Source organism: Periplaneta americana, chromosome 9 (genome assembly GCF_040183065.1).
Source record: "Periplaneta americana isolate PAMFEO1 chromosome 9, P.americana_PAMFEO1_priV1, whole genome shotgun sequence".
In the NCBI taxonomy this organism is placed as follows: Eukaryota; Metazoa; Arthropoda; class Insecta; order Blattodea; family Blattidae; genus Periplaneta; species Periplaneta americana.
Window position 1 is genome coordinate 127,431,407 of NC_091125.1, and position 62,714 is coordinate 127,494,120.

Here is a 62,714-nt window from a genome sequence, read left to right on the forward strand (position 1 = left end):
TCAATAAAAAAAAAGTTTTACCTGGGATCGAACACGAGACTTTTCGGTTATACAATGGAACCGGCACGCTACTATATGAGCTACCGAGACAAGACAGTGATAGCAGCAGTCCAGAATGTAGATCCCTTAGCAGGCATTTGCCATTCGGTACAGTGAAGCAATGATATTTTGGGACTCGAGCTATGTTGTGAAATTTGGCAGTCTTCTTCGTGATCCTTATTCTGGTCCTTGTCCTTGTTGTGGTCCTTGTAACAATTCTTGTACTATCTGTCATGTTATGTATCCCTACGTCGATATCGAGTGCACCGCGCTGTAGAACTTTAACTTCCGACGACCAAGAATCGTCTCATTCTTTTTCAGGGTAACTGTACGTATGTATGTATGTATGTATGTATGTATGTATGTATGTATGTATGTATGTATGTATGTATGTATGTATGTATGTATGTATGTATGTATGTATGTATATACTGTAGTTAGTTTAATAGGCTAATATTATAAGCAATTAAATAAATTTCACAATTTGACTGATAATTCACCAAATTTGTAACTTAATTTTTCAAAAGTAATTTTATGTTAGAGCCTACTTATAGATTTTAAAGCCTATTACCTGAACTTTAAAGCCTATTTTATGCACCTAAAATCACATTTTAACGACCTAAAAATCCGAAGTTTAGTTATGAGTTAAGATCATTAATACAGACGTCAATATCCTGTTGTCTACGTTCGTTCGTGACGTCTACAAATAACGCAAACAACATCATCGTTTATTTTTCCTTGAGGTTCAAAGTTTGAGAGTTTATTCTTGCGTATTGCATTTCTTGAATACTACATCTTTCTCAATGGAATGCAATTCCGTAGGCGTTGAATTTCGAGATAGTTAAGTATAAATAATGAATGACATGTTTATCGACATATTTTTATTATGAATTACACAAAGAAACACAGAAACCATCAGAGGCGGAACTGCAGAATTTTATTCCTCAAAATGGTTCGCGTTTCAAGTTCTATATTTCTACCGAACAAGAACAAACCTGTGGCACTTCCTTCCTCACACACATAGGTAAGAGAAAACTGAGTTCATATAAATTCAGTACTAACAATCAAAGATAACATTTCAGTCACCTAGAATACGAGTAAATTGTTTGAGCACAACACACAAATTTTTGGTTTGGAACGAAAAATTCATTATATCAGTGAAGGCTTCCAAATTTAGTAACTATTCTGGCAAGAAACCTAGCCTTCACCTGTTATAAAATATTACTAAATTCATTTAGAATTCCTTGAATAATAGTTGGAGCTCTCCTTTCAACCCGGTAAAGGAAGTAATTATACAGACCACTACTATATAAACGTTTTCGATATTTTGAATACATTATAATAGACTTCTTTTGCAAATATTTAATTACAAATTTGATACTGACATATTTTTGACATCTCTGATTGAGGTTCTGGCTGATATGTAGGTTACATCTATTATCAGATAGTACATCTCACTTGACGATATGTATCGGAGGAAGAACAATTTAAGATCTAATATTCTACTATAAATGTGCTAAGTGTCAATTTTTCAAATTTCATTTTATTCAATATAAGGGAGGAACATCCATATGAGAATATTATACTGAATTGTCTCTATCGTGACTCAACTTTACTGTAAGTGGCTCATTCGTGTGCCACAAGACGTTATTATAGATATCTCAACATGCATTTCGCAGTGTGTTTTTCATCAATATCTCAGAAAGTTGTTTTGGGACTTAGCACATTTTGAATGTCAGGTCTTCAATTGTTTGTATATAGCTAAAGTCTGATTAGTGTAATGTGCTGCTAGGCAGCGATGTATGCAATGTAGGGGGAAAGGAACTGCCCACCTTACCCCATTATCCCCTGACTTTGTTGCCGCATGAGTGATACCTTATTGGTGTCACTTATGAGGTTCAAACGTGTCTTTGAACATTTGACTGAATAACAACACAACAACAACAACATATTTTTGAATGGGACAAGACAATTTGATGGTCCAAACGCTAGCGCAATGATCTTAAATCCAGGTTCGATCCCCGGCCAGGTCGTGATGAAATTTGAGTCGGACAAAGCAGATGTTGCAGAGGGTATTCGGGTTTGTTCTGTTTCCGTCTATCATTCCATATAACTTTAATTAATAACTTACGTAGAAACAAGTGATAGATTACATATAAATAAAAGATTATTACTTTGATTTGAATAAAAATCACAATGTAACTCCTCGCACTGTAATACGTAGAGTTCCCTCCTAGTATTTATATTCCACTTAACATCAATTAATCTTTTACAACTATATATAAAAACAAATTAAACAAATACCACAACATAATTAAAATTACAGAAACAAAGTATATGATTATGTCTCGTGACCAGAACATGGTACGAAATGAAAATACAAAAAGTGGAAATTTATCCTTTGAAAAGATGAAAAAATTCAAATATTTTGGAGCAACAGTAAAATATATAAATGACGCTTGATAGAAAACTAGACGCAGAAAAAGTATGGGAAATGCGTGCTATTATTCGGTCGAGAAGCTTTCATCATCTAGTCTGCTTTCAAAAATAATAAAAGTCAGAATTTAAAAAAGAGTTATATTACCGGTTGTTCTGTATGGTTGTGAAATTTGGACTTTCACTTTGAGAGAGGAACAGAGGTTAAGGGTGTTCGAGAATAAGGTGCTTAGGAAACAATTTGGGGCTAAGAGGAATGAAGTTACAGGAGAATTTAGAAAGTTACAAAACGCAGAACTACACGCAATGTAGTCGTAATCTAATATAATTAGTAGCATTAAATCTAGACGTTTGAGATGAGCGGGGTCCCTGGCACGTATGGGTGAATACAGAAATGCATATTGTGTTAGTTGGAGACCTGAGGGGGAAAAAGACCTTTGAGGAGTCCGAAACATAGATATGAGAATAATAATAATAATAATAATAATAATAATAATAATAATAATAATAATTATTATTATTATTATTATTATTATTATTATTATTATTATTATTATTATTATTATTATTATAAAATGGATTTGAGGGAGGTGGGATATGATGGTAGACACTGGATTAATCTTGTTCAGGGTAAGTACCGGTGGCGGGCTTATGGGAGGGCGGCAATGAACCTCAGGGTTCCCAAAAACAGCCATTTGTAAGTACGTAAGGACAGAAAGAATTAAAAGTCTTGTTTCACCGGAAAAGGAATGTAGTAGACAAGAGTGAAATGATGCCTCTAAAGCAGCTGTCATCAAAACACTGCACTCTCGGGCTAGCCTCTCTTACCCGCGGACAAGACAGTACCCTAGCGTGCATTCGTGGCTGCTGGCGGGTATGCTGTCTCTCTATCCCTTGTGACCGACGGAGCAGAGTTCCTTACCCTCCATGCACTCTACCCATTTCAGCGAGTGCTGACGACCACTGCTCTAAAGAAATGAAACGTTTTACTGTAGTACCGGAAGGTACACGTTCATTAACAAAGCTTCTAGTTTTTTTTATACTTTTTCCCTACTTGGTTATTTAATGACGCTGTATCAACTACTAGGTTAACGTCGATATAATTGATTATAGTCAGATGGTATTTGGCGAGTTGTGGCCGAGGATTCGCCATAGCTTACCTGACATTCGTCTTACGGTTGAAGAAAATATCGAAAAAAAACTACGTAACAGCCCAAGCAGGGACGAATCCTCGTCCAAGTGCAACTCTGGGTCGGAAGATAAACGCGCTACCGCCTAAGCTACGCCTGTGGCTAGTTTCTGATACTATCATGTCCCAAAACTTGTAACACTCAGCCGAACAATCTGTAGTAAAATGTAATGTTCCATCTTAAAATTATGAAAACCAGTATCAAAATTACGCTCCAGGCATTTCAAAGATACACATATACCAGGGGCGGTTCTACAATAAGAACTTCAGAGCTGCAGAACCGCCATTTAAATGGACCTGAAAAAAATTAAAAATGTTAAACTTGCTTTTATGTAATCTAGTTCATTGTTTCATTTACTTTTCAAATTCATTCTCCTTCGATTCGAGATTTTACTGTCTGTAGGAGCCTTGAACTGCTCGAGAATTTTAGCTGTAGTGTACTTTTCGGATCTGTGATCGGCAGTTCTTGAAGCTCAACATAGGGCAGTCGGCAGCAGAAAACTGGTTTTCTTCACCGAAACGATAAGACTGCACTGGAGCTGCAGCCGAAGCAGCTCTCTCCGAATATACAAAAGAACCGTCAACACCCTCGTCTCTTTATGACCTGCGTTAGTCTTCTGGACTACTGAATATCATTAGAGTTCCAGTGGGTTATATTACTGTGGGTGGTGTGATGTGATTAGTCAGTGTGTCTAAGGAAATATTTAAATTAGAAATGAATGAAATAAAAACCTAATCGACCAACCCTTTTCGAAATTAAAAGAGAAATTGCATGTTAACTCAAGAAATTAGGACGTCCTACACAAAATTTAAATATTGAAATTTCTGGAAATCATGTAGCCTACTAGTCATTTTAATACCGAAATGTGTAATGGAAACGATTGGTTTTTTGCTGCGCTTCATGAAAACGCTTTCTGCCCCAACCGCGTATTCTGTTTAGAGAAGAAAATACATGGACAAACACCGGAGTGAAGGATTTAGTTAACTTGACTTAAAAAACTAGAAAATCATATGGGGGCACATCTCCACTACGTGACTAGTTGTACCAGATGGGAGAGGTGTAGCGCACGGATGGTTGGAGTACAATTTCGGGTGCACAGTCAACTTCGAGAAGGGGCTGTAATTACACGCGTTATCCGATTTAGATGCAATAAACAGCATGCGTTTGCTAAATACACTATTTTTCATGCAGAACTGCCAACCTTTGTAACCGCGGGCCGCTACTGACATATACTGTAATAATTTCAGAAGATATTTTAAATGTCTTCTGTAAAGATGAGGGCGAGGTGGTGGCAACTTTGGGCACGTCTTGACATTCTGCGAAGTAACCGACTGCCTGTAGATAATATGAATGTGACTCTTGTCGACCTTGGGAGTTTGGATACTGTTCTGTACGGTATAGTGAACAAGACCAGTTTATCAGCAGCCACGCTCCGCTACGTTACCCCAAGAGCAGCACTCTGGATTAAAAAAACTGTGAGTACGAACACATGTCACACTTTAAAAACCAAATTAGAGGGGAGTGTTAGTTCGCTGAAGACTGTTATATTATGAATTGTATGTGTAAATGATTGAATGGAACACATGGTTTACGCGTCAGTTTTCCGAATGTTGGCTTGTTGCCTTGTTTGCTATTAAGTTAAAATTGGATCCATCGCTTCACGCTGTTTTAAAATAGTTTAAATATACTTAACCTTGGCATCTCACGCTTATTTTTTATTTGCCTTCACTTGTCAGGCTAGAACTTAATTCACGCGCGCTTTCATAGAAGCTGTACTGTAAAGGAAATTACATAATTTGTGTTTATCCACGTGGAATAACTATTCTTTACTGCAGTCTTTTTATAAAAATCACTCTTTCTACTAAAATTTATGAGTAAAATAGTGCTGAGTTAGTTCCCTTCGTACACCTTGCATATAAGGATCTGTAACAGGTTAGGTTTGGTTAGTTTAGACTTTTGTTATGCCTTGCATGTATGATCAATTCATCTCCACAAAAAAATGCTTTATAAATTCAACTATTTTCACTTCCGAAATCACCGGAACTACCTCAACGCTAGTATTGTCAAATTTATAAATGACAAGTTTAATTAAAAATTAACATTTATTTGAGGTGACAAAATGTTTACTCAATCTTCGATCTCTCTACGCTCCACATAAGGTACTGACACCTGATTTTGTGTTGCGTTATTTCATGTTGAAACTGACAGATAGTACAATTTTACAAATATACATGCAGTACATGTGGAAAAATAAATAAGCAAGTTTTCGTAAGATCGAGAATCAGTGACATTGGTTTGTTCAGGCTTTTAGCACTGTCTAATATATACAGTCACGAAGCTCAATACGTAGTAAATATGCATCCATAGGATCGCTACTATCGCCTTATTACAGACAATGCGAAATAGTACCGGCACAGTCTATTGTTCCTAGCACCCTCACAACTCAAGCTTCGTGACTGTATATACTAGACTGTGCTTTTAGTATGCTTTGGATAGCCTATACGTTTTTTGGTAGATACACAAACAGATTTACCTTGGACCGAAGAAAGAAGTATTTTCGCGCGCAGTGTAACATAATGATGGTATCACTGGGTTACGTGATGATTTCGTGTGAAAATGTTTCAATCATCGGTCGGATATATAAGGAACGAAGGTAGACTATTTGGAGCGGGTTGGGTGGATTCATATGTAGTTTTAGAAGTGATCACATCGTTTCTTTAGAGTGGTCTGCTAAAATTTTGAGGTTATGTTCAATTATCTCAGTAGGTTTCTTTTTCTCTGTGTTGTGCGCAGAAGATTTGAAGATTTACCAGATTTATAGATGATAATTTTAATTAGAATTTAACATTTGTTCGAGGTGATCAAATGTTTATAAAGTAAGTCCAACTTAAAGGGAAAACTCTTAACGAAAATTGATGCAGAGTTCGTGTAAGTCGCAGTCACTACGCCTTTATAAATGGAAGTTGTATCCAATTTGTACTTAAATAATAATCATAGTCCTATGCACGCACAGGAGTTTGAGACAGTAGAGCTGTCACATTTTCTTGATATCGGCAGCAAAATTAAATTACTTGACCACTACACATTGCGCCTTTTACATCCAAGAACACTAGCCGCCAAGGTTGTCAAATGGTAAAGCACTGGACTTACAATCCTGTGCCACGGGTTACATCTCCAGTTTATCCCAGATTTACAACTTACGAGTATGTTGGCCAAGTCCGTGGTTCAGATAACAGGGGTCTTCTTCGGGGGCTCCGGTTCCCTGTAGTATCCAACAAATCATCGTCTCATCTCGTCTCGTCCCGTCCCGTTTTATCACGATTGTAGTGTAGACCAATCTCCTATGGCGAACTCTGTGCAACGACTCTGTCGTCCCTAAAATTTTCTGGATTGTATGGCAAGATGAGAATGAAACCTGCCTTCACATGTACTTAACTTCGCATTATCCAGTCCGTAATCTGTGATTATACAGATAATCCGCATTTTGTTTCAGAAATTACGAGCCAGTAGGCCTGTAGGAAACCTAACGTAAAATGGTGACAATTTTGATTAATATTAAGGAAAACCATGGTCAATTAGTGTTGTTGTGATGTACCGAAGTACGTATGATATTTCCGTGCAGGAATTCTGCATTACCATTCGATAAAGGATGGGTGAAACGGAGAAAAATTCTCTCCGGCACCAGGACTCGAACCTGGGTTTTTCAGCTCTACTTGCTGACGCTTTATCCACTAAGCCACACCGGATTTCAGTTTTGATGCCGTATTGAATCAATCAGTTTAAATTCCACCTCTTAGTTTTCGTTTAGTGGCCAACCCTCATGGACTGTGTCACAGATGTGTGACAGTGGCACAATGTCCAACACACTATGTGCAGAGGTGCAGTCATTATGAGTACGATAGATTCGGTATTGCCAGTTGTACGACCCGGGCATTTAAATCACCTGCAATGACTAAATAGTCCCTCTTTCCAATTTTGCTAGTGTATTCCTGAAGCTCTTTATAAAATAATTCTGTTTCTTGTCGCTTCCCTTCATTTGGGGCATAGCCTATACTTTAATTATTATGTTACAGTGTATTCTTCCTGTTTTTATATTTAATGTTACAAATCTATCGTTGATCTACGAATATCCTATAATTCTTGGTTTTGATTTCTTCTTAATTAAGATATCTATACCAGATGCTGCATGTGGTTCTTCTCTGCCCCTGAATATATAAAAAAAATAATTATTTATTTCTTCTGTAACTTTCCCTTTCTTTTTGGTCTCCGATAATACTAATATATCTTTCTCTTCGTCGCTTCATTTATTATTTCTGGCATTTTTCTAGCTAATCCCCTGACGTACCACGTGGCAATTGTCATATATTCCAATAGCGTTATCCTAGTATGATTGCTTCGATCGGCATCCGTCCTATTCATCCGTTTAATTTCTTTATGCTCGACCATGCCGAAATGTAGTAATTATACACCTGGTAGCAGTCCTTTAATGCATGTCATTAAAGTACACCTACTCATTAAAGTACAGGTGTTCAGCCAATGACAAGTCAGCTTTGTACCGTTATAAAACCTCAGCCAATGACAAGTCAGCTTTGTACCGTTATAAAACCGCAAGTATAGATTATTCTCGGATATGCAATCGAAAGAGAATTAGCGAAAAGTCACGGAGGCTGGAAATCCAATACTGTCGCAGAAGGTTATGTTTTGTTACTATAATAATTAGCGTTAATTGTAAATAATATTCAAATAAATTCAATTTGTCATCTCATTTTTCAATGTCTAATTTAATTTCAATGTTATATCAAAGTTAATATTTAATTTACTCTGTAGGTTCTTATAGGCCATCAAGGTCAATGTGGACATCTGTTCCTCTGAAAAAATCAATACTGCGCACATCTCACAATTTACGAGGTATTGCTCAAGGTCAGTTAGATACAAATAAAATGAATAATTTCAAGTTAGAAATATGGTAAAGCATAAAATGTCTTATGAAACTCGCCTATAATGGTAATTAAGAAGCTCGTATGAAAATTATGAAACTCGCCTGCGCTCGTTTCATAAACATCCATACTCGCTTCTTAAATACTATCATTATAGGCTCGTTGCATAATGTACTATTAGTTTTTCGAGTAACTTGATGCCCCCTGGTTGCGCTACCAGCGCCACGCAGAGTAAGAATAATGGTGGGGTTGCCACATTAAGGCCTTTCTTCTTGCTTGCCTATGTACTACCCCCTACAGGCAGGGTTGCCTCTTCCGATTGGTTTACCGAAGAATTTGCCTTGAGGTCTTCACCCGTTTCCTTCGTCAGGGGTCCTCGTTTTACCCCGAGAGACTGGGTCCTTGACAGTACTTAGTCACTAACATTAGTGTTCACCCTCGCGACGAGAACGCGACTGCCGAGTTACCCAACTGTGCGTAGTTACGGCCATATTCCCCTTGTACGTTGGGCCGGGTTAATGACCTTGTATAATACCAATTTAATTTATGTTTATGGATGGCTGAATGAATGGCTAGTGGGAAAGAGAATGGTTGAATGGATGAAAAAACCATTCAGTGTCTTAATAAATTACGCAATGAGAGAATAAACGAATTGGAAAACAAAAACCTAACACTTCTATTGAATTCATGAATGCAATATTAAATTAATTAATGCTTCTAAAATGAATTAAAGGTTGGTTGAATTAATTACAATTAATTCAACCAACCTTTTATTAATAAAATAGTTATTTAATAAATGAATTAGAGAATTGTTTATAAATTAATGGCATATTTAATTAAACGTAAAATTGATTAATCGATATAGGAAACAATGGATGTTGTTTAGTCAACTGTCCGAAGACAGGTCTGAACCTCACAAGTGATACCAATAATGCACCACTTATGAGGCGAACTAAGCCAGGAGATAGAATGAATTAATGAGTGAATAGCCCTCTGTTTGAGGTTCTGGCTGATATGTACATTTATTATCAGGCAGTACATCTCACTCGACGATATATGTCAGAGAAAAAACAATTCAGTAGTGCTCGGGAAAAGTGGCACCAGTCAAAAATGTTAATTTTACAAAAGAAGGAAAAAAAACTGTCTTCACACTGGCTTATGTCGATTTGATTTCCTTCTGTATGAATTATTGTAATGGGAGAAATACTTATGTCTCTTTTCCCAAGCGAGCAGATGTTCCGTAAGTTGTCAATAAATTATCAAAAAAGGTTTGTGGAAACTGACTTATGCCACTTTTCCCAGCACTGCAGAACTGTTTGTACGGTATGCATCTTAATTCTGACTAGTATAATTTATGTAGCTTGTCGGCGATGTATGCAATGGAAGGGGACAGGAACTGGCCAACCTACCCCATTATCTCCTGGTCTAGTTGCCTCGTAAGTGGTGCCTTGTTGGTGTCACTTGTGAGATTCAGATCTGTCGTCGAAGAGTTGACTAAACAACAACAAAAATGAGTGAATTAGTAAATTAATAAGGGAATTAATTATTCAAATGAGCGAATGGCTAAATAAAATAATTTTTGAATGGACGAAAGGACGAATAGATGGCCCAGTGAACTAATGGAAAAACGAATTAATTGCTAGATGAATAACTTAATGAATGGTTGAATGACCGATCTGATGGAATATAGCCTATATCTCGCGTAGGAATGAAGTAAGGTACGAATTAATTTGAAAATGAATGATTATGCATTTTAGATGGATCAGGAAGAACCGATGAATGAGTAAATAAATAAGCAAAGGATATCCATCAGCAACAAATTCTTTAGATTCAGGAATCATAATATGTAAATTCATTATTATTATTGTTATTATTATTATTATTATTATTATTATTATTATTATTATTATTATTATTAATGAATACAAGTGTTCTTTCCAAACGATTGAAAGCAAGTCACGTACCATACACGTCTTATGTTAGATATCAGGAAAAAATTACTATATGCACTCAATTGTACCATATTTCTTTCGAAATGTAAACTGAGTTATGAAATCTTCCGCGAATACCTGTATCCTCTTCCTTCATCTGTTTATTTAAGATTATAATGTTCTAAATATGACTTAGCGTGCTCTGCCGTCAGCTAGTCTAGTTGCTACAGATAACGATTCAAGTCGTGGAGTAGAATGTGAAGATCTCTCAGTGGGACAAGATAGACTTTTACGTGGACAAAAATCGTAAAATAAACGTCGCTGTTTCAATTAAAAGCAATGTAAAATTATTCTATAATAATCAAGCTGTTAGACTGTACTCCAATAACATCGCAAAGTTGTGGAATCTACATTGCCAGTCTACTTCCATCCTATCAGGTGAATTTCTCACTCGACTTGAGTGGTTGTGGTTTGTCTTACAGAAGTGTGTTCTGAATATCTTATAATGGGAAGTAATACTCAAGGTAGGTGTATTTTCACAATCTCCTTTATTGTTCGTACATTTCTACTTTTAACTCCAGGATTAAAAAAAAATACACGTTACATAATCTACCAAAATTCAGAATTTGCGTTCTATTTCTCTTGAGTTGTAGAAATTTATACGCATTTATGATAGATGGAAGGTCTTGGGTTCGTGTTTATACAATTTTCATATGTTTCTAGGTACCTTAGCTCATTTAAATAAGAAAAATTGTTTCAGCAGACCAAATCTTGCTGGACAAAATACTGTAAATAGACTATTTTATCTCATATCTAACAGACTTTCGAAACTTTGTATAGAAGTTATAGGTGGCATATATTTTTCGTGTAGCAACAATAGTTGTGCATAGGAGGAACTACCCCTTCATAGGTGCATTTAGACAAAATAGTAACTTCTTTACATATTTTTGTGAAAATGTAAACCTACAGATAGCTTATATGTTTTGTGTATAAACTTTTATTATGTATGTGTAAAAGTAACTACCCCTTTATAGGGGATGTATTTAGAAAAAAGTTAATAACTTCTCTCATATGTTATAATTTTTATGAAACTTTTTACAGATGTTACAGGTAGCACACAAGCGTAGTCAGAGTTTGTAGACAAAAAATTATTTTAACTCTAAATTCTGTACAATGTTCCATAAAAATTTGTCAGCGATGTAGGTAATTTTATGCCATCGAATCGTTAAAAAAATCCATGTCGTTATTACACCGCAGAAATTACTTCTAGACAATAGCATCTGTTCAGTAGAAAAGTGGATTCCAAACTGGTCTAAGTCCAAATGACAAGTTATAAGAATGACAAAAACTGATAAAATAAATTTGACACCCTTAGACCGTTTGAAAAAAACTTATGCTGACACTAATTCAAGACCTAGAAGAGTCTGTTAAATAAACTTACACAGTTTATATAGGCTTGAGAAGGATAAATTAAAACTTGAATAAAGCAAGTTAAAATCTTAAAAAGGGACTTAGGACACTTTGGAATTCACCTCTTCGATTGCGTAGTAAAGTTTGAGGTTGCAGTTTATGACAATCGCAGGAATCGTGCGAGGTAGCCTTGACAAGCGCATTCAATGTCTGTAAACATATAGGCGACAGTCTGACGAAAGAGAAATCTTTCCTTCAACACCTACGCTTGTTGTCAATAATGTTCAAGCATAATTTCAATGTCAACACTGAAATGTGTTCTTCTTATCATCATGTCTTCCATCAGTATCATTCTTCTCAGTAGAAGTAGAAATATAAATTGAAAGTAAATCAAACTGCGAACAAAAGTACAAAATAAAGAACTGAGTGTTTCAACATTTATTTTCCTTGATACAGAAAATAAGCCCGACTAAAGTCTTCAGTTGGATTACTGTGCTTCCGCTTCTACAATAATATCACATAGTTTGAGACTAGCTCTGTGTCGGTGTGTTGTATAAGTTGAAACTGTGTCTATATTTTAAAAATTGATCGAATGTTTTCACCTTGATTAGTTAATGACGTTACTCTGGCTGTTGCCTGCGTGTAGGATTGGCATTACGCCACATTCCTACCAGGGCTGATCTCGTGAGCTCCCCATAGTAGTAAGAATGATTTTTGAAGTCCGAATGATCGCGCTCTAGCACATATCGTGATTCAGCTTCATGGTGCAATCTCTCAACAAAACACTTCGCAGTTTTCTTTGGACATCCATCTTTTATAATTAATAAAATTATAAGCCAAATTTACGGATTGTTTATGTTTTTATGTTTTGTTTACCTTGCGTAAGCTAATCATTTTTTCTTTTCCATTTCTCTTTATGCTTATGCTTATCTTTTTTGTGTAAAACTATAGCCCTAGCATACATATGTAAAATAGGGCTAACCCCCATTGGAGATACAGTAACAATAATAATAATAATAATAATAATAATAATAATAATAATAATAATAATAATAATAATAATAATAATAAAATTGTAACAATGAAAATTATTCCATTTGTTTGATTTTTACCGTCTCTTGTTTCCTTCAGTGTCTCAAACTTACAAACGAAAACCTTTGAGAGTTTTATTTTCATCTGGCACCTATATTACATTCCATTCATCCTCTGAAACCTCACCATGACTTTTGGGACACAGTATATATAATGAAAGAAAATGTATATTTATTTTCTCATTATATAGACTATATATACAGAGTGATGAACCAAAAGTAATGTCATTAATTTTAGAGGGTTATTCTTTGAGATTTTTTAAACAAAAATGTTTAATACAATTTCGCTCGTTTTTCTTCCTTTCCGAGATAAAAATTGTTTTATATTAAACATTTCATAGCGAGTTTTTAGCAAGCCATGGATTTAATTCCCAATATACTTAGTCAATTCAAGAGAGCAGTGTATTATGATAATAAATCATTTTAAGAATTCTAGTTTTGTCCTTCAAATATGTAGAAATTTGATCCGAACAAATGTAACTTTTTAAAATTCCTTTTCAGAACGAAAAGTTAGATTTGTTCTTATAAATTTCTACAGATTTCAGTATTACATTTTTTTTTAATTACAAAGTTGCTCTTTACACGGCGGATAACGGTAAAAAGAATCCATTTTTATTAGTGTATTATTTCTTCAGCTTCACGTAGAAAAAACATTGTATGATACACAACAGCTATGCAGTCTCTTTTGGCTCTCGTGTGATTTGAGGGTCGAAACGTAGACGAACCCAAAAAAAAATGTCCCTTCACTGTCTAGTACTATAACTATTACTTCCATAAAAATATTCCTCTTTAAATGCAGGATTTGGCTTGTCTCAAATTTTTCTCCGAAACCCCTTCATTAATTTTAATAAATTTAAATTATGCGTTACTTTTATAAGCTCTGTGCACATGTTTCCTTTTAAACTATAAACGATATTCAGAGATGAAACAGAAACGTAAGCAATATAGAATCAGAATAGCAGAAAAAGTAATGGTGGGGGAGGAACTTCCCCGGGAACTACTTCGTCCACCACACATTTTTTTGGACGTGCACGAGACAGAACTACAGTTTTTTTGTGCAAATTCGTTAGTTGGTGAATGATGAGCAATGATTATGCAATTAAGCAAAGAATTTTGTTATGCACAAGTTGCCTTCTTCCTCTTCTTCCATGTGTCTGCAGCCAGCTGTGACAAAAAAGGAAAGAAAATCTAACATCGTTGTATGTGGACGAGAAACGCAACAGTGCTGTTGGAAATTTCTCTGTAGTTCTGAGTCAAGTTAACATTAATTTCAACCGCTGGGTAAACATATCACGTGTGAAACCAGGTTCCTACCCTTTCTCATGATTCACTGTCGCTACTCTAGTGTATTTCCGTCCGCGACAAAAAAAAAATCTGTACAGTCTCATTGCAACAAAAATTCAAATAAGGTAAACGTGCTTTCATAAACTCTAAGAATATTTTCATTCATCAATAGTGTTCTGCCCAAGGGGAGGTCCTTCACTACAAACCCAACTTTCTCCAATCTTTCCTATTTTCTGCCTTCCCCTTTGTCTCCTCATATGATTCAAATATCTTAATGTCGTCTATCATCTGATATTTTCTTCTGCCCAGAACTCTTTTCTCGTTCACCATTCCTTTCAGTGCATTCTTCAGTAGGCAGTTTCTTCTCAACCAATTCCTTTTTCTCTTTCTGATCAGTTTCAGCATCATTCTTTCTTCACCCACTCTTTCCAACACAGCTTCCAGTGACCCAACCAATTCCTTTTTCTCTTCCTAATCAGTTTCAGCATCATTCTTTCTTCACGCACTCTCTCCACAGCTTCATTTCTTATTCTGTCAATCCACTTCACACATTCCATTCTTCTCTATCCATATTTCAAATGCTTCTATTCGCTATAATTTCTTAATGTAAATAGGAATATATATTTACTAAAGTGTTTGGTTTTCAATCTAGAAACCACATTCTTTTGTTATTGTTATTATTGATGGCGAGGGACAGAGAAGTAAGATACGAAGATTTAGACCATATTTTCAGTCTACCTAGTCATATGTTATAGTATGTTTGTTTCTCCAGCGAGTTTGTGATGGTTTGACAACTTTTTGAAAACTGTTCCAATCTCAACTATTGCGCATGATCAGCAATGATCGGTGTAAAGTTAATTTCAAGCCATACCTGTACGAATGTTCATATACAGATACGTAAATAAAATTTGGAGCTCCTTTATATATATATAAAACTTATGGACAATCGTGAGAAATTGTTGCCTACATACAGGTGGACTCCCATCAAAACTAGCTCCAAATTTTAATTCCGTATCTGTACTGTAAAATAATTTATTAAAATATTGAAGATAACCTATAATTAAATTTCAAGGTGTATTTTAATAACCAAATAGGCTATAGATAAGCATGGAGACATACAATTAATGTTAATGTAAAAAATATGTGTGTACCAGTCCAGCGGGTAAAAATAAAATACAACTATCTTAATCCGCATGCGTCAATGTGATTTGAGATTTCATTGCGCTTGATCCGCGAATTTTTCTGATCGTCAGGAATTGGGTTGGTGACTGTTTGATATGCTGCAAGAACGCCTAACTTTAATCAGCAAGTAGTCAAAGTTTGAACTTATCGTTACACGAAAAGTAAAGTCAATGTTAGGTAACATGTGCTGAAATATACTTAGTGCGTTTCTGTAGATCTCCATACACCTATTATAAGAAAACGAAAGCTTATATACAACAGATCGGTAGTTATTAATCTTGTCCGCTGCCAGCACTTCTTATATTTCAAAATATGCTGCTGTAGGCCTATCTCCCAAAACAGCCGTTGTTTTTTTATATCGTAGGCTAACTAAAATGCATTTGAGTCATATGGAAAGAAAATTCACCTGCATTCATTCATTAGGAAACAAAGTAGAACTTGATACCATACTAATCTAATGATTTACAAGATAATATTCAGTCTGTAATATACAGTCACGAAGCTCAATACGTAGTAAATATGCATCCATAGATAGTTGCTAACCACTAGGATCGTTAATATCGCTTCATTACAGACAATAGAAAGCTATGGTTTATTTAACGATGCTCGTAACTGCAGAAGTTATATCAGCGTCGCCGGATGTACCGGAATTTTGTCCCGCAGGAGTTCTTTTACATGCCAGTAAACTACTGACATGAGCCTATCGCATTTGAGCACACTTAAATCCCATCGACCTGGCCCGGGATCGAACCCGCAACCTTGGGCATAGAAGGCCAGCGCTATACCAACTCGCCAACCAGGTCGACATTACAGACAATGCGAAATGGTACCGGCACAGTCTATTGTTCCTAGCACCCTCACAACTCAAGCTTCGTGACTGTATATACTAGACAGTGATAATATAACCAATTAAATTTGCTTTCCACACAAATGTATTTGTGGTGCAGATGTCGATTCTTCTGGCCCCCATGTATTAAGTTGCCTCAAAAATTCTGGACGATTTTCCAGACACGTCATGATTAACATCATTGAAAGAGCCGTAATTTCCGCTGGTTTTCCTACCATCCTAGAACCCAATGGCATAAATCGTTCCGATGGCAAACGTCCAGATGGTTTAACTGTAACACGATGGTCCAAAGGCAAATCACTTTTATGGGACGCCACTTGTTATAACACCTTCGCTTCTTCTTATTTGCCCAAAACTTCCAAACTCGCTGGATCAGCTGCTGCATCTGCCTTGACAATTAAACGCAATAAGTATCTCGATCTTCTGGATCGATATAATTTTGTCGTTTTCACCGTAGAATCTATGGACCCATGGTGTTCAGAGGCGAAGTTGTTAACTTCTGATACCGGCAAGTATTTATCAGCACTTACCGGTGACTCTCGCCCTACGGCTTTCCTCCGCCAAAGAATTAGTATTGCCATTCAACGAAGGAACGCTATAAGTGTTATGGGGACTTTTCCAGAATCTAAATCATTGGAAGAAATATTTTATTTCGTGTAGAGCTGTAGACAGTTTTTCGCATCCTTTAGTTCTATTGCTAATTTCTAGTTTGTCCTTTACTCAATTGTTTAATTTAAATTTCAAATTTGAATTAAATTTTATTTTGTACAACACAGTTTGATATGTTTTTTTAGATAATATTGTTCTAAATTAAAGCATTAGGTAAAATTGTTAAGTGGGATAAAACAAAAAAAAAATCAATTAGATTTTACAAACTGTAAGAATATTTACGGATGAATAATGATAGAGCAGTGGTGACCAATTTTATTTATCTACTCGTCTTCTGTTAATCTAGAATTCTACAGTAGATTTTAACCACATGATCAAAGTTCTACTATTTCTGAATACCCAGTTTTCGTTAAAGTCGTCACAAATAAGAACGTAAAATTCAACATTTTTGATGTTCGATGTATTTTACTACTCCAATAACGTGGGTCCTGTGTTAGTAAACTGAAGGCTAAGAACGTGAGACATCTCCGAGCTTTCAACATTTCGTTCTTTTTTATGTTGATGTATATGAATCAGAATATAAAACTTGCTCACTGTATTACTCACATATTACAGATAAAGATTTTCAAGATATTCAAGAAAAAAATTGCAACAAATACCGTGAATGAATATTATTACGTGACTTATAACCGACATAAATTTGTGTCTAATAGTTCCATTTGTCAATTTGACATTTTATGTTACAGATAGCCCTACCCTGTGAAGAATTTCTGATTAAGTGCAATTTAAGGAAACTCTCAGGATCAAATGGCTGGCGGTAAGAAATATTTCAAGGTTTTAAACCAAATTTCTCTTTATAAAAGAAATATTCAACTTCTCGAAAGAGTGTTATTTAGTTCTATTTGACAATAAATTTGTTTTATAAAAAATTGTTCAAGTTCCACGTCTGACATACAGCGATGGCTACTATTTTAGAAAATTTCTCATAACTATACGAATAAAGTAGTGGTGGTGGTGATTTTACATCATGATAGTGATGATAACCTGATGATAGTGTTGTGCTGTTGGTGGTGACAATGTTATTACTGTTAGTAGTGATGGTGATAATAATGATGATTATAGTAATGGTGATTGTGGAGTTGGTGGTATTGTTGTTAAAGTTAGTTATGATGATGATGATGATGATGATGATGATGATGATGATGATGATGATGATGATAGTCATAGTACTGGAAATGTTGGTAGAGTGATAGTAGTTGTGGTCGTAATGGTTGTGATGCTGGCAGTGGTCATTGGTTTTCTTTTGCAGAAAAAGATGGTGGAACTCTGTGTAGAATATAAAGCGGACTGTGAGATGATTACAGTACACGTAAATGTTGTAGACATAGAGAAGAAATTTAAAATTTCCAAATTCTTTTTAATTTCCATAAGTATAGTGATTGTTGTGACAAATAAATTAATTATTATTTTCAGATAATGGTTACCATGGGAATGGGACAATATGCCCTCGAAGGTATGTATCAGTAATACATTTTTATTTATTTTTCTGAATACAGTGAAATAAAGCTACTTTTTTTGGATTCTACTTCCCTTAAGAGGAGTGAAAAATACTCCCCCTTTCATAGCAATTAGGAATGTGCATATTGTCTTCTCTGTAGTATGAATATTGTGAGTCACGCTAACCACATCAGCAAAAGTTCTTTATTATTTTAATTTCTACCACTGTAATAAACAAATGGCTCATTACGCCCAATCGACACAAGTTCCAAACATAACTAAAACGTCTTCTTAAAAAAATTGTTCAGATAAAATTATAAATTTTGGCCACTCGACCGAAATTACGAGGGCCGTAAGAAAATAAGTTCGCCAAGGGCCGTAAACAGACACAAAACACAATTTCATTTTAAAAAATTTATTGGGACAGACACAGCAATTGTTGACATACTTTTCAACATATTCCATACCGGAATTGGGACATTTTTTGTAATATTATGGGGTCCACAGAGAGGTGCAGACGGCTGTCAAACGCTGGTTCCGATCCCAGACGACTGACTTCTACGACATAAGGATACAAAAACTAATCCCATGGTATGACAAATGTCTCAATTCCAGTAGGGGATATGTTGACAAATAGCGCAACAATTGTTTATGTGTTTTATTAAATTTTTCCACGCAATTGTGCTTTTTTTCTGTAAACGACCTGAGGGAAAATCACTTTCTGGACGACTTCGTAATTGCGGTGCAGTAAACAAAATTTGTATAAACAGTTCTTTTGACAAATGGTGGAAGAAAAAGAATTAACTCTTTTATCTGCCCCCATCAGAATGTTTGCTTGTTAGCTTTGTTTTGTTTTCTCATGTTCACTGAACAGCAGTGTAGGCCTAAGTAGGGTTAGGATGCAGCCATATAAATCTACGCTGTTGCGGTTTGTTTGGAGAATCTAGGTGTAAGTAGGCCTAGTTTAGTATAAAAAGTGTAAACTATATAAACTTCCAAAATTATATAGGCAGTACATATCTATCTGCTGAACAAAATTTAAAATTTCATTCATTTATTTATTTAATTAATTAATTAATTTATTTATTTATTCTGGTGTAATTAAGGCCATCAGGCCTTCTCTTCCACAACACCAGGAATACAAATACAATAATATAGAAAAACAGAGAAAAAATACAGTATATACAAAATAAAGCTACACAAAAAATAAAGAGAGAGAGAGAGAGAGAGAGAGGAAAAACACTATAAACAAAGTAAAGCCACACAAAAATATACACAGGTTGCAGTCACACAAACTTTAAATGAGTGATTAAGTATCATAATTAATTGTATCCTAACTAATTAACTAACATAAACAAGAAACTTGCAATTTTAATCTAGATTTAAAAAAAAAAGAAAAAGAAAAAAAACACAAATTAATACCTCTAGCAATACCTAAAAACATTAACTAAGACAAAATTTTCCAATTTAATTTTGAATTGTGATAAAGTCCGGCAGTCCCTGACGTCATTAGGTAACGAATTCCAGAGGCGTGGTATTTCTACAGTATAGGAAGATGAGGGATAGAAAGAAGTGCTTGATGTCAGTTTCGAAGAGTTGTAAGAAATTGAAAGCGCGATAACAGATAATTCGGAGTAGAAGTATGCATGATTCTAAACAGAAGAGACAGTGAATGTATTGTTCTTCGTTTCTTCAGACGCACCCATGAAAGTAACTGGAGGGAAGGTGTTATATGGTCAAATTTACGAGTATTGCAGATGAATCGTATGCACACATTATGAACACGTTGTAATCTCTCAGCTAAGAGTGAACTTACATTAGTTAGCAGGGAATCGCAATAATCAAAATGGGGCATTACAAGTGTCTGAATAAGATTCTTTTTTAGACTAAGTGGTAGAAATTCTTTCATATGGAACAAGGAGTGAAGTTGAGTGTTTAGTGAAATTTAATTATATCTTAAAATTTTATTTTTAATTTGTAAGATACCATGTTTTAAAGATTGATAGTAGTTTCATTATTTGTTTAAATTTCGACTGAACGTAAATGACCTTGCACCCAACACATACCAATAGACAACAGAGTAACAAACGACTGCTTCAGCGTACATACCGGGCAAAGTAGCCTAAATAACGACTGTCATTTCTCTTTTCCAAAAACGTTAGACTCACAAAACACTAATCTTTCTGGGAAACCACGACAGTTATAGAAAAACAACATTTGCCTTTTTTCTTCAGTTATTTCGATGCCTTATCACCATATTTTTTGGCAGTTTATATCGTTTACACTCAGTATATAGTGCATATATTTTAACTTTCCACGCTCGCGGATGCAGAGCGGAAGCTGCTGTGCACAGAGCAGCTGCACACATGCCAGCGTGGCAAGATAAAATATACACACTGCATTTTTCTATAATTTTAGCATTTTCTGGTTAAAATACCTGTTATTTTTACTACTCCTGGAATATGCGATGACAAGGGTAGAAAATTCGGGAAATACTGATATGTGGCTTTGCAAATGAAAGGAGTATCTATTATATTTAGAATGTAATCGTGTAAAATTTTATTAAAAAAAATTATTGAAATAAATACTACTTTAACTTAGAAAGCATATTGTGATAATTCAGACTGTCAATGTTATAATACCATATGATACAATATAATATTGTGTTATTTATTCAGTCATATGACAAATCAATTTTACAAAAACTAATGACACTTATCCATATATGTAGTCATTATGTTCTATACGATGAAAATTACGAACGTTTTCGCCCTTCGGGCATCATCAGGGTCTTTGTATAATATCTTATATCTGGTCTCTGTGGTAAAATACAATGATAATTTAATGAAAATGAACTGTTTAAAATTAACTTATGATGTGTCTAAAATAGTGTACAGACTTAATATGCGTAAAATTACAAACTGTAACTGCATCGCGATGATACATAAAATTGTGAAACTGTTAGTAATGTTCCTCATTTAAACTTCATAATACTGATGTATATATGTCGATCTTGTTTCAATGGTTTGACTTGGACGGTGAATTGCATCTGAAATATATATTATAGATATAGTAAAAGAAGAGAAACTACAAACGTGAAAATAATAGTCAAATTAATTGTCAAATGTACTCACGTTTTAAACGTGTGTATTGCACAAGCTGTTTTGTAATTTTTCATTGCGAATATTCTGTGAAGTGGTATTTATCTGTAATGAAAACTTTAGTATCAAAATATGTAGGCTAAATTTGGAGTATGGAAATATATTAATTATGTGAGTCTGTACACTATTTTAGACATATCATAAGTTAATTTTAAACAGTTCATTTTTATTAATTCATCTTTGTATTTTACCACAGAGACCAGATATAAGATATTATACAAAGAGCCTAATGATGCCCGAAGGGCGAAAACGTTCGTAATTTTCATTGTATAGAACATAATGACTACATATATGGATAAGTGTCATTAGTTTTTGTAAAATTGATTTGCCATATGACTGAATAAATAACACAATATTATATTGTATCATATGGTAATACTATTTTAATTGTCGCGTGGTATGTGCAATGCTAAAAACTGTAAGAATCTAATTACAATTTTTTTCAGCTTCACCCATGATCCAATTGATGACGAGCCTTCAATTTCCAGAACATGTACGTTCGGAGGTTTAGTTACCAGTGCGGATAAAGTAGACTCACCAGCAAAAGAAACAACTTCATTTACACCTGACGGATCTGAAAAATCTAACTCCATTGATAAGTTGAATAAAGAGGAAGAAGAGAATGTGGATGAACACACAAACGAAGTCGAACGCAGTGAAGAAAACACAGAGTAAAGCTGTAGCTTCGTCTGAAATTTAAGCAACTTTTGAAGTGAATAACTTAAGTGAGAGTAATACTAAAATGTGGTTGTTAGGAGATAGTGATGAATTCTTCGGAAAATTGTAAGAAGTATTGTGAAGAGTATTTCAGTGTTTTCATGTTCATTTCATGTTGATGTAATTTCTCCATAAGAATTTTAGTTTGTAAGTTTGGGAGTGAAAAGTGAAGTTAGATTCCACGTTTGTGAATTCAAAAGATATTACTACCCTAGAGTAACAGACATGGTTGTGAGTAAATATCTTATCTTTAATATACTACTTACGACTGAGCGTCACCACTGCGCGGAAATAGCTATTTATAATCTATCCTAATAATAAACGACATGTCATGCAAAATAATAATAGTTTCGGTTTCTCACTTAAGAACCGTTTTATCATGGGAAAAATAAGTAGATTAGTTTCCTAATAAATTATGTGGGTACACCGATCAAAGAAACAAAAAAGTGTTGCAAACCGATTAAGCATCATCACAAACCTTATGTGAATCGAATAGTGCTGCTTATGATTAGGTTTTCTCCGGAGCTGTTGTTTGCGCGCTTTCAATCGGAGACCTCCGGTTACCTCCGATTGATGTAGCGCAGGTTGTATATGTGCTGTGGCGCAGACATACACTTTCCGCTGAGCATTCCTTTAATCGGACCAGGTAGTGATTCGAGTCCGCTGGACGTCCGCGTATCTTTTAAAATAAGTTCTAATTTGTTGTTGTTTAATCTCTCTTTTATGTTAATCTCTCTCTCTTTCTTCGGCTTTTTTTTTAGTGTTGCTTAAAGTTCTACGTTAGCTGACAGATTTTTTTTTTCTAGTTTTGAAATTCATAGTATATGTGGAAAGCCGTATTAGTTTTATGTCATTGATAAAATTAATAACATTCAATCTAACTGCAAAACTAACGCAGAAGTAAAGCTTTTCAGTAGTAAATGTAATGTAAACATTTATACTTTAATTCTCCTAGAAACTCTCGTTTAATCGCAAACAGGGTTTGTCAATTATTATTCTAATCTGTTTAGTTAACGTAAAATATATTAAGGGAGCTTCAGAATGAAACAAAAGAAACGTAGGCTATCAATGGGATAAAGTTTACTGTCCAACATAATTTATTCAGATTCTTCACCGGACAGGATTGTAATTATTGTGTTAAAGGGTGTCAGTATTTGAACTGCCTCTTCTAAAACGCATCACTCCTGCTCTGTAATAAAAATGTAAGTGGAGATCAACTTAAGGATAATTGTAATTATATTATTACCAGATATTTCTTTAGTTTCATTCAGAAATATTTTAATCCAAACAGTAAAATATAACTCAAGTTGTCTAAACAGTAAAATATAACTCAAGTCGTCTTGTAAATATTTCATTTGTTTTTTATTGTCTCGAAAGTTACGTTTTAGAGAAATTTCAAGACTTTTTCATAGACTGTGAGCCTTTGGGAAAAATAGCACTAAAACAATTAAAAAAGAAATCGTATCAAATGTTTTGCGTAATTGTTTTCATTGTGCGATCGCTTCAAATGGTCTAACAAATTCGAAGTTCCACCACCCTTAGAGTAAATTCGCCCACAAAGTTTACAGTGTGCGACTTTATTATTACCTTCAACTAAATTAAAGAATTTCCATGCGACGGATATCCGATTTGGTGCCATTTTATTCCCCTCACAACTACAGTCAGTCCGTACGCGCCGGTCGTCCTTGCGCTAACTGTCGCTTCGCTCCGAACCCCCGCAACCCTCAGTATGTCCCCTGTTACACCTACGGTACTATCGGAGATCACCGGTGGAGAGCTTTATTCGCAATCTCAGATTCCTCCGCGGTAGTAGTCACTCCGATGAACAGCACTGGAATCGAACATTTCGAAGTCGTGGTTTGCGTTTAGCAATGGTACCAACATTCCAAGTGATGCTTCAAGTTATAGTCCTATTAGAATTTACATCAAAGCAGAACTGGCAAAATTTGGTGGTGTCATAATGTTACATTTACTGTAAATATAGAAGTAATTTTCTTAAGTTGTATAAAAGTAGGCCGGGTCAGTTTTAGTTGTAGCCCTAGTTAGTGGTTAATGACTTTCATTATACTCGTATGTATTTATTTTTGTCCTATGTAAACGCGATGATCTCTTAACTGCATTTTAGCCCTCTGCGTCACTCATTCTACGCATCATTAATTATTGTAGAGGAGAAGGTGGAAATATGGGCTACCATTTTGTTTTCCTCATAATAATGACATATTGATTGGAAATCTTTATTGACATACAAAGTAATTCTTCATATACAATTTTTCCAGTCTTAAAGGTCAATAGTTGCAATAGATATTTGTATATAATTGTCTTTTGAAAGAAAGACGAACTAGTCCTCTATAGGCAGTGGGGTCTAAATATGGGCTACAACAAAAATTTGAAAATAAAATTGGAAAAAACAAAGAATCATAAGTAGGAAACTTGTGTCACATCAATGGCAATATTCTGTAACAACGCAAATCACGATAATGAAAATACAAGACGTGTTAATGTGCTGGTAATATGAGCTACCTATCCCATATTTGACATATAGCGATAGCCCATATTAGCAGCATCGACTCATGAAGGTTTCTAAGATTATGTATGGCAATTGTCCTAAATAAATATTACTCTTATGCAATGTGATAGAGCTATTCTTAATCATTGCAACACAACAAGCGTGATTTATAAACACGAAATATATTTCTTTCAATAAAATTGAGGCTACATACCTGCAAAAACTTTGAAATTGATAAAAAAAACACAAAGAACACACCATATCCACACCACAAAGGCAACTGGTTTGTCTCTTTGCGCACGCAGACTGATACGAGATGTATCTACTTTTAGAGCTTTTTCGCTAGTTAACATCACCAAATATAGTAAAAAACGAGGTAGCCCATATTACTACGCCTAGCCCATATTTTTACCTTCTCCTCTATAAATAGTAAATAAAACTAAAAAGAAGGGAGACTGTCCCTAATTTTTAAGATTATTTTGACAAACATGTTATTTATTTATTTACCCAATTATTTTATTCTGTCCGGGGATGTATTTCTCTCAAGAGTTGGCAGCTAATTGCAGCTCATAGTCTATGGTGCTATAAGGTCAAGTTAACTGCGGTAAGGATTTTAATCGGTTCGTAGGTTAGTAGTTGTTTATGGAGTTGGCTTTGTAATACATTAAATTAAATGCAGTTTAAACAAATGTTTTGAAAGAGATAAATGCATATTTCACCAATGAACACGGATTACTTGTTTTCATCTTCCCCTGGTCTGCACCGCGGTCATAGTGAGGAAAGGGGAAATTTTCTTTCATCAGTGTTGAATTTATATGCAGGAAAATTTCTGTTACATTACTCTTACATGACACTGAAATAAGAGTTTGAGGAATTCCCCTGAAAAGCTACTCTAAAGGAGACATTTTTTTTTATTTCATTGGCTTCTGTAATATGAATATACAGTAATAATTAACATGTTGTTTTATTTACTACCCACAAATACTTTCAACAAAAAATTGATGTTTACCTGTACATTCTAACGCACTGCTCTAGCCCCTCCCCCAATTTGTTACCAATTGGAGGAGAGTCCAAGGACGCAATATTAGAGAAACGAATTACTTCCTTAGTAATTCGTTCTGGACCACTCGCACGTTATTTCATTTATTGTATTCCTCGGATCTTACATTAACATTGAAGTTTTAAGATGTAGAACAAGTCATGTTGGTAATTAGTAAAGGGAGAAGGGAGATATGCTTTCTGTAGTAAAGTTGTTTGGAAAATTGCCAGAAATTATTATTGATTAAAGTAATGCATTCTACTGAAACCTAAGACATCACGAATTTTATATGTATGTTTGTGAATTTTCTTAGTGCCATTGTAGTCTACGAAGACTCAAGTTAAATTATATAAAATATAGGTAGCCTAAGCCCAATGCTTTGTAGTGTGAAATATTCCATTTATCTGAAAATATTTTAACATTTTATAAATATAAAAAATATATATAAATATCATATGATATAAATTTTATTTATAAATAAATAAGAGTAAAATACGTTTATGGAAAATATAATTGAATCCTATAGATTCAAAATCTCCTATATCCACTTTCACAAATTAAAGAAATTTGACAGTAACTGGTGGCAAATAGAGGAAATTTTCAATCTAACAGTGACCAATAACAACCCTTTTGCGTTAATTTCAGTGGATTTATTTTTTAATTCAAACTATATAAATCATTAGAATTCATTCTTAGCAAGCAATATGTGGGAATAACTCAATTATGAACAAAATTCTCTTTAGGGGGTTTTGAATCTAAAGGATTCAATTAACTGTTAGCCTATACAGTGTGGAAGTGAAATGAACATGCAGATCTTCAGAGAGAATAACTTATGTTGTATGTAACAAAAAAGGTTGTAATACCATATTGGTGAAAAGTTCATAGTTTTCTCAGAAAAAAAAGTTTTTCCCAAATATTTAACACCCTCTTATTCTGTAACTATTGCGAATATGATTGTGATTTTTGTCCATATCGATAGAATATCTAATAAAGAATCATTTATCCCATATAAAGAATTATTTATTTCAATGATGTGAACGGTTTTCGTGTAAATTTAATTTAAAGACCACTAATTTCAAACCACTGAACGATGCGTGCAGTTTGCAATGACGTATCTAGGAAGGGAGGTTCGCGTAGAAGGAAGACTTAAGTTCGTTGACCTCTTACATCTGTATTACGTGAATAGAGAGGACTGTGTTAGCGGCGATGTTGCCAGACTGTTGAAACTTTCAACTTAATTTTCTAATTAACCGTGCATTTAATCACGAAATTTAATTCCTAATGTAGATTTTCTATTCTTTTAAGTGTACCCACTAGTCCCTTTCAATCTGCAGGATTATTTCACTTCCATCCTGTATATTAACATTTTGTTTAACATAGTAGGCCTATATTATTTAATCCGGCATAAATGAATTTCGTAGCGTGGAACTTAAAGTTACTTAATTTAGCAAACGGTATGTAATCAAGTTAATATTTATTCTGTTAATCGTAAACTTAAAATATAAATCGGTGAAACTAGCGCATAGTTAGTTGTGCTGAATTCGGAAGTGAAAATCCGCCATTATTCTATCTTATTACAGATCATTACTGACAACATTACATAACAAAAAATCACCAGCCTTTGTCCAGCGCTTGAAAATTCTGCATAGATTCGTATATGCAAGACATAGCGTGAAACTTTCGTAATGTCATCAAAGTTATGTTGGTGTGACTGAGTAGAGAGCTCTAAACACTTTAAGGTGTATAAGCGTAGTACGAGCAACTAACACAGCGCTAGTTTAGCCTATAAATCGAAGAAACTACATATACAATTGAACTAAGTAGGTAGTCTAATGCTTGGGGCCACATTGGCTCGTAACATTGTATAGCTATGCTGATTATATTACACTATTCATTATAATCATAAAATGTTAATCACAAATTTTATATTGTAGTTTTTTTAATTTTAGTAGACCTACTTTTATTCTGAAACTGTTCCATTCCACAGTACCCATATATGTATATCCTGCAACTGCACGATCAAACTGATGTAATACATCAAATCTTAGAAAACAGAATCTAACGAGAAAATCATTTTTTATAAAATCTAACACTTTGACATTTTAGCGCTATAGTTTACTGAGAATTTATCATTGATTAATATATTAAAATAATGCATCGAACTAAAGTATAAGTAATAATGAATTTTAAATGCGTATTTGTAAAGTTTCTAATGACATTGAAGCCCAAACGGATGGAAGTTAAGTGATACAAAACGTAAAGAAAAACTTTGTGGTTAGTACCACTCCATTAATTAACTGAGAAGTCATATTTATAAAACACTTTAAAGATGTCAGGGGTGTATTTCTGAACAAAAATGTCCTGGCTCTGGGATTTCGGTATATCAACAGTAGTTTTCATCACCGTGTTCCTCTTCACGACCACCACCACCACCACCATTTCCAAAGGAATATTTATGGAATGTCAGACGAAAATGCATGAGTTCGAATCTAGATAAACAGCTGTTAGATCTATGGAATAGACCGCACTATGAAATTTTAGGAAATTGTTTAAATATGAATAAAATTTAACTTTTTTTATAAATGAAAAGTTCGAAGCCAATATGAAAATAAGAAAACTGCCCTGGCGCCGCCAGACTTCGAAAAATAATACCTTGGCGCCACCAGGCCCCGACAGGCCTAAAATACACCCCTATAAGTATTGATGTTACTGTGCCTAAGATTGTATGATATTTTAATGCTTCAAAAAATAAATATTAAAGCTTGGAACTTTGATATGTGTAAATCGAACTTAAATATAACACAAATCGAAGAAACTGCAGAAAACAAATGGAGTAGCCTAGAGACACGCCGGGTGCCATATTGGCTGGAAAGTATGTGCTGTATAAGCTGGAGTTATTACACTAGTTATTATAATCAGAAAATATTAAACACAAATGTTATATTATCCATTTTCTGAATTGTATTACCTTTTCCTTGAAACTGGCCCATTTCACAGCATCTACACGTATTCCTCCAACTGCACGACCAAACCATACTAATACACACAATGTCTTAGAAAAAACATGTAGCCAGAGAATTTGTTGTAACACATCCAACCCCTATGAGTTCGTTCACTGATTCACACTCGAATATGAACGTTTTTAATTCTATTTGCATTTAACACGTTTTATACAGGTCCCTCGGTAATTAATTAGATTGATATCAAATTCACTAGAACTGTGCTTAAAGAACAAAGCTTTCCCACGCGAACTCTACACGAAATAAACTCCCTACTTTCACATTACCACTCGAATTCTTATGTCTCCCTTTCATTATTCTTCCCTACAGATGGTGCTGCGATCGGCTATTGACATAACCAATTTTTTTTATTGTAAACCAAAATGATTGTAAAGTCACATCAAATAAGAACATTCAGCGTAGTACTCAAAAGCTACGCTGTTTGATTTCTGTGTAAGTATAAACCCCAATGAAACAAATGCTGAGCTGAGAACCATTCTAGTAATAAAGGATTGTCCTTTTATTATACGTCAGAAGTCAAATATTATTTATGACAGCAATGCATCCACCTCAGTAGCTCAGTTGGCTCAGATACTTGCCTGCCGATCCGGAATTGTGATCGGGCGTGAGTTCGATTCCCGCTTCAATTATGTGGTTTGGGTTTTTACGAAATTTTTCCTTACCGTAAGGCGAATGTCAGACCATTTGTGGCGAATCCTCGGCCATATCTCACTATCGCCAATTCCATCGACGCTAAATAACTAAAAAAACTATATCAATGTTTTCATTTTTATATATTGTATATTTGTAGAACTGATTTATTAAATATTTTGTACCACATCTTCATAATAGCAGGCCTTTTTATTATGTATTATAGTGTCTTTCTGGCAGTGAAGTAAATTACTAGAGGTACCCATTTTCGCGAATGGTTTTTTTCACGAATTTCTGCTAATTGAGTCAGAAAGTTAAAATTATTATAAGTATGAACAAGACTCGTTCTGTAGACATGTTTCTCCATCACTATTCGTCGCGAATTTTGCCGTTTTCCTGGTTTTCTTTGCGAATTTGACAATTTTTTGCTTTAAACGTGATTTTTTATAACGACTTTGTCTTTCATGTCAAGTTATGTGGAAAGCTGCTCAGCTGCGAAAAATGAAAATCTGTGCTTCGCGCATGCGCAATGCTTAGGTTCAGTATACACTAACATAATATGAATAAATGTGTAAATAGCATATTTTGAAACTAATTTATAATATTATACTTTATTGCATGAATAAAAGTTTACCGAAAAATGAAGTGAGTTCGAAAATTTTTACGAATGCAATAAATAGTATAGTATTATAAACGTCTTTCCGGTCGGCAGTGGCGCAGTCGGAAAAGTGCTGGCCTTCTGTGTCCGAGGTTGAGGGTTCGATCCCGGCCCAGATCGATGGAATTTAAGTGTGCTTAAACATATCATATCAAATTTATAATGATGTGTAGTTTGAAATCATGGTCTATAAAGAATGAGTTGCTATGGCAGCAAATATTATTGCACTGTTTATAATATTAAATTATATGATACAAGTTAGAGTACATGTTGTACCGTCATGATAGAATGATGTCATTAGCTCATTACGTTCTAGTTGACATGGTAATATCACAGTGTAGTATATACAGTCACAAAGCTCAATAAGTAGTAAATATGCAGCCATAGATAGTTGCTAACCACTAGGATCGCAAATATCACCTCATTACAGACAATGCGAAATAGTACTGGCACAATCTATTGTTCCTAGCACCCTCACAACTCAAGCTTCGTGACTGCATATATTAGACTGTGGTAATATCTTGCGTCACTAGTGTAATAATGTGGCATATTTTACACGATTTTTACTGACAATAAAAAGACTTTTTATAACGTCGCTGTACATAAAAGTACTTTATTTGTTACAATAAAGATAATCATAAAGCTGAGAAGTAATACACATATTTTATTTTGTGATATGAGTCAGAGAGGATAGTAGCTACTAGTGGCGGATCCATCCTCATTTGTTTTTTTATATTTTAGGAAGTCATGTACATTATAGCATTTCTTGAAAGAAATGATCCAGTTATCTGGTATGTCGTTTCTTTATAACCAATAGATAATTTCACCAATAACGATGGAGTATTAATTCATAAATGAACTATGCAATTAGTTTTATAATTAATAATGATCTCTTTCTTGTATTACCAGTCGATTTCAATTTATCACCACAGTCTAGTAAATACAGTCACGAAGCTTGAGTTGTGAGGGTACTAGGAACAATAGACTGTGCCGGTACTATTTCGCATTGTCTGTAATGAGGTGATATTAGCGATCCTAGTGGTTAGCAACTATCTATGGATGCATATTCACTACGTATTGAGCTTCGTGGCTGTATATACTAGATATGGTATCACTTTATCGGCCTAAGATAGCTATGTATATCATATATGTATATGGCTTTTTAAGTTATATTATCTGTCTTATTCAGAACCCAAGTTTGCTATTAGGCCTTCCAAATGGTAGGTACAGTAATTCAGCCATCAAACAACAACAACAACAATAACAATAATAATAATAATAATAACAATAATAATAATAATAATAATAATAATAGATCCACCTCTGTGGAGTAACGGTTAGCATGTCTGACCGTGAAACTAGCGCGCCCGGGTTCAAATCCAGGTTGGAACAAGTTACCTGGTTGAGGTTTTTCCGAGGTTTTCCCTCAAACCATTAAGAGCAAACGCTGGACCCTGGACTCATCCCCCTAGCATTGTCATCTTCGTCTCACTCAGACGCAGATAACCTCAGTACTTAATCATGCGTTGTAAAATAAACTACTGTATGTAAGTATGTATATATATATATATATATGTATATGAAAAACAATGTTATAAATCCCAGACTTTTATTTGTAATGTGTTTCTGGATGTCAAGTGGAAAGTAAACTCACTCACATTGCTGTTTAGTCAACTGTCCAAAGACAATTCTGAACATTACAAGTGATACCAACAAGTCACCACTTACGAGGCATCTAGGCCAAGAGGTAATGGAGTAGGGTGGCCAGTTCCTTTCCCCCCGCCATGCATACATCACCGATTAGCTACATATTCACTAATCAGACTCCAGTTCCATACAAACAATTGTTCTTCTTCTGACACATATCGTCAAGTGAGATAATATACTACCTGAATAGATGTACATATCAGCCACAACCTCAATCAGAGGTAATCACTCACATTAGGAAATAGTAACATGTTGGTGGCTAATCAGGACCAAATTTTCCTACTGCATTTACCAAAAATGCGTTTAATACAAAAACAGAACATGTTTTGGTTCGTCCAATCATTATAGAACTATTTACCTTAAATCACTCCTTTCATCAAACGCATAACATACCTGAACCAATGTTCAGAATTACTCCCTTAACATTTAGATTCCAGTCGTCTACAAAATATATATATATATATATATATATATATATATATTTTACTTCATTATCTTAAATTTAGAATATTACTATGATGTACCGAAGTAGAAGATTTTTTATATATATTTTTTCTTTTTTGCAGATTAGAGGGATGAATTTCTGTTTAACAAAGAAAACACAAACATTAAAAATTATACACATAACAAACACGAAAGTGTATGTTTCTTTACCTAAATGTACCTTGAATAAACAGAATGACGCAAGATAAAAAAAAACTGTCACAACCATATTTGCTTCCAGCAGTGAGCAGAATAAGGCTCAGTAGAATACTTAAAGCAGATTTCAGATATAAGCTTTCGGGTGAACATTCTATTTTATTTAAGAGCTCTTTGAAACTTCATGTGCTACGCATATTTCGTATAGGCCTTCAGGAGAAGAAAACAAATAAGCAGAAAATGTTATAAAAAATAAGTTTAAGAGAAGGTAAGATAATTATGAATTAATGACATTCCAAAGCTTCGCACACTCTTGATAATTGATAATATGGTCAGATAATTGTACGGATTAAGTAAAATCGACAGCGGGACAAAATCACACTAAGAAAACTTGAATATTTCTAACGCAGCTTTGAAGATCAAGTTCTGGTTTTTAGATAAGAAGTCGTGAAGTGATTGGGAGATATGATTGTGCTCAACGAGAATGGAGGAAGAAAAAAATGAAAAGATAAAAAAATAGAAAAGTTTTTAACAGTTTCCTTTAATATAGAGTCTTCAAATAGACACTCTCAAAACATGATGAACACTTTTTAAATGAAATTCTTGCCTTTTGTTATAAGTTTAATCCCCTGAAAATTCTACTGCATATACAAATGTCTACTCTTTAGTAAATAATTTTAAAAAGAAAAAAATAATTACTCAAGTTTATGAAAATCAAGCACAAAACCATATGTTACGTTTTCAATTTAATGAAAAGTTTACCCAAACGCAATTCTTTTATTTGACCATCAAAGGTCAAAAGCATGAGATGACTTATTGGTGGCGAAGGATGTATACGTTGACTTGGATCCCGCTTCTCCTGAGTTTTGTGAGGTGACATATTGATACAAGGAACACAGATGCAACCGTCACTTCCAATTCTTTCAACTGATCCGTATGATTGATCCAGACACGGAGGGCAGTTACAATCCGTTCCATTACTTTGCTCTTCCAGTTGTTGTCCAAGTGGTTGAACAATGGGCTTCAAGTTCTCATCACTGCTGCCTAACGACTGAAGTTGAAAATGTAGTTTGTTTGGAAACTGGGACGCTAAGGTGCAATAACAATCAGCAGCACCACCAACAAAATCACTTTGTTCCCTGAGTAGCTGAAGTTGTTGGGGTGTCCACACTGACAGAGTTGGACAGGAACAAGCCGTACTTTGATAATCACTATTAAGAGCATAGCTGTTGTTATCAACTATCTCCTTATTTCGATCGGATGTGCTCAGCTTAACTCTTTCTTGATCAGAACAGGGGCACTCATACACTGAACTTGAGATGCTTTCAGGTACGAAAACTTCTGAGCATTTGCAAGGTGTATCTGTGACGTCATTATTTGCTATTGTTCTTTTTGAAGGAGTTTCTGTAGTATTCGTTTCTTTTGCAGGTGAATAACTGCAATGACAGAAAATAAACACAATAATTTATGTATTTTCTTAGTAAAACCACAGTCTAGTATATACAGTCACGACGTTCAATACGTAGTAAATATGCATACATTAGATAGTTGCTCACCACTAGGATCGCTAATATCGTCTCATTACAGACAATGCAAAATAGTACCTGCACAGTCTATTGTTTCTAGCACCCTCAAAACTCAAGCTTCGTGACTGTATATAGTAGACTGTGGTAAAACTTTATTAATCGTTAATAATTTCATTTAAATTTACTGAAATTGAATAAGTTTAAAAAAAAAAGTCTATAGTAACGATTTCAGACAAATTTTCGCAAGGGAAAAGAAATGTATAGAAATAATGAAATATAATAATATATTCAATGTAATAATAATTTTATTTTGGCATTATTATTACTCTTTTTCTACGTCTGAAAGCAAACAAGATAATGCAAAACATTAAACATTTGAAATTTTTATACCAATAAACAAAGCTTAAGATTTATATTCATATTATTAATCTAAATAGCTAAACGAGAAAGAGCAACTAATAATGCAAACAAGAAAAGCAATAATTATAAATGATTAGACAAAAGCATGTATTCGACACATTCAGTAACTTATTAATAATAAATTTCATTAGACAAAATATACGTTTCTAACTTAATTTTGAATTTCGATGACGTCCGGCAACCCCAGATGTTACTAGATAGACAATATTAAAGACATTTTTATTAATTTGTCCTACAGAATAATATCTGTAATATTGACAATTAATATTTGAGGCGAAAAATTCGTTCCGGAGCCGGGGATCGAACCCGGGTCCTTGGTTCTATGTACCAAGCGCTCTGACCACTGACCTACACCGAGGGGGCAGAGAAGGCCTGATGGCCTTATCTGTACCAGGTTAAATAAATAAATACTACTACTAATTCAATCCACAACGCCGGACCGAACCCTCCTCCTTGAATGTTTCCCTTTTGGCCTGAATCCAAGTTAGGCATATATGTTGACGTTTTATGTCCAAGTCAACTGGCATTATACAAGGGGCGCACTCAGCTGAGCGAATTATTTGGCCGGTCAGAGCTCTTGGTACGTAGAACCAAGGACCCGGGTTCGATCCCCGGCGCTGGAGCGAATTTTTCTCCTCAAATATTAATTGTCAATATTACAGATATTATTCTGTAGGACAAATGAATAAAAAATCTTTAATATTCTCATAGCTAGCAGTGCATATTTCTGTACAGATTACTGTCCACTTAACTGCGGAATCCCGGCCAAATAATTCACTCAGTTGAGTGCGCTCTTTGTATAATGACAGTTGACTTGAACATAAAACGTCAACATATATGCCTAACTTGGAGTCAGTCCAAAAGGGAAACATTCAAGGAGGAGGGTTCGGTCCGTTGCTGTGGATTGAATTCGGCGTAGCTCAGTGGTCAGAGCGCTTGGTACGTAGAACCAAAGACCAGGGTTCGATCCCCGGCGTCGGAGCGAATTTTTTTCCTCAAATATTAAATATTAATTAGATAGACAATTCGAAAGACGAGGTAATGATACTGTAATAGTATTAGTAGTTATTAATAGTATATTAGTAACAGTATTAACATAGCTTCTCAAAAATAAGTAAACAGGCAAATTTTCAGCACAAATCCATAATAAAACAAAATTAGAGGAGACTAAACATTTTCAAGAGTAGTGATAGTAGCGAAGAAATTAAATAAATAGATAGACTATTATAAATAAAAAAATTGTCCTAGTTTACTCATTTTTATCTTCGTATTTGTTCAGTTCTGACTTATGATACAAAGCTTCACTCAAGCATGTAAATTATAATTTGCTTTTACAGACAAAAGTAACGAATATTAAATTTATTATAAAATACATAAACATTCAGACCAGAAGAAAAAATAATAAGGTTTCGACCTATGATATAAATGAATTAAATAAAACAGTCATTAGCAATAGACAACTAACTCTAGTCAAAGGACAACGATATTTCAGAAAATTCAAAACAATATAAAGTCCAACTTTAAATTAAATGAGCCATAAGGTTGGACTTTGAAGCTGTAGATGATAATGATTACTCACCTGGCTGGATTAAGTAATTTGATTTCTCCTTCTGTAGAAGGCCCATCTGAAAATAAATACAAAATATATGTTACAAAAAAAACCTGTGTAACTAATTAATGTAATTTGCTACCATAAGGACTTTATAAGAATTATAGACCAAATATGATCAGATTATAAGTGTTCCCATGTTCAAATGTTGTCGGTTGGTTTAAGCAAAAATGTGACTCTGATATTGAATATTTTTCAGCACTTGGCCTGCCTTAAACCTATTTAAAATGTATGCATTTCTTAATGTACGTATACGCATATCGTTACACTCAGAAGACATGTACAGTAGTGGCAAAAAAAACCGGACCGACCCTTGTAGCTGATTTCAGAGCCTTGTTCATTCAGAGTACGATAGACTGGTAACTAAGACTTTCGTGGTTCGAATCCTGCCTGGGAAGGAAACTTTTTTTTTTGTTCCTTATTCAAATTTATTCCCAATACGTTTCGATTGCAGCGATATTTTACTGCTTAAATAACTTATTATTCCCAGAACATAAATTTTACCAGCAATCGAAACGTATTGGGAATAAATTTGAATATGGAACAAAAAAAAAGTTTCCTTCCCAGGCAGGATTCGAACCACGAAAGTCTTAGTTACCAGTCTATCGTGCTCTGGAGTGAGCAAGGCTCTGAAATCAGCTACAAGGGTTGGACCGGTTTTTTTTTTTTGCCACTACTGTACACCTGTGATATTTTTAATCAAAATATTCACACTCTTTTCAACTAGAGACATCAAAAATCTTGATTATGTTGACACGTGTAGCCAAGGACTGGGAAAGGTTGGGATTGCACATAAAATTTGTCTTTATCCATGATAAAGAGACCTTAAACACACACAATAAATATTCAGCGTGAAGTCAGCAAGTCGTATACACTTAGGATTTCCGCTAATAATTATACAACACCAGCAATCTAGAATGAAATCACATGAAACCGTACGGGAAAGAATAGATAACCGAAGCTGCTGTATCTGTTATGGTTTTTAGACTTACAAACACATGACAGTACAAAGATTTATTTCCCCATTTTCATATGGCTGCCGCCGATGGCTACGCGATCTAAAGCGGCGCTGTCCGAAGACTACTTGGTTCGAATCCCGCTTCGGGTATAGGTGGATCTCCTTGGTTAATATTATGGTGTGTCTTTGCAGAGGTTCCGATTCTCAGTGTGTCATTTAAACGGTTCATACCGTTTCGTCCGAACCGGTTGTTAAAATTTCTGAGATTCCCGGAAACGGTTGTTCATATTTCTCAAATTTTTCTTCCCTCCCCATAAATAAATTGTGAATTACTGCAGGAAAGACGTGCGATATACCCCTGAATTGTTGTTTTCAATACTTATTTTGTGGATAAACGCCATCTTCTGAAAGCTGAAGTTCCAGTAACCATTAAAGAGGTAAGAAAAAGCATGAAAGCAGTAGCTATGAATTCTGAAGAAGCAGAAAGAGCATTTATGACCAAATACACAGACAAGTAAATGGAAGTTCTTCCTCGTTGAAAATATCTCTGGTCTGGCAGTGTAGCTAATAGGAAAATCTCTGGAGCAATGGGATGCAACACCATTAGTGTAATCACAGTCTAGTATATACAGTCGCGAAGCTCAATACCTAGTAAATATGCAAACATTAGATAGTTGCTCATCACTAGGATCGCTAATATCGCCTCATTACAGGAAATGCAAAATAGAACCGTCACAGTCTATTGTTTCTAGCACCCTCAAAACTCAAGCTTCGTGACTGTATATAGCAGACTGTGGTGTAATTATGGTTATGCCGAGGACATCAATATAGCTGCCGACCGTTGCGTCGGGTCAAAAAGAAAGGAAACTCCGAATATTTGAAACTTTACTTATAGTTATATTCTTTTCTTTAATTTTTTTTTTTTAACATTTGGTAACTTTGATAATAAGCTAGGTACAGATTTGCATGTTGCATGAATTTATCTTCGTCGTTGACATTAACGCTTTTATGTCTGTAGATTTACTGGCATGTAAAGGAACTCCTACGGGACAAAATTCCGGCACATCCGGCGACGCTGATATAACCTCTGCAGTTGCGAGCGTCGTTAAATAAAACGTAACATTTAACGCTTTTATTCACATAATAATAATAATAATAATAATAATAATAATAATAATAATAATAATAATAATAATAATAATAATAATAATAATACTCATTATTATCATCATCATCATCACCATCATCATCATAGAACCTGTTCTTAAATATTTTGAATGATATCACTGCCTACGCTATGCTGTCCACAGGCTAGGCAAGGCTCACATATGTGACATGTCTACTGTGTGTATTCGTATCATCGTTCCTTCCCCTACAGGTAGTACGTAAGTCATACATACAATAGGAAGAGGTTAAACAAAAACGAAAAAGAGTATGTTTCTGAAAAAGTCTAAATTTTATTACTATTCTGAAAATATTTTTTTTAATTTAAACTTAAGATTTCGGAAAATTTTATTCGAGTGTATTTATTTTTATTTATTTATTTATTTTTTCAGAAATACCATCTTTATAACCAGTAAAAGTTTCATTATCTATTCCGTTTACATTTTCTCATAAAATTTCGGCCAGTGCATGGGAGCGGTGCATACTCATCATTGTGATGAATTTGGGGAGCCACGTAAGATAGCGGAAATCAGTTATTCTGTTTGGGATCATTGAGCTAACCACACGATACCTCTGTTGCGGTTGGATAATTGTACACTCTGCTGAGACCAGCAGATGATTGATCAGTCTTGGCCCTTTGTGGGCTGTCGCGCCATGAATTTAATTTAATTCTGTTAATATATACAGACAACTATGTATGTGTTAAATGGATAGAGACAAGGCTGTAGCTTTCCGCCATTATAATTTAATATTATTTTGAAACTGTACTTTATAACTGGAGTAAGAGATGTGAAAGAAAAATTCCTTAAGTATAAAATAATAATTCCATTGTTTAAACGATTAAATGTACCTGTTATAAAGGGGAGAAAGGGATAAATTGTACGCAGCAGTTAAAGGTATGCACTTCTACCACAGTCTTGTATATACAGTCGCGAAGCTTGAGATGTGAGGGTACTAGGAACAATAAACTGTGCACGTACTATTTCGCATTGTCTGTGATGAGGCGATAGTAGCGATCCTAGTGGTTAGTAACTATGGATGCATGGGATGCATATTTACTACGTACTGAGCTTCGTGTTTGTATATACTAGACTGTGCTTCTACTGTGGCGCACCTGTGGTCGGAAACAAGTCTGCATTATGGTGCTATCTAGCGGAGTCCGCTACGAGTTGGTTGCATTCGCTTGTTTGAGGTGATCCAAGTAGTTGTGTTGGTGACCATCAGAATTTTATTATTGTGTTTTGGCGACATTTTGGATAAAGAAGACGCAGAATATATTAAACTTTTCAATATCATTACAATACTACTTTAATGTTGTTTCTTGTGTTATTTGCCTAGTAAATCCACAGTAGTTTGTCAAGTTTTCGATTGCTGTAAGGAACTAGGGTTCGTTAAATGATAATGGCGACAAGATGGACGATCGTACGCAGTGCACCCAATTCTCCCTTGTTGCTTACGATTACCCCTGCATTATTGAAGATATAGTCCACACCTGTAGAGTAACGGTTAGCGCGTCTGGCCACGAAACCAGGTGGCCCGGTCGGGGCAAGTTACCTGGTTGAGGTTTTTTCCGGGGTTTTCCCTCAACCCAATACGAGCAAATGCTGGGTAACTTTCGGTGCTGGACCCCGGACGCATTTCACCGGCATTATAACTTTCATTTCATTCAGATGCTAAATAACCTAGATGTTGATACAGCGTCATAAAATAACCCAATAAAATAAAAAATAAAAATATTGAAGATATAGTAATTTAATTTCTTTATTCGACTAATTTATAAAACTTGTAATTCTCATATGCCTCGTCCGTAACAGAACCACCTCCAAGACTTCATGGACTCAGAAACAGCTAGAAGCAGCAATGGCTGCTCTTAGAAATGGAACAATACGTGAAATGTTCTATCATAGCAACATATTACTTGATACATTTTCTATGTTATTCAATTTTATAAAATATAAAATCTCAATAAATAGTCATTGTATTACGATTCAAAGTAATGTGTTTGCATTTACCCTTCTCTTCCCTAGGTGATTTACTTAACTTTGTACCATCGAACAACTCGTTAATTCTTAACAATTCACCGCCATCTCTCCTAGTCCCGAGGTAGAAATTTTACAAGAAAATGTCTGACCCCGCCAGGAATCGAACCCATCGAACCCGGGTCGGCTAGTCTGGAGACAGACACGCTACCACAGAGCTAATTTAGATTAGATTTTATGTTTTCTTTTGGAATCTATAGACTATGTTCAAAACTTTCAGTTTTTTAATATATCGTACCTTGAAATAATGTGTTTTAGCTAACCCTTCTACAATCCGCAAAACTCGACATTTTCGTAACTCGACACCTTCTTAGTCCACATTAGGTTAAGTTTGTACCGCTTCTAAAATTAAAATTCTTTAAATCTGTAGATTAAATCCTAAATAGCATGTCTGTTAAGACTGTTTAGGTGAAGTCTTTTTTGTCCAATAAATTCATTGGTAATGAATTTTGGATGGTTGTTTAAAATTTTCTGATAGGTAAGACTGTAATTGTCTATATCTTGTGCAACTGTTGTGATACCAAAATCATGGTAGATACGTATATTTGTTGTTGACGTACCAAGATGTTGCCAATTGTTCGCAGTGTCTCTGATTGGAATCGCTCCAGTATCTAAATGTTACAATTGCTTGCAGTACCCCAAAGCTGAATTCCGTACATCCAAATAATCTCAGAACAATGAATACCTTATTTTTTGTTCAAATTGAAATCACATTAAGCATCTCCTTTGATGTTTATGGTGTTGTTGAACAGGTACTCGTCTCGGAAGATATTAATTTTGAGGATCCATGTTTGTTAGTCTTTATTTTCTTGTTTTGATTAATTCTACCACCACTCAAAATATTGAGTGTTTTTTCTAACATCCTATATATACACAGCACAGTTATAAAATCTCTGTGGAGTGTTCAGAGAGGTATTCGGAGCACTTGTGCCTCATGCCTGCTGTAGAACATCTCTCGAAAGATGGAGTAACTTTATAAGAAGGGACAGAGTACAGGTATACATGCTAAGGTTTATCTTGTCTCAGTAGCAATAAAACCAAGTCCCTTCAAATGAGGGTGAAGATTATAGGAAGGTTGTAAATTTTCAGGATTCCTTTCAAAACCTAGTTATTTACAGGCTGCCGGAACTCAGTTTTTTGAAAGACAAGCTCAGTGACGGAACTATACAGTACGAAAAGAGATATTTTGTTATTTTATTTTGTGCTACAGAATGTATCAACTAGTCCTTTCCGCCACTGGATGGATGGACGGCACCGCTCCACTCCCTCCATCACCATAACAACACAGACGAAGTAAGACATATCTCCTTTCTCTCTCTTTTCACAGTGAGACAAGATACATCACACAGCTTTAAGATATCATTAAATTGAAAGGAAAGAAGAAGAAGACGAAGAAGGAAATGAAAAGAAAGGAAAAGAGTAGAAGAAGAGAATGGTGATGATTATATTAATGATGATGATGATGATGGTGATGATGATGATGAAAACAATGGGTTAATAAAAGAGGAAAAATAGAGCAACAATAGCAAAAGAAGAAAGACCGTGTGAGAGGATCGTTCTGGTACGTACTTACCATTATCAGGTACTGGAATTGCAAACACTGAAGTAAAGCATAGAAGGTACACAAGCATTTTATGCGGCATCTTCCACAAAGTCCTACAGCAGTACTGAGGCTGTGTAAGTAGGACATTCGTTTAAATACTGAAGGAACGTGAGGGATGTACACCATCACAGTATTATTTCACGGAAAACAAGTTTCATCTGACCTCATGAGAAACAGAAAATATGAGCACGGCGACTTGATTGCACACAGAAGATTGAGATTTGTTCTGAAATAACTGTAATGTCGGAAATTAACAATTTCATGTCGAGCTACTTTATATTTGGAATAAATGAAATGAGATAGAAGCTAGAGGTTATGAGTCCTTGTTAAAAATGTCAAGCCGCAACCTCCATGAGGAGGACAACCTTAGTCAGATGACCTCAGACACCCGCCTCCATACCATATATCTATGAAGTTACTTCGTAATTCTTCAATAAAGATAGATTGGAACAAAACTTAGCGAGCTCAAAAACGGACGACAATGATGGGATAGGTAGATTTTTAGTGGTGATAAAATTATCAACAGTAATCTCACTAGAGGTTTTGATTTATCTAGAGAAAATCAAAACTCGAGTGGGATTTAATTGACTATTACACGATTATAAGAAAGTATATGAAGATTAGAAGAAATAAAGTACCCTAATACAATAAAATATTAATTGACTTGCTGAAATTCTATTTCACTAATGTTAGCTTCACCAAAATGTTTGAATGGAGCCGCCCTTTTCAGTTTTACTGTCTATGTTATAAACAAATGACGATCGCAAAGCATGTTTTATAGTATACCTTATTTTATTTCAAGGAGTGCAGTTCGGTGGCTCCTTTGAACACCGAACTGCACTTCTTGAAATAAAATAAGGTATACCGTAAACAATGTAAAGTTTGAAATGTTGGCAAACAAAGAAACAAATGGTAGGAAGGTGATAAAAACAGGAGAAAGTATATAAAGATCACAAGAAATAAAGTAATCTAATACAATAAAATAGATATTAACTACTTACTAAAATCTCTATTTCACTAATGTTTCCTTCACCAAAATGTTTGAACGGAGCCGCCATTTTCAGTCGACTATCTATGCGGGAAACAAATTACGATCGCAAAGCATGTTTTATAGTACCGTAAAGAATTTGCAGTTTGAAATGTTGCCAAACAAAGGAACAAATGCTAGGATAGTGATAAAAACAAACAAATGCTAGAGAAGCGATAAAATTGCGCGATAAGCAACCATGATTGGTTGAAAGACGTCCTTTCGTACCGTTTTATTGGTCGAAAGTAATATGACGTATTAAAAGTGTAATAGTCAATATAAATCTATATACAGGCGACCAAGTAGGCCTACTACTTTTAATACCGACAATGATCTCCAGAGAGTCGGCCTTGGTAGCGCAGTCGGTATTGCGTTCCCTTCTGTGCTCGAAGTTGCGTGTTCGATCCCGGTCCAGGTCGATGGCATTTAAGTGTGCTTAAATTCGATAGGCTCATGTCAGTAGATTTACTGGCATGTAAAAGAACTCCTGCGGGACAAAATTCCGGCACACCGGCGACGCTGATATAGGGTAAAGTTGCCTAATTCCGTGATACTCCTAATTCCGTGATACGTTTTTTTCACTGAATTCCACGGGATTGGGTATCTTGCTATGAAGTTCGCCGATATCTCGAAAGTAGGAGAAAGATGCACTCTTTCGAGAAAAGTGTCTGGCGCTATGGTCGAATGGTAAAGCTTTGACCGACATTCAATTTTAAAAAAGTATCACGGGATTAGGGGTATCACGGAAATAGGCAACTTTAACCTAACCTCGGCAGTTGCGAGCGTCGTTAAATAAATCATGATTTAAAAAAAAATCTCCAGATTACAACGATTATAAAAAAATTTCTCAGTAAGACTGTATGGAAATTTTTACATACAAAAACAGGCAATGAAAAAATATTATAAGATTTACACCAGGAGATGAAAAGGAATACAAGGGAAAAAAGGCGAAGGCAAAGAGAACCAAGGGAAGACAAGGAGAACAAGGGGAAGGCAAAGAGAACAAGAGGAAGACCGCTAGAATTTGTAAGACTTTGACTAGATCAGAACCAGCAAAACCTTTATGACAGACGCTTCAACATAAGAGTAAATCTGCTTTCTATCATTTATAATATTTATTTGCAACGTTATGCCAACCTATGGTTCTATATGAATATTAAGCAGCTGGCTATAAAACTATAGACATAATCTCATTCAGAAATGTAAAAGACGTTGCGTTTCAATGTGGAATGCTCGAATGCCAATGGAAACACAATGATGATGAAAGTGTTAATTTTGCAATGCTAACTTTTATCCATTGCTCACTTTGCTACTGTTTTGATTATTTGATTGACATTCCGATTATCAGAGATATGGTCTCTTCCTACAAGGGTCAATATGCAAAACTGTCCCACGTTTGGTAATGTCCACGTTAAAAAAAATGTCCATTGTTCAAAAGGTCCTACAGTTATATTTTTCCCGGCCTAGAAGGTCCAACACACTAAAATGGCCTGCGTTTCATAAGGATCACTTTCACAAAATGCCCTTTTTCGGAGAAGTCAGTATTCAATTACATCAGGTTTTAAATGTCCTACGTGTTAAAAAGGAGCATTTAACTTCAATAAAAAACCAGTAAATTAAAAAAGGAATATAACTTAATAAATTAAATTAAATTTAAAAGATACAAAATACAAGATACATTTAGGAAAAATGTGGGCGATTACTATTTTGCTGATAAGAAACCATTCTTATTGCTGCATTTCTCTGTAGAAGTTTTTTTTTTTAACATACCTGTCTCATAACAGCGCTTGACGGCTGCGTTGGGTTACCTCTTCCTGTTTTTCGTATGTTATTCAGAACTTCCCTAATCCGTATCTCTCTGACGTTTGGAGGATGCAAATCGTTTTCTGTAGACCTACCATCTTTCATGACATTACAGTTCTTCCAATCAAAACATCTCCAATATTTTCTGTCAACTTTTCGGTTGTCTTGATGGTAATGATACAGATTATCGTGATATAATAACATTGTTTTTTTACTATAGATTGGGGCTAGTCTGACATTCTCCATTTTTTAATTTTACATTCCATAGTTCAATGCTACGGCAACGAAAAACGATTATTATTGAAAATATCCTTAGGTGCGAAGTAATTAAGTGTGCGGGACATTTAGTAGAAAGACATTTAATGATTTTACCTTTTTTATGTGGGACATTAAGGGTGCTATGCATAGACATTTCGCTAACCCGCGCTCGAGCGTGCTGAACTAGCTCCGGCTATCGACTGTTACTTGTACAGGATTCATATCATATCATATCATATCATATCATATCATATATCATATCATATCATATCATATCATATCATATCATATATAATATGATATATTATATTGTATTAATAAAATTCATACATAAAAATCGAAATAATTTTGAATTGTATTCTCATAGTTATGAAACAAAAGGTATGAATTTTTTAAGGTTGTTTGAACCAAAATACAACACTGTTACAATATTTAATCATAGTAGTAATTTAGGCCCAAGAATATATAACAAATTTATATTTAAATATCCTAATCTTGTCAATTCTAATAGTACTATTATTAAATTTAAAAAGTTATGTATGGATTTTATAAAAATTGAAAAATTGTAAATTTAAATTTATATACTATAATTGCACAGTAGATATAAGACAAATTGTATTGTATAATTATTAATTTCAATTCAGGAATCCGCCCCTGAGCAAGAGTTCTACTCTTTCAGGGGCGAGCTAAAATTTTTTCTCTGTATATTATATTTTATGTTACAGTTATTAGCAAAATAATAAATAAATAAATATCATATCATATCATATCATATCATATCATATCATATCATATCATATCATATCATATCATATATCATATATCATATATCATATATCATATCATATCATATATCATATATCATATCATATCATATATCATATCATATATCATATCATATATCATATCATATCATATATCATATCATATCATATCATATCATATCATATCATATCATATCATATCATATCATATCATATCATATCGCTAACACTGGTTTATGAATACAATAGTTCGCTGATCATCTACCGAAAGCCAGCGCTAAGAATATGAATGTGGCCCTAAATGTGGAACTTTTTGACCTATGGACCTTTCAGCTATATGGGACATTTTTGTTGCGGTCCTTTTCATTATGTTGACCCTATTGTGTATGGGACACTAAATGTGGGATTATTTGGTGTGTGTCCTTCTTGGTTTGACATTACGTTAGTGAGAACATTTTTGATGACCTTTTCTCTTGGAAGCGACATTCTACACCTACACAATTAGGAGTATATGGTGTGTATTTTTCTCATTATTTATTCATCTCCGTGTCCATTAAGAATATTTTCACAATTGCGTTTTCCTACAAAACAAACCAAAAGTGTCATCAAATTTCTGAAATTTAGATGGCACTGCAAGCTAAACGGTTGACTTGACACGGGAAAGACAACCACCACGAGACTCAGCGCCCTCAAATTACTACGGTGAGCCAGGTTCCATCTGTGTTCGAGTGTTCAGACCCGAAGGCATCTCTTGTGGATACAAACCGTTCTTATGTATCCACACAAATAGTGTTTACATGTGGACTAATGTCTGTGGACTTCGTAACCAAGTTTATGATGCAAGAACACAGCCATACAACCGCATAATAATGTCATGGCTTGTGCATAGGTTGGGACCTGCAGATAACTTGTACTGGGACGTTTTATCTCTCATATTAAATCATTATTAATTTGTGTATTTACTGACCCTTTCTATCAAAAGAGATGTATTGAAACTAATATTTTCATTTTTAAGCTCATGCAGTGTTGTCAAATGACTTTCGTTCGAACTAGTAGAATGCGTCTGAGTCTAAAGAAAACATAAAACAATACAACGTGGCCTGCTGTGAAGAAAATCCAAGTCCCCGAATACCGGTAAGGCATCATGTCACAAACACTTTTAAGTATGAATATTTCTGACAAAGTAAATATTATTCAACCCTTGAAAACGGCACAAATATTAAGGACATTGCTGGAGTGAATAAGGTAATATCTATCTATCTATCTATCCATCCATCCATCCATCCATCCATCCATCCATCCATCCATCCATCCATCCACCTACCTACCTACCTACCAATCTACCTACCTACCTATCAATCTACCTACCTACCTACCTATCATTCTACCTACCTATCAATCTACCTACCTACCTATCAATCTACCTCCTACCTATCAATCTACCTACCTAACTATCCATCTACCTACCTAACTATCCATCTACATACCTACCTATCAATCTACCTACCTACCTAACTATCAATATACCTACCTACCTACCTATCAATCTATCTATCTATCTATCTATCTATCTATCTATCTATCTATCTATCTATCTATCTATCTATCTATCTATCTATCTATCTATCTATCTATCTATCTATCTATCTATCTATCTATCTATCTATCTATCTATCTATCTATCTATCTATCTATCTATCTATCTATCTATCTATCTATCTATCTATCTATCTATCTATCTATCTATCTATCTATCTATCTATCTATCTATCTATTCATTCATTTATTTATTATTTATTTACTTATTTATTCATTCATTCATTCAGTTCTTTATTTATTCATTCGTCCATTCATTCATTCATTCATTCATTCACTCCATTCATTAATTCCTCCTTTCCTTCCTTCATAAGTTCACTCACGCACTCATTCCTTTCAACCTTCCTTTCTTTCTTTAGTCTATTTATTTATTATTATTTTTATTTATTTATTAGTTTATTTATTTTTTATTCATTCTTTTATTCATATATACATTCATTTATTATTGTATTTTCTTTATACAGTATATATAAAAATGTTATGTTTTATCTAACGACGCTCGCAACTGCAGAGGTTATATCAGCGTCGCCGGATGTGCCGGAATTTTGTTCCGCAGGAGTTCTTTTACATGTTCTACCTCTACTGACATGAGCCTGTCGCATTTAAGCACACTTAAATGCCATCGACCTGGCCCGGGATCGAACCCGCAACCTTGGGCATAGAAGGCCAGCGCTATACCAACTCGCCAACCAGGTCGACTTATATATGTATATATATATATATATATATATATATATATATATATATATATTCTAGGAAATAAAATTAATTTGTATTAATGTTGTATCAGATTTGGTTTTTATAACGAATTAATAACCCTTAAATATCCATTCCCGTATGATCGATTTTTTACTGTTCGTAATATTCCTTGACTTTCTTGTTCTACCTCAGTGGTATTCAATCTTCTTTGCTAGCGTACCCCCAAACTGCATTGCAATTATATAAGAATTAAAAAGGGGGACATTTTAGGCACTTAGTAATACTTTTAGCCACTTGATGCGCTGCTGGATGCATGAAGTAGTTACTCTGCCAAAAACAGGTGGCAGCAAGATAAATTCTACATGAGCGCCTCTAGCATTTGAAACATGAAAAAATCTCGCATTCTAGATAGTGTACATCCACGACTGTACTCTGAAGTTCAGACGAAGAGGATGAAGAAGAAGAAGATGGTGATGATGCGGGTGACAAAGATGATGAAGTTAGGAGTTTCTTTAACCATAATGACATGTTTAACAAATTCAGTATGAAAACATATTTAATATTTATGACTACGCAGAATATTTGTGGTGACAAGTAGACATTTAAGTTCTTATTTCATAATATTTTTACATGATTTGCTTTCCCAATGGAGTACTGAAGTCAGTGAATAATTTTAAGAACGTTAACAAGAAGTAAAAGCATAAAATAAACTGAACTTACTCTCTCTCTCTCCTGTGATAAATGGAGCTCGAAGGGCAATTAATGCATCAGCACCAATATGGGTCCGAATCTCACTTCTTTCAGGGGACCATCTATGTGCATTGCTGTTACATGACTCTGTTGTCTTTGTGGCATCTGTTGCTGAAGAGTGTTGCATGGAGGACAATTGCACGTCCCAACGTTTCCTCCAACAAAGGACATCATCTGACCATTGCAGTAACAATTGCAGACATTATTGTTATTTGTAGCTGAAGAATTTTGGCTTGATGCCTTGTTAAGCTCTTCCAATTTCCGATGAATTTCTTTTGACTGTTCTGATTGTTCCGCACAATAACAAGTTGTGGAATTCCCAGAGAAGGATCCAGAAGTCTCAAGGATTTGAAGTTGTTCAGGTGTCCATTCCACTAAACTTGGGCAAGTGCAGTTCTGGGCAGGTCCACCAAACGCACCGGTTATAGCTTCTTTGTTAACAGCGCTCGCTGGTATATTAGTCATTTTTATGGGAGTCGATCTAAAATGAACCAAATAAACCCAAACATATGTCAATAATTCACAATCAATACACTACAGAACAGCCCTGGGCACAGAGGGGAAGTGGAAGGAAATGGAGAAAAATCCGCCCATGTCTTCCTTTCCTTACACCATCGTACAAACAAGTGGACAGTACGGTAATCTGTCTGCATCAGTGATGGATTTTTAAACGTCCAGGGAAAGTAAGTTTCTCCTTTTCCATTTCTCTTTTTTTGCGAACAAAACTAGTTACATCACTATCACGTATTTGTAGTTACATCAATGACGGAATTTATATCTTTGATTAAATACAATCTCCGTCCATATCTCATGGAAGAAAACCTAAAATACAAAATAAACGGGGTAAGTCCAAGATATATATCGACATCCAAAGTTTCGGAGATCAAAACATTGACCAAGAGATTACAAGAAGCAGGCAAAGAAATCACACTCCAATGGATCCCTTCTCGTGTTGGTATCAAGAGAAATGAGACGGCTGATCTTCTCGCAAAAAAGACACAAAAATAGTTGACTCTCCACAGGAAACAACTCTCTCTCTTTTTTTCAGCAAAATCAATAATCATTTCAAGTTTTCGAAAGGAGAGATCAAACAAACTGAGAGAAATTATCCAAGGATAGAAGTGGGCGAAATTGGTACCGTAACGGAAAAAAAAACATGATTCTTGAAACTTCAAGAAGTAAAGATGTAGCAGCATTCAGCTAACTACAGGACACGACTGGTTGGCAGAACACCTCCATCGCTTCAACATTCTGGATTCTTCAATGGTTGAGCTGTTTGGACTTTTTCCATTGCTAATTTTCAAAATTGCAACACGACGTTTCGAAGAGTGGATTTCTCACCATCATCATCAGGTGAAAACCTATTGTGGGGATAGTTACAAACACCTGACGACGAAGAGAGATCCACTCTTCGAAACGTTGTGTTACAATTTTGAAAATTACCAATGAAAAAAGTCCAAATAGCTCAATCATTGAACAATTCACCGTTGCTCTTCCCCCCTTCATTCAGATCATTCTGGATTCTCCGAACTATATACTGTGCAGAAGAAATGCCATCATGAACTGCGACCATTTTAGGAAATGTACTGCACTTCACAAATTGTGGGACGGGACGAATGGACAAATATGCTGGGACGCTAGAAGACTGGTGGTTAACAGTCTGCAGCATTGGATTAAATAAACAAATAAACGGGTTTTAAGTTTCTTCTAACTAGAAGGACTTTATCCTATTTTCATAAAAGTAAACAAAATAGATAACAAAAATATTTTCTTAAACTACAGTTGGCAACCCGGGAGGACTGAAACTGAAAATACGTACTTGTACAGCCTTATTAATTAATACAATATTATTCACCGTTACTCATGGTCACATAAAAATGGATGGCATTTTCTGCTTAGTTCATAAAATGTCAGTGAAAGTCTGAAAAGCCACACTAGATGAAAATCTGTGAGACTTGAATGAGTATCATAAAATCCACCAGTTCTTCCAGGTTGTTAACATTAGAATAAACTCCTCTGTTAATTACGATTAATCGTGGCGTATTCCTGACATCAGTGCTTTCATCTAATGTAAAAAGATTAACTTCTAATTTTATTGATTTTCAATATTCTATTCTACTTGTCACTGTACGTCGAGAAACTTTTTTTAAGAAATCGAGTTTCTCAGGGAGTATTTCGTCGCTGGCTACATTGGGGCACTTTTTAACAAACTCATAGCTCACAACAGGACTTCAAATTCGTTAGAATGTATTGTTTAATTCGATAACTAACTCTTACGTCGGAAAGCTTCAGATATTCTGGCTTCGATATTCGTGCCTTTCCTAAAAAATTCGTGATGATAAATTATTATTGTGAAATATTCATACGGGCATTCTAAAATGTCCTTAAATTTAAATTGGTTACAGATTTAGTTATAGACTTATAATGTATCATATCTGGCGCTATGGTGTCCTTCCTGAACACTCCGTCACTGAGCAATGATTACTTTACTGTATACTCGTATCACCGTCTCAGCTAGGGAAGATGGAGTGGGGGGTTATGGGGTAGTTGGCAGTGACTCAAATGGATATTCATGTCCAGGGCTGTTACAGAAAGTTTATAATAGTAGTAACAATAATGATAATGATAATGATAGTAATATAAATAATAATACAAAGCTACACTACACATTATAAATTGAAAACAACAAATCCATACATTTTCTAGACATCACAATAACAAAAGTAGACAACAAACACACATTCAAAGTATACAGAAAACCCACAACAACAACACACATACACAACACATCCAACCACCCCACACAACACAAAGAAGCTGCATTCCGAACAATGGTACACAGACTACTCAACATACCAATGAACCAACAGGATTACAACCAAGAACTAAACACAATCAAATACATAGCACAAGAAAACGCATACAACCCCAACATAATAGACAACATAATACGTAAGACAAAACAAAACCACAAAAAACAGAGGAATACAACACAAACACCAGAACACAAAAAATACATCACACTAACATACGAAAATAAAAACACACATAAAATTGAAACCTCATTCAAGAAATTGAACTACAACATCGCATACAGAACAAATAACACTCTAAAAAACATCTCAACACACAAACAACACAAACAAACAAATACAACCACACAGGCGTATACAAACTCAAATGTAACGCCTGCAACAACTTCTACATAGGACAGACAGGCAGATCATTTGAAACACGTTACAAAGAACACATCACAGCCACAACAAAATTACAAAACACCTCCACATATGCAGAACACATCACAAATGCCAACCATACCTACAGAGACATCAACACAGACATGGAAATACTTCACATCCAACCAAAAAGCCAGAAACTCAACACACTAGAACAATATGAAATATACAGACACACGAAAACACACCCCAACGATATTCTCAACACACAACTCAATTTCAAAACACTCTTTGACTCTACACTACGAACGCACCCACACAGGAAACAAGAGGCGCCAAGACCAACAACGACCATTTCCGAAGATGACCGAAAATAGGTCGAAACATGTTAACAAGGTACGTTAAAATATTTAACACAAGAAAGTTCTCATCAAACATATTCCGAAGTGATACAGTGTTAAAAATTGTTAAATCAAGCTGGATAATAATAATAATAATAATAATAATAATAATAATAATAATAATAATATAGTTATAATTATGGGTGTTCGTGGAATATTATGAAATGATGATGAAATGGAGATTGGCCGAAGATATATTTATGCCTAATGTGGGAAAACATGAGAATCCGGAAAAAAAACTCCAATTGCAAGTGCGACACGAATCTAACTAATAGGCTAATTAAAATGTAGGCCTGTAGGCCTATTTGAGTTTTTAGGCTTTCACTGTGACAGTGATCAGAATTTTATTAGGCGTTTCGGCATTCCACCGTGTCCTGGAACTTTTGAAATTTCCAACGTTCCAGAACTAGGTACAAACAGGTTCCATCAACAGAGTAGATACGTAGGACTAGAGGAATCGCCTACTATGGTCTTACCTATCTGCTCTGATGGAATCTGTATGTAATTCCGGAACGTTGGGAATGTCAAGTTCCAGGACACGATGAAGTACCCAAAAGCGTAATTCTGATTAAAATTTATTTCTAAGGCAGAATACTCACCCTAGAGGCTGAAAGACCTTGTCTGAGTGTCCCGGATTTGAAGAAAAGTCTCCTAAAAAGAGAATAGAATCTGAAATTAATTTAAACTTTAATATTTTAAACAAGTTACATGTCATATTTAAGGTCTATATGTAACATCTTTGTTACATATATTTGTAAGATACAGTCCACCTGTACACTACACTATATATATTGTTAGTGTTCGAGTAAAGTATTAAATAGTTCACTACTGTGGAGTAACGGTGAGCGCATCTGACCGTGAAAGAAGCGGGCTCGGGTACAAATCCTGGTTGAAATTTTTCCGGGATTTTTCTCAACCAATTGAAGCAGAATTGGAAGATAACTTTCGGCGTTGGGCCTCGGACTCCTTTCACCGTCATTAATTCACACATCATCATCCATACCATAGCCTGGGTTTTAGTTCACTGTGCGACGTGTTGTACTTGTACAAGAGAGCGACCGTTCGGCTACCCAATCATTTCCAGAACAGGAGTGGTAAGCAATATAAGCCTCTAGATCATACCTGCACAAACAGCGCTCAACGAACGCGTGCGCTCCTTCGGAGCGGGAGAGCGGTGTTTACCGCTCGCCGAAACGGAGAGGAAGATACGTCAGAATGACATAGACTTGCTATAGGTAGAGGAGAGGGAAACGACCACTCAGTTATCTAGTGGAGTGCAGTGTGTAGGCTTATTCTCAGTAACTGTTTCACGTTGCTTACTTACTGCTAGAGTACAGTATGGAGGAATCTAAAAGACGGAACATAACATTTAACATTTAATGATTTACAGCTCGAACTTATTGATCTTCAATGTGACCTAAAGATTGTTTGAATAATACTACTAGCCTGGTTGAGTTTTACAAGACTAAACATTAGCAGTAATATCCACGACTACACAGGCTGGCTGTGAAAATGATTGCTATGTTTTGCTCAACATTTATATTTGTGAGCAGCTGTTTTCTATAATCAACTTTAATAAAGGCAGACATCGAACATTTGTAACTGATGTTTCATTACGATCAGTAGGATACTGTTCCTTTCAGCTGCCAACAACATAAAACCTCGTTTTGATGTACTGATAAATAAAAATATAAGAAAATGATATTGTACATTTAAGTAGCTATAGAATTTCTATTATTTCTGTAAAATAAATATGTATTTATTAATTAATAATAGTCCAAGATAGTTTTCCAAACACTGAACGGGAATTCATTTCATAAACACTCGTAATAGTACTTCCTTTTGTGCAGGCCTACATTTTGTACGAGATCCCCCTTTCTTCCAGTCCACCCTTATACAGAGCGCAGCTAATATCTGCATTCCGCTCAGGAGCTGTGAGCCGGCTCGGAGAGCGCAAACCTTGTGCAGGCCTTCGGGTCCCTCCTCCGTAAAAAAGAAAAGTATTATATACGTACAGCATCACTATAAATAGCATCATAATTAAGAACTTCGGTATGAAAGAACACGAATTCAGAGGTATATTTTTATTAAGTTTGTTACTTGCCAATGATAAAACATCATAGACATTCATAAAAAAAATGAACAGACTTTTGTAGTAGGCCTATAACTTTAGGGTAAAAATTGAAGAATCACGGACTACATTATTATTAGATGAGGTGACTGAGGAATTGCGTAAGTTCTGAAACTATAATTGAAGGCCTTTCCAGAAAAAAAAGATGTAACATCAAATTACTGAAATATGTGATTTAGGTGAAAAGAGTAATTTTGAAGGATTCATTTGTTATAATTTATTATTGCATTCAATGGCTGAATAAACTTACATCTAAAGGTACAGTAGAAATTTATACCACAACATGAAGATATTAGATTAATTGTGCTTAGACTGTCGTTACGTCATGACCAGGCCTCCGCCTAGGGACACAGAATAACCCGTATGAGGTTTAGAGTACACGGAGCAGAGGCGTATACTGGTTAAAGGGTTTGGGCTACCGCTGACCCTATTATTACACAAAATATATCTAACAATTACTTTAATTTTAATTACTATGGTAAAACTAATAATACAAAATTATTACATTATGTTATATTATAAACTTTTTCTTTTGTAATTTCCTTGGGCTACCGCCGGTAGCCCGCAAAATACGCCCCTGACACGGAGTATAAATGACGTCATGACCCATGTGCAGTCACCCGACTGCAACAGTACAAGCGGGTCCGTAATGTGCATTACCGTTGTGTGTAGGCCTATTGCTGCTTGGCTGCGGTACGTGTAACAGGCTTCGGAGTAGGGACGCCTGATTGAAGGTTACAACTCACGTTAATATTTAAATGGTAGACATTTATTGTCTACACTAGGAATGTATTGTATATACTGCATTGTACAGGATGAAATATATTTTGTGCCGTACCGTGACGAACTGTTTAAATGTTGAGACACGAAGTAATGGCTCGCTCCATCTCCCACTCCACTCGACCAACACAACACTATCGTCTGTACGTTCTGAACTTCATGCGTTTCTGTGCCCAGAACCGAAGGACGTATGGGCGAACCCAGAAATGCATATAGAGTGTTAGTTGGAAGACCGGAGGGAAGAAGATCTTTGGGGACGCCGAGACGTAAATGGGAAGATAATATTAAAATGGATTTGAGGGAGGTGGGATATGATGATAGAGACTGGATTAATCTTGCTCAGGATAGGGACCGATGGCGGGCTTATGTGAAGGCGGCAATGAACCTCCCGGTTCCTTAAAAGCCAGTAAGTAAGTATATTTATATGTAGCTAATGGACGATGTATGTAATTAAAGGAGAAAGTAACTGGCCACGCTACCCCATTATCTCCTGGCCTAGTTACCTCATAAATGGTACCTTGTTGGTATCACTTGTGAGGTTCAAACCTGTCTTCGGACAGTTGACTAGATAACATGCATATTTATGAAACACATAAATAGAACTTCTTAGAGCTTTTTTGCAAATCTGATCATTATTGCAGGCAAGATATTGGTGAAACTTCCGTGAAATAACATCGTTCCAACCGATTCTTGTATTTAACGCAGATAATAATATTAGGAAATATGGAGGAAGGTTATCCTTGACAGAAAACCAGCAACGTAGTATGATACAAGGACACATAACCCACATTCCTTATAGAGAGAGTATTTCGTAACTTGTGGAATCTACATTCATTTAACGAACAGATTCAGAATCTATAGTTCATTTTGTTGTTGTTATAGTTGTTGTTCAAGAAACAACATTCTTACCTCATACCCAGTGGATTAATTCAATTGCTATATATGAGGTAGTTGCTATAAAGTTTGTAAGTTTATTATTGTTCCTTCTCAAAGCTGTATTCGAAATTATATATGAGATAGCAAAAATAAATATAACTTTGATAAAAAAAAATGGCCTATAGGAACGACTCTGTTAAGGCGTTGCGCTACTGAAAATAGTTGAATTTTAAACAATTGTATCATTTTTTTTTTATTTTCGCGCTAAAAATGAACGGTTTCAAGAAAATTGTATCTCAATATCTAGATTATAAGTATACTTTTATATAAATGGTAGTAGTTGTGTTAATCTACGAATTTTAATTATCTCAAAAAAAATAAATGTTCACGATTTCAACCACAAACACAACGGATTTCGCTTAATAGGACCACATTGGAACCACGCGTTTTGATTCAATAAAGCTGAGTATTACAACCAAGCTTAGAGGGATAAATACGTACAGTACATGTCAATATATGTATCTACAGTAACTCCGGTTAAGAGGGTGAAGTTTCGGAAGTTCACCCCAGCCTATTTTCACTATTTCAGATGATAGATGAAATTAGGGAGGGTGGAGAGTGTTGGTGAAATGATAGAGGACAACGGGAGTACCCTGAGAAGAACCCTCTACAACATCTGCTTCGTCTGCCAGAAATTTTATCACGATCTGGCCGGGAATCGAACCCGGAAAGGAAGACGAGAGCGCTAGTACTTGAGCCACAGACGCGGCAAAACCAAGTCGCACACCTTGTCGATAACACTGGTCAACAGCCATTTTGCGCCAGACATAAAACTAACAAATTCTTACTAATTTCGACCTCCTGGATTAAAAAATAACAAGCAAAATGTTCCATCAGTTCTGGTTTTCGAGATGCACAATATAATTCATTTTCCATGCATTTTATTTAAAAAATCGCCGTATTTTGTAACTACTGTATTTTGTTTTACAAATGTAAAGACCCATTATGTGAAAACAATATTACTGTAAGTTGGCCACCATGTTAGAAGCACTTGTAGAAAAGGAAATAATTTTATTGTCCTTTTACGAGTCTATTTGGAGAGGGTAAAACAGATTCGAGGTATGAATTCGCTTGAGTTTACCTGATTTTACTTAAGATGTGTATTTCTTTCACTTTGAGCTTTAATTACATTACTGTAGTTTATATTTTACAATACACCAGCCTGTCAAAACCACTTCTAGAAGCGGAAATTGTTTTATTGCCCTTTTCGGTTCCATTTGGAGGGGGAGAAACGGGTTCACCGTAAGAAATCGCTTCAGTTTACCAGGAGATTTCCATGGTGTCAGTATTCTGTGTAAAACTGTAGACTATTTCTTTAAAGTGTGCTTTAATGATAATATTACTTACTTACTTACTTACTCACTCACTCACTCACTCACTCACTCACTTACTTACTTACTTACTTACTTACTTACTTACTTACTTACTTACTTACTTACTTACTTACTTACTTACTTACTTACTTACTTACTTACTTACTTACTTACTTACTTACTGGCTTTTAAGGAACCCGGTTTATTGCCGCCCTCACATAAGCCCGCCATTGGTCCCTATCCTGAGCAAGATTAATCCAGTCTCTATCATCATATCCAACATTCCTCAAATCCATTTTAATATTATCTTCCCTTCTACGTCTCAGCCTCCCTAAAGGTGTTTAATTTCCTCCCGAGTATCATTTATATTTGTTACTGTTGCTCCAAGATATTTGAACTTCTCCACCTCTTCAAAAGATAAATTTCCAATCTCAAAACCTTATTCCTTTGCTGTGGTCGTGCCAGAGAATCAGTCCCATTCCGAGGCTTATTTGAAGGATTCGTAACAAGCTGTTTTCTACGGTGATGGGTTGTTAGCTCTTCGCCCAACCCCCAAGCTGGAGGACCACCCCTTATCGGCTGTCCGCGACTGCTTATTCAATATATTCACAGCTACCCTCCATATCTGGAGGCCGTCTCCTCGATCCGCAACCTGAGGACGCGCCATGCCGTTGTAATGATAATATTAAAAGTACGAATGGTTTATATATGCAGATTTGAAGGTTGTAGCATTGCTTCTTGGAATGCAATTAGACTACACAAAATTTCGCTGCTTTCTGTGCGAGTGGAACAGTCGCGCTCGAGATAAGCATTGTAAAATAAAACGAAAATCACTAGAGCCAGGGAAGAAAAATATTATACATCAACCCCTTATATCTCAAAGTAAAGTAATTTTACCCCCTTCACACATTAAGTTAGCATTAATGAAGAATTTTGTGAAAGGGATGAATCATAAAACTGAAGCATTTGAACAGATCCAGGAAAAATTTTCTGCTATTAGTGATTCAAGAATAAAAGAGGGAGTTCTCAATGGACCACAAATTAGAGAAATAATGAAGGACAATCACTTCGAATCTTTGTTGGAAGGACAAGAGAGAGCCGCTGGATCGCATTGAAGGAGGTTGTATTAAATTTTCTGGGTAACTGTAGAAGTGAGAACTATGAAGAACTAGTGAAAAATTTACTGTTCGCGTATGAAACTATGGGTTGTAAAATGTCCCTGAAAATTCACTTCCTTCAGTCCTACCTTTACTCCCCCCCCCCCAATTGTAGCGATTCCAGTGATGAGCATAGTGAGCGCTTTCATCAAGAAATTTCAACTATGAAAAAAAAGATACCAAGGACAGTGGAGTACCAATATGCTAGCAGGCTATTGTTGGACTTTAGCTCGTGATGTAACCGATGCCGAGTGTAAAATAAAATGCAGAAAAAGAAAGCTACAATCTTCTAAACAGTGACTATTTAACCTTATTGTAATTATATAAAGCAGTATCTTCAATAGATATAAATTCGAAAACTTTTCAAAAAACCGTAACCAACAACTGTTTTTTATTCTGATGTTCGTATTCAGGAGGCTCAAATTATATAGAAAACATGTATCACATGCCCAGCGCAAAAAAAAAGAAAGAAAGAAAGAAAGAAAAAAAGGATTAAAATTTGTTACACCGTGTAACTATCATTCGGGCGGAGCGATAGAAAGGTTCAGGTACACAGGCCTTGAACAGAAGGAAAAGTTATGGCGTGGTGTATTATTCTGCACTACTAGAAACCAGCCTTACTGTCATGACTAGGCTTCGAGACTTGGGACCCGATACAACAAGTTTACTGTGCATGTACTATAGGTTGTTTGACTCGCTGCAGGTAGCGACAAGTAAAGATGTGTTCAGGTAACAACGTTGTTGTTTAGAGTAGAGTACGGTAGTATGGGGAAACAGACACATACAGTATGTATATTCTGAAAGTACATACAGCTACACAATGACAATGTCAAAAGAATATGAAAAGCATTTATTCTCCTGTATTTTATAAGCATTTAAATGTGTTTAATTACACACAGTATTAATGGTGGAAATAAACATGTAGCAATTCTAATTTCTACATTTATCCTATTGGTCGTCTTTAGGAAGTGCAGTTACAGTACCGAATTGCAATGTACTACAAGATACATTTTCAGTGTCTCAAACGTAAATCTTTTTCGGTTACCTGCTAAACAAAGTTTGTACTGTGAAAATCTGCGCTCTACGTCGCATGACGTGATAGGAGCAACATCATTGCAGTCTCCAAGAGACAGTCCTTTATTCTCGGATGACTCTATGTCCACTAATTTTCTGTTAATGTTACATAATGTTCCATATCAGTTATTTTTAAATAAAATTGATTTCCACTTCTGTTTTACACGTTCAGTAACCGGTGTACTTGGTGTCTAATTAATTCTCTGTGTCATTTCCTCAATTAATTTGAGGGCTTCCGGCATCTCTTGCTCTGACTTTTCTAACCGTGTAATAGTTTCAAACTCAGTTTGAAAATGGGGTTTGTATGAAAACCAAATTATTCGTCAGAACCTTCAAATCTAGAGCTTTATTTATTCTGATTGCAGAACAGTCGTCACCCATTGTGTTGATTATCTGCACAATTGTACGGAAGTATTTGGCATAATAACAGCTACATTAAGCATCTAGTAACTATGGGCTCTGGAAGTAGAGGAAGTGTGTGTGGTATAAAAAAAATAGTTTCTTTAATTTCTCAACCGTCTTTGCGTATTTGTTGGCATTCATTCTACAATACCCCCACCCACTGTACGCTTTATCACTACACTCAGTACGCCGTTATGCGGATTTCCTACTGAACTGTTCTATTGGGTCCGAAGTCTCGAAGTCTGGCTCATGACTGAAGAACACCTAGTCCTACTGGTCTGAGACAAATTGAATATCGCAAAACGAAGGACTGGTATTTATATTAGGAATAGGAGGCCAGAAGAAAGTGATATGAAATAAATAGTCTACTTACTGTCTATTGATAACAAATAAACATACGTGAATGTATTAACCTAGACTTACCTGGCAACGGTGTACAAAAACACAGGCTCACACACGCAACCAGCACATGCACACAGGTCCACATCGTGAGAGGCTTAGGGCAACATTGTTCCGAGTGACCACACGAGGACTGTTAAATACAGAGGTCGTCATTCGCAAGAAGCAGCCGCATGTTTCAGGGAGAACTTGTTCTAGCCTGCGCCTGAGGCACCGTAGGTAGGAGGATTCAAACAAAGCTTTTCATCTGCCATCATTCATAACCTTACAATTATCACTAATTTACAATCTGGATTGCCTCAAAACCCTCGATCTCACTTAAGCAGAATAGGTACCACAGTTCTATGAGTACATTTAAATCTGTTAAATATGAGGTTATTCGTAAGTTAAGATATTTTCAAAATATTTGACAGTTTTATACAGGGACATCATTTTATTTTTACTAAAGTTTTTAATATTAACCTGGCTATATCTTCGGATTTAAGGTCTAGAACCGGAAACACCGCTTGCTCCCCCTTCCAAGACTGGAGTTCGATGATACTTTACTACGTATAGGAGGGAAGAAAAGTAGTTCATCCATTTATGTAAACTAGGAAATATCGCAATTTTGAGTTTGATAATTTTCATTAGGTTTTTGTTTAATCAAAATACAGTACCTACTGTATTAACACCTAGTGTTTTTACTCACGAATTGAGCTATCCATTCGGACGTATTCATTATGCAGTGTATATTGTACTGTTACAGCACATTAGTGTACACTATAGAGAATGAAGTTAAATGGAAAAATAATCATAATATGGATATTTAAACACATTTTTGAAAATGGTGGCCGTTCATTTCCATACAGGCTTCAGTTCTTTTGCGTATATTATCGCACTATAGACTACTGTACCTAATTCCAATTATCAGTTTCATCCTTCGTACGAGTAACTCATGTTGAAATAATTCTATACCTACTCTATAAAAGAGTACCTTACGTACTGTAAATTTAATTTTCACTTCTGTCCGATCAGAAAAGATAAAATTACTCAGAAATGCTATCTACTCTCCGTTCAAGTGGTTTTGTCGCAGGATCGTAGAAAGGGGGGGGGGGGGAATCACATAGCAGTTAATTACTTAACGAGACTCTTTTATTTAAGTTATTTTAAACAGTTGTATAACATTACGTAGATGTCCAATAATTCCTAACAGAAATTAATGTTTTCAGGAAGGAGCTAAGACAGCCCAGCTGCTGGACATTACAGAGGGGCGAACAGAAGCAGGTAGTGGAAACCGGAATGCGACGTAGGCAAACGGACGACAGTACCTGTGCGAAAATATGATTCAATATTGAAAGCTCTTTCGTCACTGGAAAACGCGAAAATATTTCTGGAACGTACTATACTCACTAACTCAGTACTGCATACGCGGCCTTGGTTCTGTGTGGAGAACGGTTGGAAGTTTACTAGTAGAGGGGGTGGGAGTGAAGTATATTAAAAAACTCAGGTACAATAAAAATGTAAGTAAAAATAAAATGATGTCCCTGTATAAAAAAGATTAGGAATGACTGGAGTGAAGGTAAGACGAGTACCTTGACTTCCTTACCTGAGTTCATGAGTTACTATGTGAAGCAGGATCACTCTGCAGTACAGGCGTGAACACACAAGATAGTGGTGCTATAGCGAAAGTAACTCGAATGCTTCATGGAGGCCATGGACTAGAAATCTTACGTCAAAATACGGAGGCGATATCCAATCTTAAAATCGCAACATAACGTCATCAGTTTGAAGAGATATTTCAATAAATGAACATTCAAGTGAGATTATTCGCAATGTCTGTGGTTGTGAATTATGGTCACATATTTCTACCACTGTTACCATTGTTGCCTCCTGTGATCAACACTAAAAAAAGACAAGTAACTTCATAAAATCATATAGGAAAGACAAGAGGGAGACAAGGATATAAGGGAAAGACAAGAAGAAAAGCTAGGAGTGGACATGAACAACGAAGTGTTTCAAGGAGAACAAGGTTAATACAAGGAGATAATACAAGGGTAACAAAATGAGAACAAGGGTAATGTCAGGAGAACAAGGAAAAGGTAAAGAGAACGAGGGAGATATAAAAAAACAAGGAGTGGACACGAAGAACATTGCGAAGACAAGGAGAACAAGGGGAAGACAAGGAGAACAAGGGGAAGACGAGGAGAACAAAGGGAAGAC

The 62,714-nt window shown here is 35.3% G+C and overlaps 1 protein-coding gene across 1 annotated transcript; it reads right to left on the reverse strand.

The window, feature by feature from the left end:
- Window positions 1–33,051: 33,051 nt before the first annotated feature.
- Window positions 33,052–60,675, reverse strand: LOC138706472 (uncharacterized). The gene is made up of 5 exons (XM_069835803.1): window positions 60,540–60,675; window positions 52,923–52,974; window positions 48,717–49,227; window positions 36,056–36,101; window positions 33,052–33,966 (listed from the first exon to the last, which is right to left on the reverse strand). The coding sequence occupies exons 3-5, from the start codon at window positions 48,871–48,873 to the stop codon at window positions 33,264–33,266; spliced, it is 906 nt and encodes a 301-aa protein (XP_069691904.1). The 5' UTR covers window positions 48,874–49,227; window positions 52,923–52,974; window positions 60,540–60,675; the 3' UTR covers window positions 33,052–33,263.
- Between the last annotated feature and the right edge of the window lie 2,039 nt (window positions 60,676–62,714).

What these genes read in the sequence shown, in the direction of transcription:
- LOC138706472 (XM_069835803.1), bottom strand. Translation starts at nt 48,873, where the DNA reads ATGCAACACTCTTCAGCAACAGATGCCACAAAGACAACAGAGTCATGT. An exon ending in TATCACAGGAGAGAGAGAGA is followed by an intron (nt 36,102 to 48,716) that starts GTAAGTTCAGTT and finishes ATTTATTTTCAG; the next exon opens with ATGGGCCTTCTACAGAAGGA. An exon ending in AAATTACTTAATCCAGCCAG is followed by an intron (nt 33,967 to 36,055) that starts GTGAGTAATCAT and finishes CTGTCATTGCAG; the next exon opens with TTATTCACCTGCAAAAGAAA.